Source organism: Carcharodon carcharias, chromosome 8, assembly GCF_017639515.1.
Source record: "Carcharodon carcharias isolate sCarCar2 chromosome 8, sCarCar2.pri, whole genome shotgun sequence".
NCBI lineage: Eukaryota > Metazoa > Chordata > Chondrichthyes > Lamniformes > Lamnidae > Carcharodon > Carcharodon carcharias.
In genome coordinates, this window is record NC_054474.1 from 69,748,789 (window position 1) to 69,820,103 (window position 71,315).

Here is a 71,315-nt window from a genome sequence, read left to right on the forward strand (position 1 = left end):
TGGATGTAGGTTGAAGGTGGGGGGAGGTAGTAATCAAGCCATTAGAGAAGCTCAGCCTAGGAATAAAAAATCATGAATAAGGGTTTTAGCAGCTGTGGGGGGTGGGGGGGTGGGGGGGGTGTGGTGGTGGTGATGAGATATAGGCAGAGATCAGTAATGTTGTAAAAATGGCCTTGCCATGGTTATGGGATTTCAGACTTGCCTCTGGATCAATCAGTACATTGAGATTGCACGTTCATTAATTTGTTGAGCTAAAACAGGAAATCAGAATTTGAAAAGGTGTTCGAAAGGTTTGGGAATGGAGTCTGGGATAAGGATACAGAAATTTTGACTGGGTCTAAAATAATACGGGTTCAGTCTTCCCGGACTAGAGAAAATTCTGGTTCATAGATGACTCGATGTGGTACAAACAGTCTTCCAGATGGTCACGGAGTCAAGGTTAGAGATGTGAGTCATAGCACACAGGTGCAAATGAATTTTATGACAATGTTGCAAGGCCAACATTGTTAACAAGGAAAAAGTGGGGGCATCCAGGTGATTCAGTGTTGGAAACCTGACTGAAGTGATTCAAACAAGACATTGTGGGAGGGGTGAACACAAAGCTAGGTAATGACCAAACTCGGTTCTGTGGAATCAAACAAGAGATTGTGAAGGTCATGACAAGGCAAACAATAGAAAATCACAAGTGATGTATGTATCTAAAATCAGAGAAGGATCATAATCAGGCTCAATCCAAACACAGCAAAGGGTTTCGGCACAAGATGAGGAAATAGGGAAAAAATACTAGGCCAAAAATGTAATTACAGCTCATGTGAGGAAAGGTACATAGGGTGAGGAGTGAGCTATTTAGTGTTCAAGTGCATGATTCAAGTAGATCATGGGTGACCAGTCTCTCAACTCCATTTACTGGACAAATGCACTATCAATTGCAATCATGGGCAGAATTTTGAGTAAGGTGGGCAGGTGCAGTTGGCGGGTCCGGTAGCAGCCGCATGCAATTTCAAGCTGTTGGGCCAATTAAGGCCCGCCCAGCGCGAAACGCGGCTACCCACTGGTCAGGAAGGGCTGAACATGGGTGGGAGCCTGTTGGCCACCAGATCCAATGGTGACCTGGCGGCCGGTTTAGCAATAGCCCAGGCAGTCCCTTTCAGGGAAGAACATCTGCTTTGCTTTAGCAAGTGATTGAGTTGAGTGCGGAAGGGCAGGTCGGGTGGGCACTTGACCTCCCACTTTTCGGATGAGTGCCTTGCGGTCCTGTTGGAGGAGGTAGCAGCCAGGAGGGACACCGCAAAGATGGGGGAAGGAGGCCACCACATCTCACAAAGAGGGCATCAGAGGAGGTGGCAATGCTGGTGAGCAGCCATGACATGGTGCGGCACACATGGATGTAGTGCCGGAAGAGATTCAATGACTTTCTGTGCTCAGAAAGGGTGAGTACTGTGTTGGCATGGGTCAGTGTGCAGAAGTGTTAAGGTGCGGCCACCTCCACACCGCCCCCCCCCCCCCCCCCCCCCCCCCACCCACAACCCCCCCCCCCCGCCCCCCAACCCCCCCCACCCACTCCATAGGCCCCAGGGCTGCTAGAGTCTGAGTGCCAACTGTGAATGACGCTGGTGCTGGCCAAGGTGGTGAGCTGCTTGGGCTAAGTGTCTTGCGGCTCAAGGGCCATGATTTGGATGTGCCTTGCAAGGTTTTCCTCAGCTGGGATGGCTGCAATGGTGCTGCAGGTAGAGAGTGGACTAATCAAAGCTCCCCTGTCCTTTCAGGAGAAGAAGATGAGCCATAACCAAGCAGAGAGGGCCACATACAGGCAGATACCAGCCCAACCTGCTGTTGCTCACCAGGTTCGAGCAGGACGCTCTTGAGCTGGAGGGCTGTCATGCTCCCTGTGCAACTGGGCATGGAGAGGTGGGTGTGCCTGACGAAGATAAGACCGCAGTGCACAGAGGTGAGAGTTTTGGATTGTTCAACCATTCCAGTGTAGTCTCTTGATTGATGGGAGCCTCAAACCTGGAGTCCTCATTGATCATTGATCATTGAAAGATGATGGCACCATGATGCAGACATTGTCTCACCAGGGTGCCTGGCATATACAGTGACAGTGTGATGACTTTAACTAATGACATGTCCTTGTTCTCCCTTAGATTCACCAGCACACACTCACTCCCTGGACCCCGAAGAGCCACCCCTGATGCCGGAGGACCACAGGGCTTCATTTGTGCCTGCGTCACACCCACTCTCTGAACCAGGCACCAACGCAGATACCAGCACATTGATGGGCGTCAGATCGGCAGCTAGAACATCGGTGCACATTGGTGAGGGCACTTCACAGTCGCTTGAGGTGCAGGTGGAAGCAGAGAGTGCCCAGGGCATTGGCAGTCGGAAGGCTGCTGGGGACCAGGACGATGCTCAGTCGAAGATGATGAGCCTCTGGAGCAGTCCGTTAGGCGGCAGATGCTGGATGTCCAATGGGATGTGTGGGAGGATCTGGCAGAGATTCATGGGTGTTTGCGTGCTTTAGTCTCCGTTGTGGAGTAGTCCATGTAGAGCATGAGCACTGTGTTGATCCTCATGGCCAAGCCCACAGCCTCCTCCATTGAGAGAGTGGAGACTGTCATGAAGGAGGCAGCTCCATGGACTGAATCATGGGTTCCTGCAGCTGCACTCGGATCTACAAGTCCTCAAACAGGCAATGAACTCCAGTGGTCAGTCCCAGTGTGGGAGATGGATGAGGCACCCAGTAGCTCAGCTAGATGCCTGTCCATCAATGGTGAGCAGGGAGGTCCAGAGTGACCTCACGTTGGCACACAAGGTGCTTGTCATCTCTGTGGGCTCCTCTCAGGGTGCTCTAGATGACAGCATCATCTCCTCCCCTCCGTCACTGTGGCATCTGATGAGGCTGCGATGACTGGGGAGATGTCAGCCATGGCATTGGCCACCCTCTCCCAGGCGGGGTCGGCACAGCATCCAATGGCCAGAGGGTGACCGTCAAGGTCATAAAGGCCAACAAAACACCAGAGTCAGCAGTCTGTCTCCAATGCTGCTGCCAATTAGGGGGTTGGGGGGGGGGCGGGGGAGGGTGCGGGGAGGGAAGCACCAAAATGTGGCACTTGGAAATGTAAGTTTAAGACACCATGAGCACAAGAGGGACAGTTTACAGGTGATTTTCTGTTCATTTATGTTTGGCTTATATATCTGCTGATGTGGACATATTTCAGAATCTGCATCCTGTGATCACATACTATCTGCACGTTCATGGAGTGGAAACCCTTCCTGTTGACGAAGGCATTGGGCTCACCTGCTGGCGCTTTGATAGTCACACGTGAGCAGCCTATTGCACCCTGGACGTGGGGGAAGCTAGCAATGGCCACGAAGCCTCTGGCTCACTCAGCCTGGCCGACCTCGTCTGGACAGTAAAGAATAAAGGTCAGTACCCACCCAAACAGAACTTCTGTCACCAGCTTGATGCAACTGTGGACAGCTGACTGGGAGACTCCACACAGGTCCCCCAGTGACCCTTGGAAAGAGCCAGAGGCATAGAAGTTGAGGGCCACTGTAACCTTCAGAGCCACTGGTATGGGGTGCCCACCCACATAGTCGGAGCTGATCTCGGGTCCAATCATCTGACAAATGGAGGCCATGGTCTCCCTAGAGAGGCAGAGCCTCCTTCAGCATTGCACCTCAGACATATTGAGGTCGCTGCATCGCCGCCTGTAAACCCTGGCAGCAGGATAGTGATGTCTTCTGTGGCCCTTCTGCCTTGGACTTCATACTGGCTCTGCGCCCCTTGTGCCTACACCTCCCCTCCCACAGGTCACTCCCCTGGAAGTTGCATTGGGACACCTGGCCTCCTCTCCCTTCTGCCCCTCTCTTCCTCCTCAGAGGAGGTGCCACCACAGAGACCACAATCCAAATTACCAGGATCACAGAAGGCTGTCTGATACCTGGAAGGGTCCACATGGTCTGAATCCGTTTAGGAGGAACCTAGGAGACACCAGTAAGTCCTGAAATGAAGCCTGGAAATGCTAACATTGAAGTCTCAAACAGAGATGAAGCTGCCAAGTACCAATAAGCAACCAGCAGCAAACTATCTCCAAAACTGCTCACTACTCACATTGGCAATGCTGCTGACCCTTTCTATCCTACCCTTGGATAAGGTTTAGCAAATTGTTGGCTACCCGCCTGCCCATTTTGCCCGTGTGACAAGCGCAAAATCGCATGGGCAACGTAAAATCCAGCTTAATTGCCTTTTTAATGGCCCTAACTGGCCTTGTAATTGATGGCGGGGGTGGCTCTGACTCCCATGTGCACCTGCAGACCGAAATATCGCACGAGTGCACGGTGACATCGGGACACTCACCTAACGTCATCATACGCTATTTTACGCTCCAGCTGGTCGGCAAAAAATTCTGCCCTATGTATTACTAACCACACCAGGCAACACAGGATAATGTAGTCTAGTAGTGTGAATGCAACACTACTGAAATCTGAAAGAACATCAAACATTGTTTTAAACTGAGAATATTGAGAGTTGTAGTTCTACAAACCTATCAGCATGGCCTGAACTGGGTTTTTGCCAATGTTCTGGGTAACTGCTTAATAAGGTGCTGCTTGAAGAAGGCAATAAGACCTGTGGTACCTTTTCCACCATCCAACAGGGGAGGGCAGACTGAAGGATTCTCCATTCCTGTTATTGTTTTTCAAGGCCAACCTGCAGTCAGAGGCCTTGGTGAAATGGGTAACAGGCATCTGGAGGTTGGGGGGGGGGTGCCTGGAAGGCCTTCCAAACGGGTGACAAATGGTGGTGGGAGGAGGTAAGAAATTAACTTATGAATAATCTGAGGAATAAGCAGAAAAAACAATTGATTTACCAACCACAATGTATCACTAGTACTAAAAACAGTGATGTGGAACTTAGAGAATAACAAACCAATTTAACATTTTGATTTCATCTATAACCCTGCAAAATGCACACACAGGAAAAATAACTGTAGTCCTATCATAAATCGATTAGTGCTTTACTTCTTTTATCTGCACAATGGAGAGATGCTGTGCTGCAGCTGAACTGGGAGACTTTGATCTTCGGTTTTATTTCTTCTCTTTTCATTTCTGATTAAATTTTTGAATCAAAGTCCAGTCTTTGATAAGGCCATGCACTGTCTTTGTGGGAGTAAATAAGCCATTTGATTACAACTATTCATTAGGCAAGATTCTCACTGTTAACTGCAATCAATGCCATGGTAAATTTAGTTGGTTTTAACTACAAAGCTCTTTGAACATCAGTTATTCATAGGAATGCTGAACTGAAATATATACAACAACTTACACCAAGGATCTTTTATTGGTATTCTACTTCCCTACATATAGAAAGAAGAAATACCGTGCTAGAATCTGTGATAAAAGCAGTACTGATCCATTATTGCCTAATTCAATCCTAATTATTCAGGAAGATGATTATTCACATACATACAATCTTCTATTTATTTTTCTCGTGTCACCTTTCTTCTTTCATACCCACTTGTGATGGGTTCAATCCTTTCTGATGCATGGTTCCATGGGCATGGAAGTTTCTCCAGTAAGGAAGAACTTGCATTTATATAGCAGTTTTCATAACCTCAGGACGTTTCAAAGTGCTTTACAGCCAATGAATGAGAGGGTGGAATCATCCCAGATTTGCACTAAATGCACTAGCAGGTGGCTAAAACAATGTTTTACTCACCAGCTGCAGTTACCCACCAGTTTTTCATGCCATATCGTCCCAAACCTACCGCATTAATTATGTATTCCTGGGAAACACACTGTTTCCATGGCAGGTGGGCTCTCATTTGCCTACCATGCCATCACCTCGCCGCTTCATCATGCCAGGCACATATTTAAAGTCCAGCTATGTGCACACCTGCTCAGTGCTTCCAGCCCAGGACTGCTACACGGAAGACAGGATGGCCCCAAAAGGCAAGAAGGCTGCAACCTCCAGGTTTAGTGATGCATCCCTTGAGCACCTTTTGGACATCGTGGAGGCCCATCGTGATGTCCGCTAGCCCCACTCTGGCTGCAGGGGGGACATCAGCATCACTAATTCAGCATGGGAGGTAGTGGTCAGAGCCAATGCCCTGCAAAAGAGGACAGCCACCCAGTGCTGCTACAGAATAAATGGTCTCATCTGTTCCACCAGGGTAACTCACTTTTCTCATCACTCTCAACTCACACACTCACAAATCCATCACACATCCACAGGGATCTCACACCTCAAGGGACAACACTAACTCTCAACACACCCTCACATCTCCACCAGGTTCATATGTTCTCAAGCTCACATCTTCATCCTGTCCATGGCTCCGCTCACCACACAAACATTCCACGCAGTGCCATGCGTCCTGCTCACACTTTCTCCATCTGTTCTCATGCAAGAGAAGTCTGCTTACATCAGCAGGGAGAGGTCCCAAACTGGCTGGGGTGGAATGGCCCTCATTAGGCTCCTCACTCCCTTTGAGGATCATGCCATCACAGACTGGTGAGGTAATGGACTGTGCCTGCAGTGATGGTGAGGTCGGTGCCAAACACCTTCCTGAGGATCCTGCCACATCATCCCTCTCTAAATGCAACTCCCAAAGCTCTCTCACCTGTTTTTGGCTCTGCTGCCATGCACTAATTATCTCTACTTTAGTTCACAGGGAGCTCTGCCAAGCAACTGACACCCTCACCGAGCCAGTCCCTCAGCTCCATCCACATCCTGACTTCCAGCCAACAGGACACTTCTTCCTTTGAAGAGCTGGAAATAAGCCTGGAAGTCCTGTCTTAGCACTTACCGACACCCTCCGCCAGTACAGAGACACACACCTTGGTGGGACCTAGATCCAGAGCAGGTTCAGGTTCACAATCTGGTGGTTATCGCAAGGACACATGTCCGCAGCAAGAGGAGGCAGGTTCAGCCCAGCTCCTCAGCACTCGGAGGACTGCTGGGGAAGAGGCATCTGTGAGGTCAGTGTCAGATGATAAACCTCTGGTCAGGCCTTCCAACTCACCTGGAAAGTGAGCAGTAGGCAGGGAACATCATACAGAGCTGTCAAAAGCCCACAACAGAGTAGCTCGCAAGTCGGAGGAGTGTTTCTGCCTGCTCTCTGATGAAGTGGTGCCCACATGTGTGAGTATGGAGGTCTCATCGGGAGGATGGTGGATGCCATGAAGACCCTGGTCCAGCAGAATGCAGAGATGCACACAGACCTGCATTCCATTGTGGGAGCCATGGGTGAGTTCCTGAAGTGGCAACAGAAGAGGGAAATTGGACAAATCGATGTTCCTCCAGCTGCTCCTTCCCCTCAACGAGTCAGGCCGGGGCCCACAGGCACCCGAAGGGAGGAGCAGCAGCAGCTGGACCCCCCCCCGGGTCATCCACTCAGGCATCTTGGAGGCTCAGAGTCCACTCCCTCCAAGTCCCCTTTGCCTGTGAGCCCCTCAAACTTGTCTTCTGTCACCACAGATGGAACAGCCAGCCCACAAGTGATTCTGGAGGGAGAGGTATGTGTATGTATGTGGCAGGGCCTTTCAGAGCCTCATACAAGCACTGTCACATGCACACTGACCCTTCCTGTATCACACTCACCTCATTGTCCTGAGCATTTTTAATGCTGCCTGCTGGGATTCACTTTCAGTTGTCCATCTGAGCTGACCTGCATCTCCACCCATCCAATGATCACACTCCCATGCAGCAGCTGATCCAGGTGAATGTGAACATTCGCTTCCTTCTCAAAAATCCCACTTCCATCCATCTTTACCTTCCCGACCTCCTCCTTACCACCCCCAGGGTCTGTGTCTGCCTCTAAGTCCTCACCAACCACCCTCGCCATCCCTTCTACTGCTACCGTCGAACCTTCACCCTCCCACCCTACTGCCTCACTCTGCCCTCAGTCATTCTCACCATTCTCTCATACCATCCCCAGCCTCAGTTCGCTCCCCGGGAGGCAGTCATGGACCCATCAGACCTCTCCCTTGAATGTTCACCTAGACATCCCGTCCTCCAGACTTCTTTCTACCCTGGAACCTCTTCCCCTCTCTGGATTCCTTCCCCCTTCTGGACCCCTTACTTCACCCTTACTCCTTCCTTCGCTCTTACTCCCTCCCCATGCCACACTCCTTCCTCCTCCCCCCAGACTCCATCCCCTCTCTGCACTCCTTCCTCCCCATCCCAGACTCCCTCCCCACTCTGCACTCCATCCTCCACCCTTACTCCGCCCCACTCTGTACTCCTTGTCCCCTCCGACCTCTTCCCTTACACCTTCCACCACCCCTCCCCTTACACCTACCTCTCCAGTTGCCATCTTCTCACCCATTATCTCTTTCTCCCCCACAATACCTTTATTGACCCCTCCCAATCTCACCCAACGACAACTTAATTCCCCAACATCACCTACCCCCCTGACCTTCATCGGTTGTGAGCATCAATGGTGCCAACTTCTGTGAGCTGCTTCGCAGTGGAGCCATGTCCATGAGAGTCCATCCAGCATGCCATGGACGTTCCTCCAGTGTGCACTTCCTGTTGGGCTCCAGCATTTTCTGCTCCTCAGATGTCCACAATGTGAGCAAGGCCCTGGCAGTAAGTCCCAAATTCTGCACGTCACAGTTGTCAAGACAAGTTCTGCACCGGCATGTTTTCCCACCAACATGGGTGGATGATCTAGCGGGTGCAGATGAGTGCAATGAGGCTTCCAATGTCCGATAGTGGGGAACGCAGCCCACCATCGACGGGCTGAGCGGACGATCACAAACTGATTTCACAACGTTGTGAAACTGATTGTTGGCCTTCTCACCATATTGTCCACTCATGCCACTAAACACACCCGCCGCCAGTGGGCACAGACAGTTCCACCCGTAGTTACTAGTGTGATGTAGGAAATGCGACTATCAATCTTCATATTGCAAGATGACACAAATAGCAATGAGATAATATTTTTGTGATTTTGGTTAAAGAATAAATAGGCACACCTGAGTGTTGGCAGGCTACTTAGAGGTCATGGTTGAACCCTCATCCAATGTCTATAGATGTGCACTTCCAGTGAGGATCACTAACTAGTGAAGCCAGTGACAATAATTCTCCTAGAATAAAATATTAGACATACATGCAGTCTTAGGTGACAACACAGAAATTTTCCTGACCTGAAGGTTGTCTCTCATGATGAAATACAGTTCCATGTGTATCTAAGTCTCAAGTGTCACTTCATGTGCAAGCTAACCATGGTCCATTCAAGCATAACATCCATAAAAAAGCATGTCTTCGCCAGGGGTCAGTGGTAGAAATCTTGGCTGACATTTTCCAACTCTAAACCAGCATTGCTGAGTTTAATTGGAATGCCCCACTGCCACCCAAGCTGTGATTGGTTAACTCAGTAGATCTAGGAATTGAACCAAGAATTTCCCTGATTTGCATCATCACTACACAGACATTGCAATGTAGACTCACTAATGCTGCTAGTTAGTAATTTTCTATGGTCAGTAATTTTACTTGGCTCGGGTTCCTTTGTAGCAGAAAATTAACAGAAGTTACTTTATCTTCTTCCCAAAATATTGCATGATTTATTTACTGATACAAACTACAATAAATTAAAATATATTGGGCTGAGCACAATGATACAGATATCGTTGGACCAACACCAATTTATTGTTAAAAACAAAATACTGCGGATGCTGGAAATCTGAAACAAACACAAAATGCTGGAGAAACTCAGCAGGTCTGACAGCATCTGTGGAGAGAGAAACAAAGTTGACATTTCGAGTTCTAATGATCCTTCTTCAGAGCTGAAGAAGGGTCATACGGACTCGATGCGTCAACTCTGCTCCTCTCCACAGATGCTGTCAGACCTGCTGAGGTTTTTCCAGCATTTTCTGTGCTTGTACCAACTTATTGTTACTATAAGAGAGACCGTGAAAGAAGAGAAAATAGAATGACTACAGGTAGAGTGGCAGGAGAGGAATTAAATAGAAAGACAGAAAAGGGAATTAGAGTTCAATAAGAGGAAAAAGATAAAAGATTATGAGAAAAGAGGATTTAAAGGGGAAGAGAGTATTTGAAGGGGAAGAGAAGGAGACAAAAGGCAATATAATCTTTTCCAATAAGAGAGAGTGAACATCATATTATTAAAGGAGGTAAATCTCATCTTTCCTATAACTAAAACTGTAATCATCTTTTATAGTTAAAGCATTGATTGTCATCTCTTACGCAACTCAGAGTGATCACCGTTGCTCATTCAATTATAGCAGATTGATCATCTATGCAATTATCCCAGTCATTATCATCATTCTTACAATTAAAGCAATAATCATCATCTTTTATAGAGATGAAACACGCCGGTCATCATCTTTCATACAATTATAATAAAATGAACGTGATTGCTCATACTATTAAAGAATAATTGCATCTTCAGCCACATTCGTCCTGGAGTAATGAACAGATATATTTGAACTTTGCACCTTCCCCCATTCCACTGAAACTGTTTGAAATTTGTATGTGATAATGCAAACGCAAGGAAACATTTTTTAAGGCTGTTATCCAATAGTTGTAGGCTTATTTGTTAAGTGGCACTAAAATTTAACTTATTTAGCTTTTTCACAAATTTCTCCTAGGCTAATTTACTTAATATTTGCTCAGTTGGCATGTGGTTCAAAATAACATCAACTCACTGAGGCAGACTTGGGACCTGCCTCCTCACCCTGCCCCTAAGAGTGGAAGGCAATGGCAAACCATCACTGACAAAAACTACTACGAAACTGGCCCAGGATGAAGCATCAGCAGACAATGAGCCAAGGTCCAGCCTTTGAGCAGAGCACAGACAAATGAATAAATATATAATAATGCTATGCCAATAAAATTACAGGCATTTCCAACACAAGTTTTAGATGGTTAATAGTAACAATTCATTGTAACTATTTTAAAATTTGTAAAATGCATTGTTTCCCTGTGTCAGAGGTCTATAAATTTGACCAGAAAATGGAGGAGCCCCTACTTCAATTCTTGGGTGTCATGTTGGGAGTTTGGACAGATTTGGGTGAAAAGTACACATATTTACCATTCAACTTTCAACAATATCTTTTTCTCCATTGCTCCTTAACTTTGCACTGCTAAGACCTCATTTTCTAACATCCTGTACATGCAATGTGGCATTGATGGTGCCAATTCATTTGCAAAATAATGGAATTTAAACAAATACTGACAATGCATTTAGTGTGCTTTTAAAACAAGTTTATCATACAATCTAACCAAAAGAATATTTTCATAATAAACCATAACTTAAGTAAAAATACAATACACCAGGAATTGGATAATGATAATCACAAATGTAGAAACATTTTTGAAAATCCCAATGCTAAAGTTCTTTAGGTAGTTGTGCAAGGTAATTAATTTACTGCTCACCCATTAATTCTGCCCATTTTATACCTAATGTTGACAATATTAATTGAAATGATTTAACTTAGCCACTTCAACAATTGAAACTGAGAAACACAACCTGCACAGTACTGATTGTCCAGTGTTCAACACAATCTGTAATCCTTAGCTAATGAAGCAGCTCATGGCCACATGCAGCAAGACCCGAACAACATCGACACTTGGACTTATACGTGGCAACTATCATTTGCACCACACAAGTACCAGGCAATGACCATCTCCAAAATGAGACAACCTGACCAACTCCCTTTAATATTCAACAGCTAGTACCCAACATCAACATCCTGGGTGTCACTATTGACCAAAAACTCAGCTGGACTAGCCACATAAATGCAGTGGCTACTAAACCAGTCAGACACTGAGCATTCTGCAGTGAGTGGCTTACATCCTGACTTCCCAAAGTCTTTCCATGACTAACAAGACTAATGTCAGGAGTGTGATGGTATACACTCAACTTGCATGGATGGATGCAGCTGCAATGACACTCGAGAAGCTCAACATCATACAGGACAAAGCAATCTGCTTGATCAACACACCATTCACTAACCTAAACATCCACTATCATCTGAAGGGGAAAGAAAGGTTTAACGTTTCATCAGTCCTGTTGAGGGATTCTGAGAAAAACATTAATCTTTCTTTATCTTCTGCTTTCAAATGCTGATTAATGTGCTGTATGTTTCCAGCATTATATTTTCAGATTTGCAGTATGTCCACATTTTTCTTTTATGTGACATTTTGATAGTCATTCTCACCTCTGAATCAGAAAGTCACTGCCCTACTCCAGGATGCAAACACATAATACAGGCAAAAGCTCCAGTGCCATACTGAAGGAGTGCCACGTTGGCACTGGAAGCACCTATAGGGTGCATTTTTTAAAGTTAATTGTGCGTTAAAGCTGGTCATGCTCCAATGATGTTATGAAATAAGCCAGGAATTCAATTTAGATTTTGTTTTGTAAACCAAAGTCTGCTAGTCATAATGAAATTTTCACTGAATGCAACTCTCTCTCAAAGTGTACCGGCATGCACTGTTGCCACCTCCCAACATTTAGCTTACTAAATTCATAGCCGCCTACTCACTCATCTCTGCATCCGATCCCAGCAGGCCATGTCGTGGTTTGTTTCTTGCCACTGAAGCCTATTCTTTGGCTACATCATTTTTCAAAACTTGACTTTTGTGCACATTGACCCAAAGCAATGTTTCTCAAACAAATTCAAGGAGAATAGCAACTATCATTAGTCAGAGCTGGCAAAATGTGTTTCTGGGATTTTCTGAATTTGGGATTTATTCCCAAGAATAAACACAGGATGGCAACAGCTGTGCAAAAGTAAAAGCTTCTGAACACTCCCACTTAAGACACTTTTTTTTAGAATTTCACATTTCATGAAGTCAGGACCCCAGTGATTGTTTTTACTTTTCACACTTAGATAGTTTGCCATACGGCTGTAAGGTTCAATAAATTTCAAAGAATTTTATGGAGTGAAGGTGGAATCTGAGTCATCTGGCTATAATTTCACTGCATCAGCTGCTGACCATTTTATCTTAAAGATTTCAATGTTGCCAGGATTTATCCACATCATTGAGGGCCTTGGCATGTTAGTCATAGATACAAGTGAAATACTGTATCTGTGTGCTACTCCACAATGTAATAGTGCAAGACACCCCTACGTGTCATACACATAAGTTGCCCATTATGTGAGGAGCAGTTAACAGCAACACATGGAGGTACAAGAGGAGTTGAGGCATGATCAGGATTAGAGACAGGTGAGGAGGGGGAAATGAGGGTTTTTGGGGGTCTTGAAGGTAGCATGAGGAGGCTTGGAAGACATTTGGGGAAGAAGACAAGAGAGAGATCTGAGGCACAGGACAGAAATTATGTCAATCAAAAGAAACTTAGAAAATCAGAGATAGGAGGAAGCTTGACGAGATCAGGGGCATGAAGGACAATGTAAGGGAATTAGAGATGAGGGGATATACTGAACACTGAACAGAAGCATATGTGATAGGCAAGGGTTAAGACACAAGTAGGAACCAGGTTTTTATGGAAAATATGGGGCAACAGAGAGAGAGGCATGATGGTGGAATGACATTTGTATTAAGGCATGGGGGAAGGGGCCTGAGAGAGTTAATGGGATGAGGACAATAAGACGGAAGAAGATTAGAGGCATGAAAGAGCAGTGAGGGAAACAAAGATCTATGTGGGGTCAAGAACAAGAAGGAATCAAAAGCAAGGATAAGGTATGATGGAGATCAGAGCTTCATCTCAGAGGAATCTAATGCTTGAGGGGGCAAGAGAGAATCAGTACACTTGAACTTGTATGAAAGAATCATAAGCATGGGGAGAGTTACATAATGGGACCAATGCATGGGGCAAGCATAGAAGGAATGGGAAGAAACTATTGAACTTGGTAACAAATCACAACTGTGAAAAAGCATGTGGGGAATTGTAATAATAGAGAGGGTCATGGGAGCACTAGGCAAGAGAGGATTTGAGAAATAGGGGCATAAGATTGAGTCATAGGGGTTCGGAGTTCTATAGGAGGATTAAAAGAGCACAGAGGTATGAGGAGTTGTAAGAATTGAGGAATTGGGGAGATAATAGTGACCAGAAGGGAAGGGTAGGTTTAATTTGGGCAAGCAAGCTGTCATGCAGTCATTTTCCCAAAAGGGTTGCATTTGAAAGAAATGCTGATACCTGTAAGCACTGGGGAATTCTCAGAAATCTACACTGGCTATTTAAATTCTTATCCTAAAACTGATGAACATATTCTTGATTAATTGGTGCAGTATGAATGCAAACATTGTGGCTGAATGTGAGCTGCTGGATAAATGTAGAGTTATACACATTGGAACATGAAACAATTTGAGGGTACATTCATCAATCAATGAAAGTTTTCAGGCAAAATGAAACTATTATAAATAATGCTACTTAATATTAGGAGGTATTTTGAGGGCATTATACTATAAAACAAAAGAATAGCTGGGATGGCTTCTGGCCCAGAATCAGCACAGTAAGGAAATTTATAAGTTATTTAAAACATCTGTGGAATCTGTAAATGTTTTTAAAAATGTTTGAAAAGGACCTTTGCATCAACTATAAAGGGGTCAATTGTAATTTTCTTGGATAATAAGAAATACTGACCCATGTGACCTGGCAACCCTTGACCTGGAAGCAGTACCAACAGCAAGGCAGATATGATATGATAGCCATATGGCCGGACACAGAAGACAGACAAAGAAGTTACTGCTGTAAAGGTGAGAGGGAAGGAAAAGGTAATCAGCACACAGATGCAGACGCAAAGAGAAAGCAGGCAGAGATAGAAAGGGGAACATGCTGAATTATTGTGAGGTAAAGAAGCAAATCACTTTCATGAAGATGTCAGTTCTTCTGTTTGCCTCTACGAGCTCCTGTCTCCTTTTCTGTTAATGTGCGAGCAGGCTGAAAGGTCTAAAACATGGAAAGCTGTGTGAAAAGCTTGGAGACACTAAAGATGCTGGGTGTTTTCCCAGATGTGGTCAAACCATAAACCAGAGTGTTATTGATTGATCAGTTGAAAAGGAACTCTGGAAAGCTACATCATCAAGACTGTCGAGATCCGGATGTGGGAGAGTTTGTAGAAGTGTGCCTTGCTGGTGATAATTGTACGCGTGAAACTTGAAGGTGAAAGATGTTATTGGATAGGACTCCTGTACTATCCTGCTTGAATAAAGAACAACATATTGTGAAACTGTGTAGCTATGTGGTGTCACATCTGAGGGGAGTGATGTGGGTGCTTGTGGTTGTGTAAGACGTATCTTTGTTGTATCAACTACTCAAAGGGCAGGATCTTCCCCGCGGGAAGGGGGGTTGTGCAGGAGCGGGCGCAAGCGGGTGGGTTCCCAATCAGCACCCTCGGTCGGGGGGGGGCACCGCCATTATACGTGGGCGGGCCAATTCAGGCTCCCCAAACTCCCCATCATCATGGTTAAAATTCTCCAAAATAAACTATTGAGAAACACACCTGGGTTTGGTTGAAGCAGAGTGTGCACTCTCACCACAGAGACACACCCTACTTTAATTAAGTCCAGAGTACTTCAGCAAAAGTAGGCAAGAAATGAGGATTAAGAAGCCCCAGCTTCACCTGTGCTCAAGTATATTGTGATACTATTTGAGTTTTAATTGCATGCCGTTTATCAGCAGTGAGCATTGGTAATTTTCCCGCTGCTTGTCTAGTTAGGATGACTCTACCCACTGTGTTAGCTAGAGCACCACAGTGTCAATATTTAACCTTACAGTTGCATTTTATCTTAGGATCTTTTAATTATAAAGGAGCACTGTTTGAACATATATCTTATTAGCCAGAAGGTGAACTTGCTTTGGGACTTTGCTACTAAAGCGATACGAGAATGGTGTACCACCTTTTCCACACTCTAAGTGAAGCCATTGTCCATTAGAATTCTCCAGTACCAAAGTGAATTAACAATTGAGTTAGGTGCCCATTACTTTCATACTTTTCAGTTTCTTCATGATAGAAGTATCAAGCACTATTTGGAATGTCTTATATCAAAACGCCACGAGTGATTTACAATATTCCAGTATCACTTATGAAACCATAAACAATTCCAAATATTCTTCACAAAGTCAAAATCAGCCAGTTTATTCTTGACTGTACCACAAGATTTCAACTCCTCTGATAATTTTTACCACATATTTGCCTCCTGGGAAACATACAGTGTCTCAAGACCTGTGGCAAACCCACATCACTGAGATCATTATTGCCTAGTCAAACCTTAACTGACGTTCAGAGCTGGTGACTCATTTTTTTATTTTGAAGATTATGTTTATGCTTCAGTGTGATTTCTGTGATTCAGAACGGACTGTATTTTCGCAATCAATCTGTTCTCGAGATCTAAATCCAGCTTTCACACCAGGCGGCTGGAAGCTGTAAAGCTCCTCTCAATAATTGCCAATTAATGAAGTTTATGAAGTCAATGTGCTCACATTTAACATTCTAACCAAAGAGAGAATCAGATCGTGTGTTGAAATTAAAATCATTTGTGTACCTAAATGAAGAAAGATCAACTGGTAAATACAAAATGAAATCTTTTTGGTGTAGATTGGGGGTAATTTTTTGAATGTATGGTTGGTGTAAAACCTCATCTGCTGAAAGTGTATCAAAAATGTGAGAGGACTATATTGACCTCAATGTTATTCTTCACAATACAATCATCTAATGTAACATATCTTACTGAAGCAAAGGTCTTTCTATACATCTCTCTCTGAAATACATATCTCTGTGACTTGAGCTGCACTGTAATGTCTGATGTACACACAGTTGTTTCAGTCTTTTATTGGGCTGAGGACCAGCTTGTTACCAACTCCAAACAAGGGAAAGCAGGATTATGGAGTGAATGCAGGGTCAAAGATAAAGTGGCAGAGCAGGAGTGGGCTGGTAAGTTCATCACAAGCACTTTAACTCTGAATTTGACAGGTAGGCCAAGTTACAATTGGCCCTAAATTTTCTCCAATCATTTTCCCATTTTCAGCAAGATAAGAAACTTTCTGCCTAATTGTCAGGTAGGGTAGAGCAGGAGAAATGGAACATCAGCCATCGCTCAAGTGAAATGCTTTGGACATTCTTGTGCAATTCCAGGCACCTGGAATTAGAAGGAATTCCCAGAGGCCAGGGAGCAAGTCAAACATCTCCCTCTTTGGTTGAGAATATTACATTGTTTAGCAGACCTCAGAATAAGGGAATATGTAAAGGGAGAACTATTAGACTTGTCTTAAAGACATCTGGAATAATTTTTTACAATAATCTTTGATACCGTGTTTAAAACAGAATTTTCAGGGATACAGTCTTTATATATTTAAAGTTATGCTTGCTATTTAAAAGTGCTTTATATCATTTATCAAAAGAACACGGAAAGCAAGTGACAATGTCATTTCTTCGGACATCTTAGCCTCCATTCAGTGATCCTGGAAAAATTAAAGATGATGCTGCCTGCGTGCTTTCCCGTGAGTGGGAAATTCCTTGGAGATGCTTTCCACTCTGCTGACATTACAATGACAAAAGTGTGATGGAAACCAGAGTTACTGCTGTGAAGGTGTGCTTGGACAGTTGAGAAAGTTAAGCTGCTCAAAGAGTTGAGCCTGTCTAGAAGGCCTCCCCAGTAGGAAGATCACGGCTCCTATAAGCCATGATAGATCTCAGTCATCTGCAGTAGAGAGATCGGCATCAATCTGCTAGTGGCAATACTACAATTGAACATCAACCCACCATCAGCTACTCCTCCAGCTCCCTATGCTCCCCAACACACACACATTCTCCTTGTTAATTGGCTTCATACCAGTGTTTCTCAAACTGGATTGACTGATTGTAAGATTAATGGTGCAGAACTACATTCTACATTGTAATAGTGACTACATTATAAAAGGTACTTATATTAGCTATAAAATGCCTTAGGTTGTCCTGAGATTATGAAAGGCAGTATATAAATGCAAGTCTTCCTTTTCCTTTTTATCTATATTTTGTTTGTTCACTGGACCCAGTTATCTAGCACATGGTTCCTCTCCTACTTGTTTTGCACTTTATAGAAGCTGCATAGTTACTGCCTACTTCATTACTCAACCCAGTGATATGTCTAGGGTTAAAAAATTCTTGCACAAAATTTTGACTAAAATGAATTAAGGCAATAAATAATTCTATATGCTTCCTCTCAGCTCATTGCAGGAGACTAATTGCCACATAATTAAAAGCATAATTCTGATAATTATAAGTTCACACTTTTTAAATGAGAACAGCATGGTCCAGTGCAAAAACACATTACATCTGTTTGCACGGGCTGGCAGGGCTGCTTCCAGCAAACCAGCTGCTGTAAACTGGGGGAGGCAGATCTCAGAATCACAGGCACAGAATCTAACAACAGCTCTGGAAGGTGCCTGCTACAGTGCCTCCTGTACAAGGAGCCAATGCAAATAGATGAAGCCCACCCAGCAAATCCATTTGCACCCAAGCGTCACCCTCAACGGCACAGACAACACAAGCCAAAAGTTTGTAGTGATGAGTTTATCTATGTTTAATGTTATCTTTTTGCAGGAGGTATGAAGAGTTTCCCAAACTTCTACCCGCTGGAAATCATTTCCAACATTCAGGATGATTCCTTACTATGTATCACTCAATTTCATATGCTAAACTCAACAAGACTATCAAGTCATATAAGGGTGATTCAAACTGACTCTCTATTTCTCACCTAAACATATTGGTAACCAACAATTGAAATTGGGGGCCAGTTGTGGGGCAAGGTGGGTGGGGAACGGGCCACCGCTTGAGCCTCCCAAGGTTGCAGTTTACAGTTGGGTCCCTCGTGAGTAATCTCACTGTCTGAAACAGACGTTGTTTAGATATGCAAATCAGGGTCCTCCACTGATTAAAGGACCCCATTGCAACTTTCAAGTACAAATGGGCAGATTTGGTCGTATCAAGTGTTCAGTAGCCTTTAAGTAAAAGCACTGTTTTAGCTGCTATTTGAAAATTGCCCCCACTGGTACCTTAGCCAGTGCTGTTGACAATAAGATAGTTAGCCTTTATTTGGTGAGTAGCTGAGCAATACAAACCACAAAGGTTCGAGGTAATTCCTCTGTAGGGTGCTGATTTTGATGGTCTTGATTAACGTAGTAATGGGGATGCTATCTCTAGAGAGGATGACATCTCTAAGGTAAAACCAATAAGTAGGCTTGGAACCATTATCTCCTCGAAAAATGTGCCTGTGTTGCACGAAGAGAAAATTTGGCTTGACAGTGATGTTCTAGTGGTCGAATAGTTTGTCAACGACTAAAGGTCATATATAAGTAATGGACCATCAGGATTGTTATGCTGTCATCTGGCACTGAAATCATTACAGCAAAAACAGCCAAGTTCTTATGTTTGGCACAGTGTGCCATTGTAGATGCTGTAACAATTTTCAGGTATTACATTAGATATTTTTCCAAGTTCAGCATTGCAGGGCACTCCCATAATAGGAGCTCATTTCCCCAATGATTTGGAGTGCACCTTTTTAACTGCCCAGTGTCTAGATGAACCAGCATAACAGAGAATCCTCGCTCCATATTTTGGCTGCTGTAATTCTGTATGTACCACCACGTGTTCTCTGTTGTTCAAGGAAGGCAGACCAAAAATTATTTTTTGAGACCGATCAACAACTGGGTCTTTTATATAAAACATAGGAAGACACAGTTGAAGGTTTTCCCAGTGAGAACAACCAATAGTCAACTCTCATCAGTTATGGAAAATAATAAAAATACATCTTATTGGCTGAAGTTGGTCAAGTGACCAATTTGATCCAAGGAGTAGTGTGCAGCTTTAAATATGAAAATGAGGCTGCAGACGGCATTTTCTTTCAGTTTTTGGACTATTATATTTGCTAGCGGGGTTTCCTGAGCTGTGGGGAACCTGGCAGCTTCCTCAAGGCTAGGAATTGGTGGATTCAGGTGGAAAATGCCTTCACACTTACCTCCTGGAGCTGATGCTTGTCTGAAGAGCCTTCATGATTGGGTCCCAGCACCCCTCAATGGCCTTCCCTACAAGGACTCTGACCTCCCATACCACACCACCAGGCCTCTCCCCTACCAGGCTTCAATCTCCCCACACAACATTAGGCCACAATCCCTCACCTCCCCCAGAACCAGGTCCTGATCCCACCAAGGTCTCTGATCCACCTTTATGGCCTAAAATCCCCATTGGGATTGATAGCCCCCTCCTTTTACACACCCCCCCTCCTCCAATTGGTCCCCTTATCTCATCTAACACACTCCACATCTGGACAAACCCCACTCCTGTAGCGGATTTTGAGCCATTGCCTCAATAGTTTTGAAATGTTTGAAATTATACAGCTCTGTTGAATGGCTAGCCAAAAATTCAGCTTGCCATATTAGTCAGTTTATTTTTTACTGAAAAATTGCTGAATTTACGATTACAAAATATTATAAGTTAAAGAGGCAAATTTACCAGAATTTACTTCAGTTATGTGGAGAGAGCAGAGAAGCCAGGGTTGTTTTCCTTAGACCAAAGTAGATTTAGTGGAGATTTAACAGATGCGTTCAAAATTATGAGGGGTTTGTTGAGTAAATGAGACCCCTGGGAGCAGAGGCAGCCAGATGTGCGACGTCACCTCTACTCGGGCAGCGGATAAATAGAGGGCGAGGCTCAGAGCATTCACTCATCTTCCAGAGGGGAGACAGCTGGACTTGCGAGGGACACCTCTACTCGGGCAGTGGGCTGAGTTTGAAAAAAATCCAGGAGTGACATCACAGGAAAATTGTAAGTTCAGTGTTTGGTGAAAAGCTGCTGTTTAGGGAGTGTGTTTAAATAGCTTAAAACTAGAAAAAAGTATCATTTAGCTACTTGGATTTCTGTAAGGAATACTAGCAATGAGGAAGTAAAGTTAAATCAAGTCAAAGCGAAACAAAGCAATAAAGTAAACCATAGCAAGATTAAATTAGCGTAACTGTAACAAAGTTAATTTACTAGTAATTTATTCCACCTACTCCAAGTGCAATAAATAGTTTTTAGAGTTACGGGATGGCAGGTCAGCTCAGCCAAATGGAGTGTACATCCTGTGGTATGTGAGAAGTCATGGATGCACCATGTGTTCCTGACAAACACATCTGTAGGAAGTGTCACCAGCTGCACAAGCTTAAGCTCCAGGTTTTGGAACTTGAGCGGCGGCTGGAGTAACTGTTGTGCATCTGCGAGGCAGAGGACTACATGGATAGTATGTTTAGGGAAGTGGTCACACTGCAGATCAGAAGTATACAGCCAGAGAGGGAATGGGTGACCACCAGGCAGTCTAAGAGAACCAGGCAGGTAGCATAGGAATCCCCTGAGTCTATCCTGCTTACTAATCAGTTTTCCATTTTGGATGCTGATGAGGGCAATGGTTCTTCGGGGGAGTGCAGCCAGAGCCAAGCCTGTGACACCACGGGTGGCTCAGCTGTATGGGGAGGTGGTGGTGGGGAAGAAGAATGGAAGGGCAAGAATGATAGGGGACTCCATAGTCAGGAGATCAAACAGGTGTTTCTGCGGCAGTTAACGTGACTCCAGGATGGTGTGTTGCCTCTCTAGTGCCAAGGTCAAGGATGTCATGGAGCAGCTGCAGGACATCCATTGGGGGGGAGGGGGAAGTTAGTCAGAGGTCGTGGTCCACATTGGTACCAACGACTTAGGTAGGAAGGGGGATAAGGTCCTGAAAGCAGATTTCAGGGAGTTTGGACGGAAATTAAAAAGCAAGACTTCAAGAGTTCAAGACTTCAGGATTACACCCTGTGCCACGTGCTAATGAGCATATGAATAGGAGAATTGATCTATTAAATACGTGGCTGGAGAACTGGTGTAGGAGGGAAAGCATCAGATTTCTGAGGCATTGGGACCAGTTCTGGGGCAGATGGGACCTGTACAAGCTGGACAGTTTACATCTTAACAGGGCTGGGGCTGATCTCCTTGCAAGGAGATTTGCTAGCGTTGTTAAAATGGGTTTAAACTAGCTTGGCAGGAGGGCAGGAACCTAAGGTGTGGCCCAAATTTGAAGAAAGTAAAGTTGTTAACAGGAAGTAGTAGTGGGATTAGAAGGCAGGAGAAACAAAGCAGAGCTCTGAGTAAGCTTTGAATGCGGAAGGATGTCAAAAAGATAAAGTTAAGGGTACTCTACCTGAATGCGCGCAGCTTTTGTAATAAGTGGATGATCTAAAGGCACAAACAGAGGTAAATGGGAATGATATAATTGCTATTATGGAAACATGGCTGCATGGTGATCAAGACTGGGAACTGAATATTCCAAGATATTCAACATTTAGGAAGGACAGACAAGAAGGGAAAGGAGATGGAGTTGTGTGGATAATAAGGGATGGAATCAATGCCTTAGTAAGGGAGGATCTCAGATCAGAAGAACAATGTGTGAAACTTGTTTGAGTGGAACTAAGAAACAGCAAAGGGCAGCAGACATTGTTTGGAGTTGTTCATAGGCCACCAAACAATAGTGGTAATGCAGGGCATGGTATTAATCAGGAGATGAGAGAAGCATGTAGCATGGGCAATACAGTAATCATGGGTGACTTCAATCTACTTATAGACTAGGTAAGCCAATTGAGCACTAATGCCAAGGAAGACAAATTTCTGGACTGTGTTAGGGATAGTTTTCTAGAGCAGTATGTTGAGGAGCCAACTAGGCAGGCTATTTTAGATCTAGGTATTATGTAATGAAAAAGGGCTAACTAATAATCTTCTTGTAAAAGAACCGTTAGACATGTGTGACCACAATATGATAGAAATTTACATTATGTTTGAAAGTGAGATGGTTCACCCTAAAGCAAGGGTGTTAAAATTGAATAAAGGAAATTATGAAGTCACGAGGGACAAACTGGCTGAGGTGGATTGGGAAAATACATTAAAAGGTATGATTGTACATAGTCTTCAAAGAACTATAACATAGCTTACAGCACCTATACGTTCCTTCAAGGTGCAAGAACCCAAAAAATGTCAGTAAACCATGGCTGGCAAAGGAAGTTAAAGATTATATAAGATTAAAACAAAAGCTTGTGAAGTTGCCAGAAGTAGTAGTAAACCTGAGGATTGGGAAGTTTTTAGAATACAGCAAGGGAAGACCAAGAAACTGGTGTTTCTTCTTGGGAGAATAGAATATGAATGTAATCTAGCAAAAAACATAAAACGGACTGTAAAAGCTTCTATAGGTATGTAAAAAGGAAATGTTTGACTAAGACAGATGTGGGTCCATTACAGGCAGAGTCAGGAGAATTCATAATGGGGAATAGAGAAACTGCAGAGAAGCCAAATGATTACTTTGTGTCTGTTTTCACTGAGGAAGATACAGGAAATCACCCAGATTTTAGAGATCCAAGGGACTAAGGAGGATGAGGAGTTGAAGGACATTAGTATAAGTAAGAAGGTTGTATTGGAGAAATTAATGGGACTCAAAGTTGATAAATCCCCGAGACCTGATATTCTGCATCCTAGAGTGTTGAAAGAGATAGCTATGGAAATAGTGGATGCTATCAGTGGTGATCATTTTCCAAAATTCCAAAAGTCCAAGATTTTGGAAGGTTCTTGAAGATTGGAAGGTAGCAAGTGTCACCCCACTATCTAAGAAGGGAGGGAGAGAGAAAACAGGGAACTACAGACCTGTTAGCCTTACATCTGTAGCAGGGAAAATGCTAGAATCTATTATAAAGGATGTGATAAATGAATACTTGGATAAGCATGATCTGATTGGGCATAGTTAGCATGGATTTGCGAATGGGAAATCATGTTTGATGAACTTGTTGGAGTTTTTCTTGAGGGTGTTACTAACAAAATTGATAAAGGAGAGTCGATGGATGTAGTATACTTGGATTTTCAGAAGGCTTTTGATAAAGTCCCACACAGGAGGTTGATTAGCGAAATAAAAGCACAAGGGATAGGAGGCAATACACTGGCATGGATTAAGGATTGGCTAACAGACAGAAAACAGAGTAAGAATAAACGGGTCATTCCCGCATTGGCAGTCTATGACTAGTGGAGTACCTCAAGGATCAGTACTTGGGCCCCAGCTGTTCACAATATATATCAATGATTTGGATGTGGGGACCAAATGTAATAACTCCAAGTTCGCAGATGATACAAAGCTAGGCGGGAATGTGTTGTGAGGAAGATGTAAAGCAGTTACAGGAGAATTAGACAGACTAAGTGAGTGGGCAAGAACATGGCAGATGGAATATAATGTGGAAAAATATGAGGTTATCCATTTTGGTTGAAGGAACAGATGTGCAGAGTATTTCTTAAATGGTAAGAGATTAGAAAGTGTAGATGTACAAAGGGACCTGGATGTCCTTGTCCATATGTCATTGAAAGTTAACATGCAGATGCAGCAGGTAATTAGGAAGACTGATGGAATGTTAGCCTTCATTGCTGGATGATTTGAGTACAGGAGTAGTGAAGTCTTGCTTCAATAGTATAGAAGCTTGGTTAGATTGCACCTGGAGTACTGTGTGCAGTTTTGGTCCCCTTACCTCAAAAAGGATATTATTGCTATAGAGGGAGTGCAACGAAGGTTCACCAGACATGTTCCGGGGATGGCAGGACTGTCTTATGAAGAGATACTGGGGAAACTAGGCCCCTATTCTCTAGAGTTTCGAAGAATGAGAGGTGATCTCATTGGGACCTATGTAATACTTAAAGGAATAGGCAGGGTAGGTGTAGGTAAAATGTTTCCCCTGGTTGGGGAGTCTAGAATCAGGGGCCAAATTTCAAAACAAGGAGGAAGCCACTAAGAACCGAGTTGAGGAAAAATTTCTTTACTCAGAGGGTCTTTGGAATTCTCTACCCCAGAGGGCTGTGGAAACTCAGTATGTTTAAGATAAAGATTGATAGATTGCTGATTAACAATAACGTAAAGGATTATGGGATAGTGTGGGTAAAAAGCATTGAAATGTTCGATCAGCCATGATCGTATTGAATGGTGGAGCAAGTTCAACAAGTTGAATGGCCTTCTCCTGTTCCTATGTTCCTATTAGGAGAACCTGTTTCCACTGTCATGAGGGTTGATAACCAAACATTTGGCAAATAAACCAAAGAGGAGAGGAGGAGAATTTTATTTATGCAGTGGCTTTTAGAATCTGGAATGCAATGCTGGAAATGCTGGTGGAAATAGGTTCAACATTAACTTTCAAAACAGAATTGTGCCTATATTTGAAAAGTAAAAGCAATACAGGGTTATGGAGAAATAATGGCAAATTGGGGTTAATTGGATTGCTCTTTCAAAGAACTAACACAGGCATAATCGATTGAATGACCACCATCTATGCTACAAGATTCTCTGATACAATCAGATTAGGCAACATCAGCAAAATTCATATTGATCCAGGTCCATTTACAGGCATCTCACTTAGCAACACATTAAGCCCTCAGCTTTTTCTGGTGCCATTTGTCTGATCTCCTCCATGGTATGGGCCACCGAACATCAGACACTGGTGTGTGGGGGTCTCACCCATCGGCTGGAGAGCTTCTTTTTGGGAAGGCCTGCTGCATCATCATGCACTTAACTGGACAGCAACAGGCCTTCTCTGGGATCAAGACCCCAGGGGGTGGAAGTCCCACCCACCAAGAGCTGCCAGCCAATCAGAAGCTGGCAGCTCTACTGAACAGCAGCACCACCATGAAGGTGGAGGCAGCTATCAGTCCAACATCCACCCAAAGTCCAGCATTGTCATGGACCCAGGCCACAGGTGAGTGATGGCAAGATTGGGGTTGTGGGAAAATGGTCGGCAGCAAGGGCAAAGGGTGGCTCTCAGCAGGTGCCAGGTCCTTTGATCAGGGTACTTTTGAACTAGGGATCCCACCTCCTGGAAGCAAGCTGAATACCAGCAGCAGTGGGATGATAGCCTTAAGTGGGCATTAATTGCCCTCTTAAGGGGCCTTAATTGGCAGCAGGGCAAGAAAGCCATCATCAAGCCTTTCCACTGTAGATTCACTTGAGGTGGAGGCAAGAAGGTGGTGGTGTCCCCACTCGTCAGCCTCCTGCACAATTAAATGCCCCCAGATTTGCCACAGGGGAGGGCATTAAACTTTGCCTCCTATGTGGACATTATCTACTATGTTGTAGCTATCTTTGAATCATTTATTTGTCACCAAACATTACCCACTGCAACTTAATACTCTCATGATTGTAATAAGACCAAAAAATGCTGGAAAGACTCAGCAGGCCAGGCAGAGAAACAGAGTTAACGGTTCAGGTTGATGAGCTTTTATCAGAATGCTCATGATTGTGTTTTGCACAGATGTTTTAGGGTCTCCTTGCTGTTGAATGGGGATGCTGTTGCACAGTAAAGCAATGTTAATTTGTGCTGCAGGAGGTTATTTCATGGCACGGAGGGTACATTTTTAGAAGTAAACTGAGCTATACAAGACTAATCCAAAAGTTTAGCAACTTTCTGGAATAGCCAATGAGATAATCCTGGGTCTAACAAATCAGCATTTTTACTGAATTGAAATGATTGCTTGTTCTTAAAGCAATTTTAAGGCGGTGAGATTCTACTGGAAAGAGCCTAAAATAATATTTTTACATGGTTTTCAGTCAATGCCTTCAAATGCCATTACTTCAACTAAGATCAAAACAACTCAATTTAATTTGATTGCCAGATAACAGTCTTGGCATAAATGCAGAGCTGGTGAGAAGCTGATTACTATTTTTTCTTCCAGTCAAAAGTCTAAATGTGTGGGTGGTGGCGATTCCCACTATTTTTAGATTGCATACTGGAGGCTGAGAAAGTTAATTTTCTGCTCAGCTTCCACCTATCTTCATCTGACCCCTTCCTTTTGACTGCCTTGTGTCTGCAACGTTAGCAGTCCCATCCTCTCTGCTTGTAAGTGGTGCACACACAGTTAAATCCAGCAGAGGGGAGCTAATAGTTTGGATAAGTGCCATTCACCACAGCTGTTGTGATAAGAATTGAAGATACAGCATCAGCTGCTTTTCAGCCACTGGCACTTTCTGCTGAGTGTTTTAATCATGTTCGAGTTAGATGTGGAGGGGCAATGGTTATAAAGAAGCCATGTTTATGTTTTAAGCAGCAGTCTGGAGCTTTCCATTATGGAGTAGAAATTGACCCAGCACTGGCCATGGAAAGGGAATATATTTTTATTGCATGTTCGCACAGGAAGAGAATTTACCAAAATAGAGATGTTTTGGTTGTTGTCATTGATGTGTCATGCAGAAGGCTTCAATTAGTTTGGTGCAGAACTGTGCTTCATGCTTGAGCCATAGAGTTAAACTTTTTTCAAAGTAGCACATTTCTTCTACAAAAGAAATGTTCAGTGTATAGTTCTAGAAACCAGGTGTTTATCACTGAGCCCCTCAATTTGTGCTGTAAACTTTTAGTATTTCAATCATGATGCTATCTTTCCCAAAGCTAATCAATGTGCCATTCTTCTGTGCCTTTAGGGTTCTCTGTTAACAAGCGTATCTCTCAACCATTTTATACCCAGGTTTAACCCCAGGCCTGTTTTCTGTCACACTAGTGCAGTCTCAGAGAGAAAAATCCGGGAACGTGCTCCAAAGTAGGGTCATGATCTTACTGACGAGCTTTTGGTGTTGCAAAGTGCAGCCATACGGGCAGCTGTGGAGCAGCTCAATGGAACTGTTGCATTGGGCCACTTTGAAAGAACTATAACACCCCAGGCATAGCCTGGGGTAAGAGTGTGGCTGGTAATCATGAGATCTGCTGGAGATGGCCTCCATTTTACTGCCTTGAGTTTGATCCACTACACCAGGACAGTTGGCCAGTGGGAGCGATGCAGCGAGCAGCAGGGTCATAGTGGTGGGGGTGGGGCAGGATGGCAAGTGACAGGGAGGCAGCAACTGGAAGAGTAGGCAAGCAGGAGGAAGACAGCAAGATTTGATATCATGGAGCAGGCAGAAGAATTGAGTAAGAGGCACATGAGGAGACATGCAACTATGCCAGAGTGAGACAGAGACTGAGTGAGTAGCAAATTAGGTGCACATGGTAAGTTCTGTTAAATCCTGTTTATTTTTAACTATAGTTAAAACCTGAAGATCTGACATAGTACTAACCTTCAAGTAAGTTAGGTTGGCTTGTTAAACAGAAATGCCTAGAGTGGCTGTTATTTGTCAATCACCTGAAAGCAGTTGGTTTCATTTGTGTTAATTATTGTAACAGGAAGCTAAACTAGCTAGTAACTCATCAGAGGGTCTATAAAAGAGGCAGACTTTTCAAACCACACAGTCAGTAATGGGTGCACCTTGGAGACAGGTGACTATGCCAGAGCGAGGTGGACACAGTGGCGAATTTGGTTCATGTGGGAATTTGGTGCATGGGGAGAGGTATAGTACACATAGGAATTATTTGAAGTTAATTGAGTAATTAAATTAAGTTAAATAACATAAGTAACAATAGCAGGACAGGTGCTGTGATGCAGCTATGGAATGTGGTAGCATTTGGACACCAAGACAATCCATGCCAAACACGTATGGAGAAAGTGTAAACAGCTAGAGGATTTCTGGATCAGGATTATTGATCTTGAAGCCAAACTGCACATACTGTGCAACATAAGGGAGGGGGAGAAATACAAGGACACTTTGTTCCGAAAGACTGTCACTCCTCTTAGAATAGAATCATCTGTTTTGGTCAGCAATGAGGGACAGGAGGATGTGACCATGAGTGAGGCAGGTAATGGTACTGAGCAGACAGTAGCATCAGACTTTGAAATTGTCAAACAGATTTGAGGTGCTCACAACCTGTGTGGTCAAAAGCAAGATCTGCAAGGTGGATGAGCAGGCTGGCCATAGCACCATGGCACAGGAAGCCATCCAAGTGGGGCCAGCAAACAGGAATATAGTGGTAGCAGGGGACAGTATAATGAAAGGGATGGACACAGTTCTACACAGCAAAGTGCGAGATTCCAGAAGGCTGTGTTGCCTGCCCGGTGCCAGGGATCAGAACATCTGCTTAGGGAAGGAGAGGAACTTGCAGTGGGACGGGGAGGATCCAGTCATTATGGTCCATTAGGTACCAATGACAGACAGGTCAAGGAAAAGAGGTTCTGCATAGTCAGTATGAGAAGCTAGGTACCAAATTATGAAGCAGAACCTCAAAGGTAATAATATCTGGATTATTACCTGAATCATGTGTAAATTGACAGAGGACAAATAAGATTAGAAAGTTGAATGTGTGTCTCAGACTGGTGCTGGTTCCAGTTTGTGGGCACTGGCATTAGCACTGGGGAAAGTGGGGGCTGTATCGTTGGGATAATGTACACCTGAACAGTACTGGGACACAGTACTGTTCTTGCAAATTGCATAACTAAAGAAATAGAGAGGGCTTTAAATAAAACCCTGGGGGGTGGGGGGGGGGGTGGTGGTGGGGATGTGGGGTGTGAGGGATCAAGTTTGGCTCGATGTGGAAAATCAAGGGGTAGAGTCAAGGCAGGAGATGATTATGGGAAATGAGGGTCATAGAATAACAGGAAGGGACAGAGAGATAAAACCCAATAATACACTAATAGTCAAGCCAAGATGCTACAAAGATAACAAAAAGACAAAACTAAAGGCTCTGTATCTACGGATAGCACTCATAGCAAAGTAAATGAATTGATTGCACACATTGAAGTAAATGAATATGATCTGACAGCCATTATGGAGACATGGCTGCAGGATGACAAGGATTGGTTCCTGAATATTGAGGGGTATATGATATTCAAGAAGAATAGGAAGCCAGGTAAAGGTGGTGGGGTAACATTTGATCAAGGATGGCATCTGTGCAATAGTTAGAGATGACCTTGGTCAAGGAGATCAGGATGTAGAATTGGTTTGGGTGGAGATGAGGAATAGTAGGGGAAGGAAGTCACTAGTGGGAGTGGTCTACAAGCCCCCTAACAGTAACCACAATGTAGGACAAAGTATACATGAATAAATATTGGGTGCTTGTGATAAAGGGACAGCAATACTCGTGGGTGATTTTAATCTACATAAAAACTGGAAAAATCAAACTGGCAGTAATAGCCTGCAAGAGGAGTTTATAGAATGCTTTCGAGAGTTTTTTTTAAACAGCAGGTTATATTAGACTTATGTTGTGTGATGTGACAGGATTAATTAATGACCTCAGAGTGAAGGCAACCTAGGTAGCAGCAACCACAATATGATCGAATTTTGCACCCAGTTTGAAAGGGAGAAGAGTGGGTCTAAAACTAGTATTTTAAACTTAAATAAGGGCAACTATGTGGGCTTGAAAGCTAAGCTAGCTGAAGTGAATTGGGATATTAGGCTAGGAGATAGATCAATAGAGAAGCACTGGCAGACATTTAAAGGGATATTTCAGAATACTCAATAAGCATATTCCTACTATAAAGAAAAATTCTAACAGAAAGACCCACCGTCCATGGTTAACTAAAGAAGTTAAGGAAAACATCAAACATAAGGAAAAAGCATATAACTGCAAAAGGTGAATGGTAAGTCAGATGATTGTTTAGAATATAAAGAATGGCAAAGAATAACTAAAAGGTTAACCAGGATAAAGAAATTTGATTATGAGAGGAAGCTAACTAGAAATGTGAAAATGGATAGTCAGAGTTTCAACAAGTATTTAAAAAGGAAAAGAGTAAGTAAAGTGATTGTTGGTCCTCTAGAGAGTAACAGTGGGGAGTTAATAGTAGATAATAAGGAAATGGCGGATGAAATGAACAAATATTTTGCTTCTGTGTTCACTACAGAGGATACAAAAAACATCCCAATTACAGCTGTAAATCAGGAGGTGGAAGGGAGAGGAGAACTTAGTAAAATTACAATCACTAGGGACGCATAACTGAGCAAACTGATGGAGCTGCAGGCTGACAAGTTTCTGGGCCCTAATGGACTTCATCCTAAGGTCTCAAAGGAGGTGGCTAATGAGGTAGTAGATGTGTTGGTGTTAATTTTCCAAAATTCCCTAGGTGCAGGAAAGGTTTCATCAGACTGGAAAGTAGCAAATATAACTCCTCAATTCAAGAAGGGAGGGAGGCAGAAAACAGTTACCTTGACATCCATTGTAGGGAAGGTGTTAGAATTAATCATTAAGGAGGTTATAGCTGGGCATTTGGAGAAACTCAAGGTGATTGGAAAGAGTCAGCATGGTTTTGTAAAAGGGAAATAATGATTAACCAATTTATTGGAGTTCTTTGAATGAATAACATGTTCTGTGGATAAAGGGGAGCCTGTAGATGTGCTGTACTTGGATTTCCAGAAGACATTCGATAAGGTGTCACATCAAAGGTTATTGCAGAAAATAAAAGCTCAGTATAGGGGGTAATATATTAGCGTGGATAGAAAATTGACTGGCTGGCAGAAAGCAGACAGTATGCACAAATGGATCTTTTTTGATTGGCAGGATGTGATGAGTGGAGTCCTGCGGTGGTCTGTGCTGGGGCCTCAACATTTTACAATTTACATCAATGACTTAGACGAGGGGAGTGAGGGCATGGTAGCTAAGTTTGCAGATGACACAAAGATAAGTAAGAAAGTACGCTGTGAAGCGGACTTGAGGAGTTTGGGAACAGATATAGATGGGTTGAGTAAGTGGAAAAAATTCTGACAGATGGGATATAAGGTGGGAAAATGCGAAATTGTCACTTTAGCAGGAAGAATAAAAAAAAAATGTTACTTAAACAGAGAACGACTGTAGAATTCCAAATTGCAGAGGGATCTAGGTGCTATAGTGGATGAGTTACAAAACGTTATTATGCAGGTACAGCAAGTGATTAAGAAGGTTAATGGAATGCTATCCTTTATTACAACAGGGATTGAACATACAAGTAAGGATGATGTGCTTCAGTTATACAGGGCATTGGTGAGACCACGTCCCAAATATTCTGTGCAGTTTTGGTCTCCTTAATTAAGGAAGGACGTAAATGCATTGGAGGTGGTTCGGAGGTGGTATACTAGATTTATATCTGGAATTAGCTGGTTGTCTTATGAGGAAAGGTTAGACAGGCTGAGCTTATTTCCACTGGAGTTTAGAAGAGTGAACAGTGACTTGATAGAAGTATATAGGATACTAAACGGTATTGACAAGGTGGATGTGGAAAGGATGTTTCTTCCTGTGGGTAAGTGCAGAACTAGAGAGCTAAAACTAGGTTTTAAAATTAGGGGTTGCCCTTTTTGGACAGAGATTAGGAGAATTTTTTTCTGAGGGTTGTGCAACTTGGAACTCTCGGCCTCTGAAGGCGATAGGGGCAAAGTCATTGAATATTTCTAAGGCAGAGGTAGCGAGATTCTTGTTAGGCAAGGGGATCAAAGGTTATCGGAGTTAGATAGGATTGTGGAATTTGAAACGCAATCAGATCAGCCATGATCTTATTGAATAGTGTAGCAGGCTCAAGGGGCCTACTTTTGCTCTTATTTCATATGTTTGTATGCTCTCAGGTCCTGGGGATCAATTTGGGCAAAGTTCAGAGCCTTCAAAAGAATATCATAACTTCCCCTTTCACAACTCTCACCACACAATCCACCCTGCCTCCACTCCCCCCACAGCCCCCACTCTCACTCTGGGGTCACATCAACATAAAATTATTAAAATGGTCACAGTGTGAAAAAGTTTGGGAAGCAGTGCTCTTATAGCTTCCTCTACATATTATCCGGCAACTTTGGTGCTGCTGATTATGTATTTATTTGACTTACTTTACCCTCTCCTATTCTGTTCTTTTACATCAATTGATGCTCCATTTCAAGTTGGAACTTCAAAAAAAATCTGACAATTCTATTTGATGTTCCATTAGTTTAGGGACCACCCAAATTTGGCTAAGCAGTCGTGCCACAAAATAAAATTTTACATCATTTAGTTCAGTTGCGTTTGTGACCAAAGAAGTTCCCAGTTTTGCTCTAGCATTGCAAAAAGCAAGATGCTAGAAATCTAAAATAAAAACAGGGAATGCTGGAAATACTCAGCAGGCCAGGCAGCATTGAATCCAACCATTTCAGATTATAACCATTACTTGCATTTTTTTTTAAACAGCAATTGTTGGTGATGATTTTGCTACTGCTATTTACACCTCCTCTAAACCATCTTTTTGTTCTTTTTCTTGTTCATTAACTTCTCCTTTTGTCTTGCATCATTATCCCCTTTGTCACTTAACGTCTCCTGACTTCCACCCTATCACAACCCTTGCCTCTACACTTGCTTCTCTAACTTGTTCACGTCCTGACGATAGGTGACCTGAAAGGTAAACTTAAACATGTCTCTCCACCGATGCTACTTGACCTGCGGAGTATTTATAGCTTTTTCTCTTTTTATTTGTAATGGGGTACATTGTGACATAGTGGTGATGTCATCCAGAGACCCAGGTGTAGTATAAGGGTCTGGCATGTGTAGGGTTAATGTGGGTCTGAGTACAGTACTGCTCACACAGCAATGTAGGAAAACACACAGCCTGCATCTAGGGATTGGTCCAGTGTTAGACAGAGCTGTGTGCACAAGCAAGCATGGATACAGTTCCTAGCTTGAACCCTTTACCATATATATTGTTGCAAAAGTATAATAATTTTCATAATATTTTTCTGGTTTGTTGTAAACTAAGTTTATGGGGGTGAATATAGTTGGTTCTGTCTGTGTGATTTAGGTACATTTGGAGTCAGGTTTGGAATTATCAAAAGCTAGGTGTAGAAATGTGCTTCAAATGTTAATGAGTAAACATGGATGCTGGCTTAGCGTGTAACGTGTGAAGGGAATTTGCATTTTTTGATAAGTGAAGGGATTGTTTGGATTTCAAAGGGATATTAGTGTTTTACAACTAGCCAGATAAGCAAGGCTAAGGAATGTGTTTATTTTTCTCAACGGTTACTGACAATACTGGCAACATGAAAGTTTTTATATTATGGGAAAGGTACCATTCCAAAGACATATGGAACAATAGAATTTACACATTAAAGAGAGAGAAATATATAAAGAAGAATGAAAGGCAATGTGAGGATAGGACCATGTAAGATCAAACAGGACTGTGAAACAGCCTTCAAGAAGCCTCCAGCATTTGTGCATAAGTTGGCTGTGTCCAGTAACTGAAGTTGGAGAAAGCCATTTGGAATTCCACTGTTAAGCGGATACTGTGTTAACTTGCTGGTCTGATTTTTAAATGTAAAATTTATTTTAGACTGATGCATTAAAGAGGGTGTGTAACTGGGCGTCAGGTTAATTAGGGATTTTAGGAGGAGTTATGTAATATGTTTGTGCTTAATTTTTTATTTTGTTAATAAACATTTGAATTTAATTTTTTAAATTTCTAAAGGTCTTGATGGACTCATTACTTCTGAATTCAGTGCACACTCTTTCTTGTAATAAATGCAAATTGCAAAACCATTGTGATAGCGTGACCAAGTTTTCCTTGTAGTTCAGCCTCAGAGTTGCCAGCTAGAGGGATGAAAGGGGAGAATTCAGTCGTTATGATTCTTGTTAGGACCAACAACATGGGGAAGAGTAGTCACGAGGTCCTGTTTTGGAGAGCACCAGGAGCTAAACTAAAGAAGTGGACCAAGAGTTATATCTGGATTCTCCCCCAAGCCATGTGTAGGTTGGCATAGGGATAAGAAAATGAGAGGTGAACACATGGCTGAAGGAGTGGTGAGGGAAAGAGGGGCTTCATCTGAACCCAGCTGGGCCTAGCAGAAAGGAATAATAGGGTGATCACAATGACTTAAAACTGATAAAAGGGGAGGTGGAGTGGGCTCACCTGGGAGGTGGTATAAATAATCCAAAACCACCAAATGTAAAGAGTCGATTGAAAGTCAGAAATTGTTCTTTAGGCAATATGGATAAAGAGAAAACTAGAATATATGTTTTAATTATTACACAGAGCAAGAGAAGTAATAAAAAAAAATTAGAACAGAAGTTTAGGTTAGGATGCATAGCCCAAATGAGCATTTTTTAAAAAAATTTATACAAACACACTGGGTACAAGGAATAGATTAAATAAATTGCAGGCATAAATTCAACAAGAAGAGTATAACATAGGAGGCAGCCAATTAGTAGCCCTCTGGTGTGTTCACCATCTACTTAGGGGCAGTGGACACATGGGGTGATGTGGTGGGTCCAATAGCCATGAATGTGGATGTCAGGCTGGAATGAGTGGATCAGCAACATGGCATGCACATGTGGATGAACAGCCCCAAGGTTTTCCAACACCTTCCTGGAGGTGCTGTTAGAGGTAGTGGCAGCCTGGGTGTGTGTCCTGTTTCCAGAGAGTGGCAGGAGAAGGCCAGCCAATGAGACAAAGCAGGCATTGATGGAGGTGAGCAGCCACAATCTCTGGGTGTGAGTCCAGTGCAGGAAGCACTTCAAGGACCCTCTGATATCTAGCAAGCTAAGTGCAATGTTATAACCGGATGACAGGCCCCCAGTACTGGAGTCACAAATGAATTCAATATGATGCAGACCAGTTTATATCCATAAAGGACAAGAGTTCTACTTGCCAGTCATAGGCCTGAATTTCACACTTGGCCAATTAAGGGTCACCCAGCAGAAACACATCTGCTCAATGGTCAGATGGGCTGGGTGGGGATGGGAGCCTGGTCCAATGGTGACCCGGTGGGGGATTTTAAAGTAGCAAAGACAGCTCCCTGAAGGCTGCCAGGTGACACTTCTGTAGCTTTGGAGTTGTTTGGCAAATCATTCTTTGAGCTGCAATGGTACTTGCACCTGCTGGGCGCACCAGATGATGGCAAGTCTTGTGGGCACTCGGCACCTAACTAGTAGGTTTTTGGACAGTGGGAGGAAACCAGAGTGCCCAGAGGAAACCCAAGCAGATACAGGGAGAATGTGCAAACTCCACACAGACGGACACCTGAGGTCAGGGTTGAACCTGGGTCCCTGGAGCTGTTAGACAGCAGCACTAACCACTGTGCCACCCCAAACAGGTAGACAGAATAATCAAAAAGGCTAATGGAATGCTGACCTTTATACTAAAGGAGTGGAATACAAGGGGATAGAAGTCATGCTTCAGCTATACAAAGCCCAGGTTAGACCATACCTGGAATATTCCAATCAGTTCTGGATACCACACCTTAGGAAGAATATATTAGCTTGGAGGGAATGTAGCATAGGGTTACTAAAACGATAACTAGAGCCCAAGAGTTGAACTACAAGGAGAGGTTACTTAAACTAGGGTTGTATTTCCTGGAATTTAGAAGGCTGAGGAGTGATATGTTCAAAGTTGGTGAACAGAAGGAGTAGACAAAGAGAAACTATTTCCACTAGTTGGAAGTCTAGGACTAGGGGGCATCATTTAAAAATTAGAACCAGACCTTTCAGGAGTGAAATTAGGAAAAACTTCTTCACACAAAGGTGATAGATGTTTGGAATTCTCTTCCGTAAATGGCAATTGATACTAGATAAATAGGTAAATCTATTAATCCCAGATTTAAAATTTTGTTAACCAAAGATATCAGGGAATATGGTACAAAGGCACGTTAAAACGTGTTGTTGCAGGTCAGCCATGATCTCATTTAATGGCAGAATAGGCTTGAGGGGTTAAATGACCTAGACCTGTTCCTATGATCCTATATGGAGTCCATAGCTATGGATTGAGTTTGTAGCAGGGACTGAAGACAATGGTTTCAATCTTCCTGATATTTAGTTGAAACCAATTTCTGCTCATCCAGCACCGGGTGTTGGACAAGCTCTGATAATTAGAGACATTGGAGGGAGTCAGAAGAGGTGATTTTGGGTGTTGTCAGTATACATATGGAGACTAACATGTTTATGGATGATATCACCAAGGTGCAGCATGGAGATAAGAAATAGGAGGGGACCAAGGATAAGTTCTTGGGAGACACCAAAGGAGCAGGGAGAGAAGCTATTGCAGGCGATTCTCTGACTACGACTGGATAGTTAAGAACAAAACCAGGTGAATACAGTCCCACTCAGGCAGACAATGGAGGAGAGGCATTGGAAGAGGATACTGTGGTCAACCATGTCAAAAAGGATGATAAGGAATCATATATCTTTGTTATAGTTGCATAGGATATCATTTGTGACTTTGCTAAGAGTAGTTTTGGTACTGCGATAGAAATCTAATTGGAGGAATTCAAATTTGAGTTCTCCAGGTAATCTGCAAGATATGTGAGCAGATTCTCTTAAATGTTATTTCCAAGCATGTTAGCAGTGTTCTAAGCTCAACTAGAAAGACACTAATTTGTAAATAGCTTGACTATGAATTTGAGTACAAAACTTTTTGCATTTAGAAGTCTATTGTTGTTTTACAGCAAATTATTTGTATATATGTACAAATACTGAACTTATTAGGGTAAAGGAAGCTTTCCCGATTTTAATGTATTCAAACCATTCCTTAAATCCCAAATCTTTTATCCCTCCTACTATCTCCTTTAGTTTGACATTAATTTTCTTCCTCACACTTTTTGTGAGGGTGGAATATTTTTGTACAGGAAATGAGCAAAATAAATAGAAGCCTCATTGATATTTTGCCCTTCCTTGTGGCTAAATCTTCATTTGATGAATGAGTCTCTGCAAGAGGATTATTCCCAATATTTTATGCCCCTTCCCAGGAGAGATAATATGTATCTGTCTCCCATGTGTTGAACTGAAACAAGGAACTCACACTGTTTTTATTATTCTGCTTTTATATACAAATGGTTTCATAATCTACTTGATTGAACCTAATTCAGTTTGGATTGGATTAGGTTCAATGTAAACCAGTTGGGCTTGGCCTAAATAGCCAAGTGGTTATGGTACTGGGCTTGTAACCCCAAGACCAAGAATTCAAATCTCACAATGGCAAACTATGAAACAATGTAACTTCATCTGAAACAGATGGAAATGGGTTTGTACTCAACAGAGTTACAATTACCTACATCACAACTAAAAAAAAAAGTACTTAAGGGACTGTGAAGTATTTGGCGGAGAGGAGGGCTGTGGCCGCAAGGGTGACGAGGATCGGGGACATGCTGGGTGGCGGAGGACTGGGCTGGATGCTCCCACAGGAGTTGGCGCGACGCGCGTCTGTGAGTGTCCAGGTCGCAGCCGATGCCATCCAAGACCTGAGAACGGTCGTGCTCGGACCTGACGTTATTTTGGGTCTTGAGGTGGCCCAGGTGCGCAGTGGTCTTCCGTCTGAGTGTTCCCCTGTTCGGACAGGATTCCACATTGGCCCCAAGCCCCGAACCCTCCCTCGGGTGCTGGTGCCCCGCAATATGAGCCGCCTCGGGGACAAGTACTCTGTGCCTTTTGGCATGGCAAAGAGGGGCTTTTTGTACGGACTGCTGCTGCACACCTTCCATTTTCTCACCCTTGTCCGTCGACCGGACACGCCCTGGCGTACCTTGTTGCCGTCCGGCGGCGGAGGCCCTCGATGGGAGGCCCTCTACGGAGGTGTCCTCCCCCTTTCTATCAGGGACCTGGTTTGGAGGGTGTTGCATGCAGCAGTCCCTTATAATAAGAGGATGCATAGGTTCACGGACTCTCAGGACACGTGCCCTTTTTGCGGTCTTGTGGAGTCCATGGACCATGTACACATAGGGTGTAGTGGGCTGCACTCCCTTTTTAGTTATTTGAAAAACCTTTTATTGATGTTTTGTTTGCACTTCAGCCCCACGCTCCTGATCTATGGGCACCCGGTGCGGAAGGGGGTCGGGAAGGAGGAGGACCTCCTCGTGAACCTGCTCCTGGGCCTGGCCAAGTTGACCATTAACAGGTCCAGGCAGCGGGCGATCGATGGGGGAGTCCCGCCCGATTGTTTGTCCCTCTTCCGTGGCTACGTTCGCTGCCGGATGTCCCTGGAAAAGGAGCACGCGGTGTCTGCTGGCACTCTCGAGGCCTTCCGTGCTCGGTGAGCACCGCGGGGACTGGGGTGTTTTGTTGACCCCTTTTAATCACATTTTGATTTAAAGTTTGTAAGTTTCCTTTAAACTTTGTTCTTGGTTTTACAGCTGACCGGAATTAGGGGCTGTGCCTGATTTATCCCAATTTTGTTGATTTGGTTTTCATTTAAAAGATTATCAAGAGTTCATTTTCTTAACGATCTCGTGGAGGCAATTGTGGATTCAGTTTGTTTCCTGATACTGAGGAGAGAAGGTGTGTGGTGTAGGTGTTGCTGCTCCTCAGTGTTTCAACTGTTTCTGCTGCTGCCTTTGGGGTTGTTGCTTCTGCTGTGTGCTGCTGCTGCTCCTGCACTCGAGGGTGTTTGCTGCTGCTGCTCCTGCACTCGAGGGTGTTTGCTGCTGCTGCTCCTGCACTCGAGGGTGTTTGCTGCTGCTGCTGCTCCTGCACTCGAGGGTGTTTGCTGCTGCTGCTGCTCCTGCACTCGAGGGTGTTTGCTGCTGCTGCTGCTCCTGCACTCGAGGGTGTTTGCTGCTGCTGCTGCTCCTGCACTCGAGGGTGTTTGCTGCTGCTGCTGCTCCTGCACTCGAGGGTGTTTGCTGCTGCTGCTCCTGCACTCGAGGGTGTTTGCTGCTGCTGCTGCTCCTGCACTCGAGGGTGTTTGCTGCTGCTGCTGCTCCTGCACTCGAGGGTGTTTGCTGCTGCTGCTGCTCCTGCACTCGAGGGTGTTTGCTGCTGCTGCTGCTCCTGCACTCGAGGGTGTTTGCTGCTGCTGCTGCTCCTGCACTCGAGGGTGTTTGCTGCTGCTGCTGCTCCTGCACTCGAGGGTGTTTGCTGCTGCTGCTCCTGCACTCGAGGGTGTTTGCTGCTGCTGCTCCTGCACTCGAGGGTGTTTGCTGCTGCTGCTGCTCCTGCACTCGAGGGTGTTTGCTGCTGCTGCTCCTGCACTCGAGGGTGTTTGCTGCTGCTGCTGCTCCTGCACTCGAGGGTGTTTGCTGCTGCTGCTGCTCCTGCACTCGAGGGTGTTTGCTGCTGCTGCTCCTGCACTCGAGGGTGTTTGCTGCTGCTGCTCCTGCACTCGAGGGTGTTTGCTGCTGCTGCTCCTGCACTCGAGGGTGTTTGCTGCTGCTGCTGCTCCTGCACTCGAGGGTGTTTGCTGCTGCTGCTGCTCCTGCACTCGAGGGTGTTTGCTGCTGCTGCTCCTGCACTCGAGGGTGTTTGCTGCTGCTGCTGCTCCTGCACTCGAGGGTGTTTGCTGCTGCTGCTGCTCCTGCACTCGAGGGTGTTTGCTGCTGCTGCTGCTCCTGCACTCGAGGGTGTTTGCTGCTGCTGCTGCTCCTGCACTCGAGGGTGTTTGCTGCTGCTGCTGCTCCTGCACTCGAGGGTGTTTGCTGCTGCTGCTGCTCCTGCACTCGAGGGTGTTTGCTGCTGCTGCTGCTCCTGCACTCGAGGGTGTTTGCTGCTGCTGCTGCTCCTGCACTCGAGGGTGTTTGCTGCTGCTGCTGCTCCTGCACTCGAGGGTGTTTGCTGCTGCTGCTGCTCCTGCACTCGAGGGTGTTTGCTGCTGCTGCTGCTCCTGCACTCGAGGGTGTTTGCTGCTGCTGCTGCTCCTGCACTCGAGGGTGTTTGCTGCTGCTGCTGCTCCTGCACTCGAGGGTGTTTGCTGCTGCTGCTGCTCCTGCACTCGAGGGTGTTTGCTGCTGCTGCTGCTCCTGCACTCGAGGGTGTTTGCTGCTGCTGCTGCTCCTGCACTCGAGGGTGTTTGCTGCTGCTGCTGCTCCTGCACTCGAGGGTGTTTGCTGCTGCTGCTGCTCCTGCACTCGAGGGTGTTTGCTGCTGCTGCTGCTCCTGCACTCGAGGGTGTTTGCTGCTGCTGCTGCTCCTGCACTCGAGGGTGTTTGCTGCTGCTGCTCCTGCACTCGAGGGTGTTTGCTGCTGCTGCTGCTCCTGCACTCGAGGGTGTTTGCTGCTGCTGCTGCTCCTGCACTCGAGGGTGTTTGCTGCTGCTGCTGCTCCTGCACTCGAGGGTGTTTGCTGCTGCTGCTGCTCCTGCACTCGAGGGTGTTTGCTGCTGCTGCTGCTCCTGCACTCGAGGGTGTTTGCTGCTGCTGCTGCTCCTGCACTCGAGGGTGTTTGCTGCTGCTGCTGCTCCTGCACTCGAGGGTGTTTGCTGCTGCTGCTCCTGCACTCGAGGGTGTTTGCTGCTGCTGCTGCTCCTGCACTCGAGGGTGTTTGCTGCTGCTGCTGCTCCTGCACTCGAGGGTGTTTGCTGCTGCTGCTGCTCCTGCACTCGAGGGTGTTTGCTGCTGCTGCTCCTGCACTCGAGGGTGTTTGCTGCTGCTGCTCCTGCACTCGAGGGTGTTTGCTGCTGCTGCTCCTGCACTCGAGGGTGTTTGCTGCTGCTGCTCCTGCACTCGAGGGTGTTTGCTGCTGCTGCTCCTGCACTCGAGGGTGTTTGCTGCTGCTGCTCCTGCACTCGAGGGTGTTTGCTGCTGCTGCTCCTGCACTCGAGGGTGTTTGCTGCTGCTGCTCCTGCACTCGAGGGTGTTTGCTGCTGCTGCTCCTGCACTCGAGGGTGTTTGCTGCTGCTGCTCCTGCACTCGAGGGTGTTTGCTGCTGCTGCTCCTGCACTCGAGGGTGTTTGCTGCTGCTGCTCCTGCACTCGAGGGTGTTTGCTGCTGCTGCTCCTGCACTCGAGGGTGTTTGCTGCTGCTGCTCCTGCACTCGAGGGTGTTTGCTGCTGCTGCTCCTGCACTCGAGGGTGTTTGCTGCTGCTGCTCCTGCACTCGAGGGTGTTTGCTGCTGCTGCTCCTGCACTCGAGGGTGTTTGCTGCTGCTGCTCCTGCACTCGAGGGTGTTTGCTGCTGCTGCTCCTGCACTCGAGGGTGTTTGCTGCTGCTGCTCCTGCACTCGAGGGTGTTTGCTGCTGCTGCTCCTGCACTCGAGGGTGTTTGCTGCTGCTGCTCCTGCACTCGAGGGTGTTTGCTGCTGCTGCTCCTGCACTCGAGGGTGTTTGCTGCTGCTGCTCCTGCACTCGAGGGTGTTTGCTGCTGCTGCTCCTGCACTCGAGGGTGTTTGCTGCTGCTGCTCCTGCACTCGAGGGTGTTTGCTGCTGCTGCTCCTGCACTCGAGGGTGTTTGCTGCTGCTGCTGCTCTGCACTCGAGGGTGTTTGCTGCTGCTGCTCCTGCACTCGAGGGTGTTTGCTGCTGCTGCTGCTCCTGCACTCGAGGGTGTTTGCTGCTGCTGCTGCTCCTGCACTCGAGGGTGTTTGCTGCTGCTGCTGCTCCTGCACTCGAGGGTGTTTGCTGCTGCTGCTGCTCCTGCACTCGAGGGTGTTTGCTGCTGCTGCTGCTCCTGCACTCGAGGGTGTTTGCTGCTGCTGCTGCTCCTGCACTCGAGGGTGTTTGCTGCTGCTGCTGCTCCTGCACTCGAGGGTGTTTGCTGCTGCTGCTGCTCCTGCACTCGAGGGTGTTTGCTGCTGCTGCTGCTCCTGCACTCGAGGGTGTTTGCTGCTGCTGCTGCTCCTGCACTCGAGGGTGTTTGCTGCTGCTGCTGCTCCTGCACTCGAGGGTGTTTGCTGCTGCTGCTGCTCCTGCACTCGAGGGTGTTTGCTGCTGCTGCTGCTCCTGCACTCGAGGGTGTTTGCTGCTGCTGCTGCTCCTGCACTCGAGGGTGTTTGCTGCTGCTGCTGCTCCTGCACTCGAGGGTGTTTGCTGCTGCTGCTGCTCCTGCACTCGAGGGTGTTTGCTGCTGCTGCTGCTCCTGCACTCGAGGGTGTTTGCTGCTGCTGCTGCTCCTGCACTCGAGGGTGTTTGCTGCTGCTGCTGCTCCTGCACTCGAGGGTGTTTGCTGCTGCTGCTGCTCCTGCACTCGAGGGTGTTTGCTGCTGCTGCTGCTCCTGCACTCGAGGGTGTTTGCTGCTGCTGCTGCTCCTGCACTCGAGGGTGTTTGCTGCTGCTGCTGCTCCTGCACTCGAGGGTGTTTGCTGCTGCTGCTGCTCCTGCACTCGAGGGTGTTTGCTGCTGCTGCTGCTCCTGCACTCGAGGGTGTTTGCTGCTGCTGCTGCTCCTGCACTCGAGGGTGTTTGCTGCTGCTGCTGCTCCTGCACTCGAGGGTGTTTGCTGCTGCTGCTGCTCCTGCACTCGAGGGTGTTTGCTGCTGCTGCTGCTCCTGCACTCGAGGGTGTTTGCTGCTGCTGCTGCTCCTGCACTCGAGGGTGTTTGCTGCTGCTGCTGCTCCTGCACTCGAGGGTGTTTGCTGCTGCTGCTGCTCCTGCACTCGAGGGTGTTTGCTGCTGCTGCTGCTCCTGCACTCGAGGGTGTTTGCTGCTGCTGCTGCTCCTGCACTCGAGGGTGTTTGCTGCTGCTGCTGCTCCTGCACTCGAGGGTGTTTGCTGCTGCTGCTGCTCCTGCACTCGAGGGTGTTTGCTGCTGCTGCTGCTCCTGCACTCGAGGGTGTTTGCTGCTGCTGCTGCTCCTGCACTCGAGGGTGTTTGCTGCTGCTGCTGCTCCTGCACTCGAGGGTGTTTGCTGCTGCTGCTGCTCCTGCACTCGAGGGTGTTTGCTGCTGCTGCTGCTCCTGCACTCGAGGGTGTTTGCTGCTGCTGCTGCTCCTGCACTCGAGGGTGTTTGCTGCTGCTGCTGCTCCTGCACTCGAGGGTGTTTGCTGCTGCTGCTGCTCCTGCACTCGAGGGTGTTTGCTGCTGCTGCTGCTCCTGCACTCGAGGGTGTTTGCTGCTGCTGCTGCTCCTGCACTCGAGGGTGTTTGCTGCTGCTGCTGCTCCTGCACTCGAGGGTGTTTGCTGCTGCTGCTGCTCCTGCACTCGAGGGTGTTTGCTGCTGCTGCTGCTCCTGCACTCGAGGGTGTTTGCTGCTGCTGCTGCTCCTGCACTCGAGGGTGTTTGCTGCTGCTGCTGCTCCTGCACTCGAGGGTGTTTGCTGCTGCTGCTGCTCCTGCACTCGAGGGTGTTTGCTGCTGCTGCTGCTCCTGCACTCGAGGGTGTTTGCTGCTGCTGCTGCTCCTGCACTCGAGGGTGTTTGCTGCTGCTGCTGCTCCTGCACTCGAGGGTGTTTGCTGCTGCTGCTGCTCCTGCACTCGAGGGTGTTTGCTGCTGCTGCTGCTCCTGCACTCGAGGGTGTTTGCTGCTGCTGCTGCTCCTGCACTCGAGGGTGTTTGCTGCTGCTGCTGCTCCTGCACTCGAGGGTGTTTGCTGCTGCTGCTGCTCCTGCACTCGAGGGTGTTTGCTGCTGCTGCTGCTCCTGCACTCGAGGGTGTTTGCTGCTGCTGCTGCTCCTGCACTCGAGGGTGTTTGCTGCTGCTGCTGCTCCTGCACTCGAGGGTGTTTGCTGCTGCTGCTGCTCCTGCACTCGAGGGTGTTTGCTGCTGCTGCTGCTCCTGCACTCGAGGGTGTTTGCTGCTGCTGCTGCTCCTGCACTCGAGGGTGTTTGCTGCTGCTGCTGCTCCTGCACTCGAGGGTGTTTGCTGCTGCTGCTGCTCCTGCACTCGAGGGTGTTTGCTGCTGCTGCTGCTCCTGCACTCGAGGGTGTTTGCTGCTGCTGCTGCTCCTGCACTCGAGGGTGTTTGCTGCTGCTGCTGCTCCTGCACTCGAGGGTGTTTGCTGCTGCTGCTGCTCCTGCACTCGAGGGTGTTTGCTGCTGCTGCTGCTCCTGCACTCGAGGGTGTTTGCTGCTGCTGCTGCTCCTGCACTCGAGGGTGTTTGCTGCTGCTGCTGCTCCTGCACTCGAGGGTGTTTGCTGCTGCTGCTGCTCCTGCACTCGAGGGTGTTTGCTGCTGCTGCTGCTCCTGCACTCGAGGGTGTTTGCTGCTGCTGCTGCTCCTGCACTCGAGGGTGTTTGCTGCTGCTGCTGCTCCTGCACTCGAGGGTGTTTGCTGCTGCTGCTGCTCCTGCACTCGAGGGTGTTTGCTGCTGCTGCTGCTCCTGCACTCGAGGGTGTTTGCTGCTGCTGCTGCTCCTGCACTCGAGGGTGTTTGCTGCTGCTGCTGCTCCTGCACTCGAGGGTGTTTGCTGCTGCTGCTGCTCCTGCACTCGAGGGTGTTTGCTGCTGCTGCTGCTCCTGCACTCGAGGGTGTTTGCTGCTGCTGCTGCTCCTGCACTCGAGGGTGTTTGCTGCTGCTGCTGCTCCTGCACTCGAGGGTGTTTGCTGCTGCTGCTGCTCCTGCACTCGAGGGTGTTTGCTGCTGCTGCTGCTCCTGCACTCGAGGGTGTTTGCTGCTGCTGCTGCTCCTGCACTCGAGGGTGTTTGCTGCTGCTGCTGCTCCTGCACTCGAGGGTGTTTGCTGCTGCTGCTGCTCCTGCACTCGAGGGTGTTTGCTGCTGCTGCTGCTCCTGCACTCGAGGGTGTTTGCTGCTGCTGCTGCTCCTGCACTCGAGGGTGTTTGCTGCTGCTGCTGCTCCTGCACTCGAGGGTGTTTGCTGCTGCTGCTGCTCCTGCACTCGAGGGTGTTTGCTGCTGCTGCTGCTCCTGCACTCGAGGGTGTTTGCTGCTGCTGCTGCTCCTGCACTCGAGGGTGTTTGCTGCTGCTGCTGCTCCTGCACTCGAGGGTGTTTGCTGCTGCTGCTGCTCCTGCACTCGAGGGTGTTTGCTGCTGCTGCTGCTCCTGCACTCGAGGGTGTTTGCTGCTGCTGCTGCTCCTGCACTCGAGGGTGTTTGCTGCTGCTGCTGCTCCTGCACTCGAGGGTGTTTGCTGCTGCTGCTGCTCCTGCACTCGAGGGTGTTTGCTGCTGCTGCTGCTCCTGCACTCGAGGGTGTTTGCTGCTGCTGCTGCTCCTGCACTCGAGGGTGTTTGCTGCTGCTGCTGCTCCTGCACTCGAGGGTGTTTGCTGCTGCTGCTGCTCCTGCACTCGAGGGTGTTTGCTGCTGCTGCTGCTCCTGCACTCGAGGGTGTTTGCTGCTGCTGCTGCTCCTGCACTCGAGGGTGTTTGCTGCTGCTGCTGCTCCTGCACTCGAGGGTGTTTGCTGCTGCTGCTGCTCCTGCACTCGAGGGTGTTTGCTGCTGCTGCTGCTCCTGCACTCGAGGGTGTTTGCTGCTGCTGCTGCTCCTGCACTCGAGGGTGTTTGCTGCTGCTGCTGCTCCTGCACTCGAGGGTGTTTGCTGCTGCTGCTGCTCCTGCACTCGAGGGTGTTTGCTGCTGCTGCTGCTCCTGCACTCGAGGGTGTTTGCTGCTGCTGCTGCTCCTGCACTCGAGGGTGTTTGCTGCTGCTGCTGCTCCTGCACTCGAGGGTGTTTGCTGCTGCTGCTGCTCCTGCACTCGAGGGTGTTTGCTGCTGCTGCTGCTCCTGCACTCGAGGGTGTTTGCTGCTGCTGCTGCTCCTGCACTCGAGGGTGTTTGCTGCTGCTGCTGCTCCTGCACTCGAGGGTGTTTGCTGCTGCTGCTGCTCCTGCACTCGAGGGTGTTTGCTGCTGCTGCTGCTCCTGCACTCGAGGGTGTTTGCTGCTGCTGCTGCTCCTGCACTCGAGGGTGTTTGCTGCTGCTGCTGCTCCTGCACTCGAGGGTGTTTGCTGCTGCTGCTGCTCCTGCACTCGAGGGTGTTTGCTGCTGCTGCTGCTCCTGCACTCGAGGGTGTTTGCTGCTGCTGCTGCTCCTGCACTCGAGGGTGTTTGCTGCTGCTGCTGCTCCTGCACTCGAGGGTGTTTGCTGCTGCTGCTGCTCCTGCACTCGAGGGTGTTTGCTGCTGCTGCTGCTCCTGCACTCGAGGGTGTTTGCTGCTGCTGCTGCTCCTGCACTCGAGGGTGTTTGCTGCTGCTGCTGCTCCTGCACTCGAGGGTGTTTGCTGCTGCTGCTGCTCCTGCACTCGAGGGTGTTTGCTGCTGCTGCTGCTCCTGCACTCGAGGGTGTTTGCTGCTGCTGCTGCTCCTGCACTCGAGGGTGTTTGCTGCTGCTGCTGCTCCTGCACTCGAGGGTGTTTGCTGCTGCTGCTGCTCCTGCACTCGAGGGTGTTTGCTGCTGCTGCTGCTCCTGCACTCGAGGGTGTTTGCTGCTGCTGCTGCTCCTGCACTCGAGGGTGTTTGCTGCTGCTGCTGCTCCTGCACTCGAGGGTGTTTGCTGCTGCTGCTGCTCCTGCACTCGAGGGTGTTTGCTGCTGCTGCTGCTCCTGCACTCGAGGGTGTTTGCTGCTGCTGCTGCTCCTGCACTCGAGGGTGTTTGCTGCTGCTGCTGCTCCTGCACTCGAGGGTGTTTGCTGCTGCTGCTGCTCCTGCACTCGAGGGTGTTTGCTGCTGCTGCTGCTCCTGCACTCGAGGGTGTTTGCTGCTGCTGCTGCTCCTGCACTCGAGGGTGTTTGCTGCTGCTGCTGCTCCTGCACTCGAGGGTGTTTGCTGCTGCTGCTGCTCCTGCACTCGAGGGTGTTTGCTGCTGCTGCTGCTCCTGCACTCGAGGGTGTTTGCTGCTGCTGCTGCTCCTGCACTCGAGGGTGTTTGCTGCTGCTGCTGCTCCTGCACTCGAGGGTGTTTGCTGCTGCTGCTGCTCCTGCACTCGAGGGTGTTTGCTGCTGCTGCTGCTCCTGCACTCGAGGGTGTTTGCTGCTGCTGCTGCTCCTGCACTCGAGGGTGTTTGCTGCTGCTGCTGCTCCTGCACTCGAGGGTGTTTGCTGCTGCTGCTGCTCCTGCACTCGAGGGTGTTTGCTGCTGCTGCTGCTCCTGCACTCGAGGGTGTTTGCTGCTGCTGCTGCTCCTGCACTCGAGGGTGTTTGCTGCTGCTGCTGCTCCTGCACTCGAGGGTGTTTGCTGCTGCTGCTGCTCCTGCACTCGAGGGTGTTTGCTGCTGCTGCTGCTCCTGCACTCGAGGGTGTTTGCTGCTGCTGCTGCTCCTGCACTCGAGGGTGTTTGCTGCTGCTGCTGCTCCTGCACTCGAGGGTGTTTGCTGCTGCTGCTGCTCCTGCACTCGAGGGTGTTTGCTGCTGCTGCTGCTCCTGCACTCGAGGGTGTTTGCTGCTGCTGCTGCTCCTGCACTCGAGGGTGTTTGCTGCTGCTGCTGCTCCTGCACTCGAGGGTGTTTGCTGCTGCTGCTGCTCCTGCACTCGAGGGTGTTTGCTGCTGCTGCTGCTCCTGCACTCGAGGGTGTTTGCTGCTGCTGCTGCTCCTGCACTCGAGGGTGTTTGCTGCTGCTGCTGCTCCTGCACTCGAGGGTGTTTGCTGCTGCTGCTGCTCCTGCACTCGAGGGTGTTTGCTGCTGCTGCTGCTCCTGCACTCGAGGGTGTTTGCTGCTGCTGCTGCTCCTGCACTCGAGGGTGTTTGCTGCTGCTGCTGCTCCTGCACTCGAGGGTGTTTGCTGCTGCTGCTGCTCCTGCACTCGAGGGTGTTTGCTGCTGCTGCTGCTCCTGCACTCGAGGGTGTTTGCTGCTGCTGCTGCTCCTGCACTCGAGGGTGTTTGCTGCTGCTGCTGCTCCTGCACTCGAGGGTGTTTGCTGCTGCTGCTGCTCCTGCACTCGAGGGTGTTTGCTGCTGCTGCTGCTCCTGCACTCGAGGGTGTTTGCTGCTGCTGCTGCTCCTGCACTCGAGGGTGTTTGCTGCTGCTGCTGCTCCTGCACTCGAGGGTGTTTGCTGCTGCTGCTGCTCCTGCACTCGAGGGTGTTTGCTGCTGCTGCTGCTCCTGCACTCGAGGGTGTTTGCTGCTGCTGCTGCTCCTGCACTCGAGGGTGTTTGCTGCTGCTGCTGCTCCTGCACTCGAGGGTGTTTGCTGCTGCTGCTGCTCCTGCACTCGAGGGTGTTTGCTGCTGCTGCTGCTCCTGCACTCGAGGGTGTTTGCTGCTGCTGCTGCTCCTGCACTCGAGGGTGTTTGCTGCTGCTGCTGCTCCTGCACTCGAGGGTGTTTGCTGCTGCTGCTGCTCCTGCACTCGAGGGTGTTTGCTGCTGCTGCTGCTCCTGCACTCGAGGGTGTTTGCTGCTGCTGCTGCTCCTGCACTCGAGGGTGTTTGCTGCTGCTGCTGCTCCTGCACTCGAGGGTGTTTGCTGCTGCTGCTGCTCCTGCACTCGAGGGTGTTTGCTGCTGCTGCTGCTCCTGCACTCGAGGGTGTTTGCTGCTGCTGCTGCTCCTGCACTCGAGGGTGTTTGCTGCTGCTGCTCCTGCACTCGAGGGTGTTTGCTGCTGCTGCTCCTGCACTCGAGGGTGTTTGCTGCTGCTGCTGCTCCTGCACTCGAGGGTGTTTGCTGCTGCTGCTGCTCCTGCACTCGAGGGTGTTTGCTGCTGCTGCTCCTGCACTCGAGGGTGTTTGCTGCTGCTGCTGCTGCTCCTGCACTCGAGGGTGTTTGCTGCTGCTGCTGCTGCTCCTGCACTCGAGGGTGTTTGCTGCTGCTGCTCCTGCACTCGAGGGTGTTTGCTGCTGCTGCTCCTGCACTCGAGGGTGTTTGCTGCTGCTGCTCCTGCACTCGAGGGTGTTTGCTGCTGCTGCTGCTCCTGCACTCGAGGGTGTTTGCTGCTGCTGCTGCTCCTGCACTCGAGGGTGTTTGCTGCTGCTGCTGCTCCTGCACTCGAGGGTGTTTGCTGCTGCTGCTGCTCCTGCACTCGAGGGTGTTTGCTGCTGCTGCTGCTCCTGCACTCGAGGGTGTTTGCTGCTGCTGCTGCTGCTCCTGCACTCGAGGGTGTTTGCTGCTGCTGCTGCTGCTCCTGCACTCGAGGGTGTTTGCTGCTGCTGCTGCTCCTGCACTCGAGGGTGTTTGCTGCTGCTGCTGCTCCTGCACTCGAGGGTGTTTGCTGCTGCTGCTGCTGCTCCTGCACTCGAGGGTGTTTGCTGCTGCTGCTGCTGCTCCTGCACTCGAGGGTGTTTGCTGCTGCTGCTGCTGCTCCTGCACTCGAGGGTGTTTGCTGCTGCTGCTGCTGCTCCTGCACTCGAGGGTGTTTGCTGCTGCTGCTGCTCCTGCACTCGAGGGTGTTTGCTGCTGCTGCTGCTCCTGCACTCGAGGGTGTTTGCTGCTGCTGCTGCTCCTGCACTCGAGGGTGTTTGCTGCTGCTGCTGCTGCTCCTGCACTCGAGGGTGTTTGCTGCTGCTGCTGCTGCTCCTGCACTCGAGGGTGTTTGCTGCTGCTGCTGCTGCTCCTGCACTCGAGGGTGTTTGCTGCTGCTGCTCCTGCACTCGAGGGTGTTTGCTGCTGCTGCTGCTCCTGCACTCGAGGGTGTTTGCTGCTGCTGCTCCTGCACTCGAGGGTGTTTGCTGCTGCTGCTCCTGCACTCGAGGGTGTTTGCTGCTGCTGCTCCTGCACTCGAGGGTGTTTGCTGCTGCTGCTCCTGCACTCGAGGGTGTTTGCTGCTGCTGCTGCTCCTGCACTCGAGGGTGTTTGCTGCTGCTGCTGCTCCTGCACTCGAGGGTGTTTGCTGCTGCTGCTGCTCCTGCACTCGAGGGTGTTTGCTGCTGCTGCTGCTGCTCCTGCACTCGAGGGTGTTTGCTGCTGCTGCTGCTGCTCCTGCACTCGAGGGTGTTTGCTGCTGCTGCTGCTGCTCCTGCACTCGAGGGTGTTTGCTGCTGCTGCTGCTGCTCCTGCACTCGAGGGTGTTTGCTGCTGCTGCTGCTGCTCCTGCACTCGAGGGTGTTTGCTGCTGCTGCTGCTGCTCCTGCACTCGAGGGTGTTTGCTGCTGCTGCTGCTGCTCCTGCACTCGAGGGTGTTTGCTGCTGCTGCTGCTGCTCCTGCACTCGAGGGTGTTTGCTGCTGCTGCTGCTGCTCCTGCACTCGAGGGTGTTTGCTGCTGCTGCTGCTCCTGCACTCGAGGGTGTTTGCTGCTGCTGCTGCTCCTGCACTCGAGGGTGTTTGCTGCTGCTGCTGCTGCTCCTGCACTCGAGGGTGTTTGCTGCTGCTGCTGCTGCTCCTGCACTCGAGGGTGTTTGCTGCTGCTGCTGCTGCTCCTGCACTCGAGGGTGTTTGCTGCTGCTGCTGCTCCTGCACTCGAGGGTGTTTGCTGCTGCTGCTGCTGCTCCTGCACTCGAGGGTGTTTGCTGCTGCTGCTGCTGCTCCTGCACTCGAGGGTGTTTGCTGCTGCTGCTCCTGCACTCGAGGGTGTTTGCTGCTGCTGCTCCTGCACTCGAGGGTGTTTGCTGCTGCTGCTCCTGCACTCGAGGGTGTTTGCTGCTGCTGCTCCTGCACTCGAGGGTGTTTGCTGCTGCTGCTGCTCCTGCACTCGAGGGTGTTTGCTGCTGCTGCTCCTGCACTCGAGGGTGTTTGCTGCTGCTGCTCCTGCACTCGAGGGTGTTTGCTGCTGCTGCTCCTGCACTCGAGGGTGTTTGCTGCTGCTGCTGCTGCTCCTGCACTCGAGGGTGTTTGCTGCTGCTGCTGCTCTGCACTCGAGGGTGTTTGCTGCTGCTGCTGCTGCTCCTGCACTCGAGGGTGTTTGCTGCTGCTGCTGCTCCTGCACTCGAGGGTGTTTGCTGCTGCTGCTGCTGCCTGCACTCGAGGGTGTTTGCTGCTGCTGCTGCTCCTGCACTCGAGGGTGTTTGCTGCTGCTGCTGCTCCTGCACTCGAGGGTGTTTGCTGCTGCTGCTGCTCCTGCACTCGAGGGTGTTTGCTGCTGCTGCTGCTCCTGCACTCGAGGGTGTTTGCTGCTGCTGCTGCTCCTGCACTCGAGGGTGTTTGCTGCTGCTGCTGCTCCTGCACTCGAGGGTGTTTGCTGCTGCTGCTGCTGCTCCTGCACTCGAGGGTGTTTGCTGCTGCTGCTGCTCCTGCACTCGAGGGTGTTTGCTGCTGCTGCTGCTCCTGCACTCGAGGGTGTTTGCTGCTGCTGCTGCTGCTCCTGCACTCGAGGGTGTTTGCTGCTGCTGCTGCTCCTGCACTCGAGGGTGTTTGCTGCTGCTGCTCCTGCACTCGAGGGTGTTTGCTGCTGCTGCTGCTCCTGCACTCGAGGGTGTTTGCTGCTGCTGCTGCTCCTGCACTCGAGGGTGTTTGCTGCTGCTGCTCCTGCACTCGAGGGTGTTTGCTGCTGCTGCTGCTCCTGCACTCGAGGGTGTTTGCTGCTGCTGCTGCTCCTGCACTCGAGGGTGTTTGCTGCTGCTGCTGCTCCTGCACTCGAGGGTGTTTGCTGCTGCTGCTGCTCCTGCACTCGAGGGTGTTTGCTGCTGCTGCTGCTCCTGCACTCGAGGGTGTTTGCTGCTGCTGCTGCTCCTGCACTCGAGGGTGTTTGCTGCTGCTGCTGCTCCTGCACTCGAGGGTGTTTGCTGCTGCTGCTGCTCCTGCACTCGAGGGTGTTTGCTGCTGCTGCTGCTCCTGCACTCGAGGGTGTTTGCTGCTGCTGCTGCTCCTGCACTCGAGGGTGTTTGCTGCTGCTGCTGCTCCTGCACTCGAGGGTGTTTGCTGCTGCTGCTGCTGCTCCTGCACCTTCCCCTGTGGAGCAAAAGGAGAGAGAGGGAGAGAAGAAGAACAGCTTCTGTTGCTGCTTCAGGACAGGAAGGCCAGGAGGCCAGGACTGTGTCTCAAAACAACATCCTAGGTGGGTGTCCAACGTTATTGTTTGTGTAAGGTGGGGGCAATATAGGACTGTGTTTTGTAGGGGGAGGAAAGAAGACGGCAGGAAGGTTTGGGGAAGGAAGAGAGGGGGGTGTGTGGTTAAAATCACCTTTCTGCTATCCCACCCCCCCCGCCCCACCCTGCCCTTTCCCAGTAAGGCCAGCGGTGGCTGGTGAAGACATCGCCTCCCGCTGCAAGAAGATCATCAGGCCCCCACCCAACGTCCACCTTTCATTGGAGACGCCCACCTGGACTCTTCCGTTTTCCCTCTTGTGCCTCCCTGTCCTTCACTACTCTCCCTCCTCTCCTCTCGTGTACAAAAGGGGGAGGTTATTACTACCTCTCTCCCTAGGGAGGAACATTGTATAATTAAAAAAAAGTATATATATTAAAAAATATGTATAATTTAAAAGAAAAAATGGCCAATCCTTCCCAGGGTGGGCGTGGCTCTGGCCCTAAGGCCAGTTCAACATCTCCTGTGGCCGGGCCCTCGAGGGCTAATGTGGAGGCGGCTTTGTCACCGGTGGCAGGGCCTACAAAAAAGACCTATGCGGGAGTGGCTGCTTCTGCAGCTCCTGCTGCTCCGCTGCCCTGTCGGCATTCCATCTCCTCACCAGGGCCCTCGGGGTAAAATGCTACGCTCACCCTGAGATGACTATTGAGGCCTGCGTTAAGGCTATGGCTGGGGTTGTCGGCCCCTCAGCCATTGTTGCGGCCTCAAAGATGTATGGGAGGGCCATCTTTTTCTTGAGGTCCGAGAGGGCGGTGCAACTCGCCCTGCAGAATGGGCTCACTGTGGGCGGGACTTTTCTGGCAGTGGACCCCCTTGAGGCCACCGCCCAGAAGATTGTTATTTCAAATGTCCCGCCCTTTATACCATGTGGGCTCCTCCTCCCCCACCTTAATAAGCTGGGGGAGGTCAGGTCAGGAGTTGTGCCAGTCCCGCTTGGCCTCAGAGACTCGGCCCTCTGCCATGTGTACTCCTTCCGACGCCAAGTTTTCGTCCGCTTGGCCCGGGAGGAGTGCCTGGAGGGGGCCTTCTTGGTTAATTTTGAGGGGACCGCCTATCGGGTCTTCTGGACTGCGGAGGATGTGCGGTGCCATGCCTGTAAGGAGGCAGGGCACGTAAGAAAGAACTGCCCTGCCTGCAAGGCCACGAACCCCACCCAAGCAGCCGCGGCTGGCACCGCCCCTCCTCCCCCCGCCACCACTCCACCTCCCTCCCCGCAAGGGGAAGTGACCCCGGCAGCAGCTGCCATCTCGGCAGCCGGTGAGGCGGGGGGAGAGCCCCCGCGCGGTAAGAAGGCACGGAGGAAGACCTGAAATTTGGAGGCGGCCCCTGAAACGCCCCAAACCCCCCAAACACCTGGAAAAACCGGCTCAGGGAAGAAAACATCATCCGGCCCCGGCGTCATGTCCGCGTGTGCTCCCGGGTCCGTGGGCGCCAAGGCGCCGAGTGCTGGGCCCGGCGTCGTCCCTGCGCGTGCTCCCGGGGCCGGCGGGGAAAAGACGCGGGACCCCGAGCCGGGGAATCAAACATTGAAAACCCAGTGGGTGGAGTATCTGGGAGGGCTGGGCAAGGAGGAGGGGGCCTCGGAAATGGAGGTCTCCCTAACCCCCAGCCTGACCCGGAAGAGACGTCACGCTTCGGAGGAGGAAGTGGGCGACGCCCAAACTGAAGAAGTTGGGCGTGTCCCTTCCCCTGATGAAGAGGTGGTGGCGTCTCCACCCAGTAAAACCTCACCCTGCCCTCTGGGGGTACCCGAAACCCCTACCCCTACCACTGTTCCCCCTACCAGTCTGCTGCAATCCCCTGAACAGGGCCCCTCGAGGATCACTGAGGGCACCTCCCTTGTGGTGGTGTCCGTCTCCAGTGCACTTAACACCCCCGAGGTACCTTCTGGCTCGTCGGGGGACTGCAGCTTGGAAATTTTTAAAAAAATATAAATGGGTCATTGGGTGGCGGCGAAAAGGAGGGCCTTCCCGCTCCCTCCCAAACCTTGACATCGGGCGTCCTATGTTTAGGTCAGGAGCTTGTCCTAAGCTCCCTGGACGACCCGGTGCCGGGAGGAGAGCGGGCATCAGAACTGCCGCTGCCCTCTGGCCCAAAAAGTTTAGAGGAGACCAGAGAGGACTCCTCTGGCCTTGATCCTGGGGGTGGGATCGAGGCACAGATATAGCCAGCTGGCAGCTCCGAATCAGCCCCCATACTCAATGCGGGGGAGGGGTCGGAAGCTGGAGGCGACGACCCGGAGGAGGACGGGGTGTCGGTGGTGAGCGTTGGGGATTACGCGGAGTCGTTCTCAAGCAAGGCGGTGGATCCCCTGGTGCCCTCCACTGACTCCCCCCTCATCCCCCCCCCCCCCCCCCCCCCCCCCCCCCCCCACCAAGGGAACTCCGGGACTTTTTGTCGGGGCACCGTGGTCGCCGAGACAGGGTTCAGTTGGCCTTGGACCGGTGGCATTCGTTTCCGCTGGTGCTCTGGTCCACTCGTGAGGCTCTCAAGTCTCCCGAGTTGGATAGGAACGCGCGGGGGAGGGTCCAAACGTTTCTCGCTGGGCTCCTGAAGGAGAGGAAGGACTAAAAAGTACTCTTTTTTAATTACTTACGGTGAAGGTTTGATGTACCTTTGACAATGAAGACGACTATAGCCAGCCTCAACATCCGCGGCAGCAGGGGCGCACAGCGCAGGTTCCAGAACTTCTCGGTCCTCAGGGACAGGAAGTATGCGTTGTGCTTCCTGCAAGAAACCCATAGCGTTCCGGGAGATGAAGCCACGTGGCTCCTGGAGTGGCGAGGGGGGGTCTACATGAGACACCTAGCCTCCAATTCGGGCGGGGAGCTATCTTGTTGGCCCTGCATTTTCAGCCGGAGATCTTGGGGGTCAAGGAGCCGGTGCCAGGCCGGTTGCTGCACCTGACTGTGCGTCTGGGGGGGGGCGGTGCTTCACTTTGAATGTGTACGCTCCCCTGGGCACGCAGCAGCAAGCGAGCTTCTTTGAAGAAGTGTCCACTCATCTCGGCTCCATCGACGCTGGCGAGTGCATCGTCCTCGGGGGGGATTTCAATTGCACCCTCGGGGTCCGGGACCGTCACAGTACCCCGCACTGCACGCGAGGTGTGAGTAAGTTGCGTGACCTGGTCAGGTCCTTCGACTTAGTGGACGTCTGGCGAAATCTCCATCCTGACTCCAGCGTGTTCACCTTTGTGTCACCTGGAGTCGGAGCGTCCAGACTCGACCGCCTTTACGTTTCGAAGGCGTACGTGTCCTGCGTTCCGGCTGCTTCTATACAGCAGGTTCCGTGCACGGACCACCGTCTGGTGTGGGCGGAGCTCACTCCGTTCTGCGCTCGGACGGGGTCCGCGTAATGGCATTTTAATACCCTGTTGTTGGAAGACCAGCGGTTCCTGGACTCGTTCCGTCGCTTCTGGGCCGGCTGGAGAAGGAAGCGGGGAGGCTTCCCCTCCTTGAGGCTATGGTGGGACGTGGGCAAGACTCGCGTCCGAGTCTTCTGTCAAGAGTACGCGAAGGGGTCGACAAAGAGACGCAAATCCAGGGTCGAAGAGTTGGAAAAGGAGGTGCTCGACCTGGAGGCACGTCTCCGTCAGCCCGACGCGGACCCGGCCCTGCGGTCGGTGTACGATGAGAAGAAGGGCGCGCTGCGGGACCTGCAACTGGTCGGGTCTCGGGGCGCGTTCGTGAGGTCGCGGATCCGGTTCCTCAAGGAGATGGACCGCGGCTCCCCCTTCTACTCGCTGGAAAAAAGGCACGGGGTCCGTAAGCAGCTCCTTACGCTGCTGGCCGACGACGGATCCCTTGTCTCGGATCCGGAGGGCATCAGGGCCATCGCCCGAGATTACTACACTGCCCTGTTCTCTCCGGATCCGTCCAGTGAGGAAGCTTGCAGAGTTTTGTGGGAGGACCTGCCGCAGGTCGGCCCGGAGTGCGCCGGAAAGCTCGACTCCCCTATAAGTCTGGGGGAGCTGACCGGCGCACTCGACGGTCTTTCTAGGGGCAAAACCCCGGGACTAGACGGGCTGACCATGGAGTTCTTCAGGGCGTTCTGGGACGTCTTGGGGAGCGACTTCGCGGGGGTCTTGGGGAAGAGCATTGCTACTGGGGAGATGCCCCTTTCGTGGCGCAGGGCCGTGATTGCCCTACTGCCGAAGAAGGGGGATCTCCGCCTTCTGAAAAACTGGCGCCCGGTCTCCCTCCTCAGCACGGACTACAAAATGTTCGCCCGAGCCATGTCTTCTCGGCTCGGCACCGTGCTGGACCACAGGATCCACCCTGACCAGTCCTACACCGTCCCGGACCGAACCATTTATGATAACATCCATCTGGTCCGGGACATCATCCACCATTCCCAGAGGGCTGGTCTGTCGAGCGCCTTCCTGTCTCTCGATCAGGAGAAGGCGTTCGACAGGGTGGATCACGAATACTTACTCGGAACTCTGCGAGCTTTCGGGTTCGGGACGCATTTTGTCGCCCGGATCCGACTTCTGTACGCCGCCGCGGAGTGTCTAGTGAAGTTTAACGGGTCCCTGACGGCGCCCCTTCGCTTTGGGAGAGGGGTACGTCAGGGCTGCCCCCTGTCTGGCCAGTTGTATTCTATTTGCGTGGAGCCTTTCCTGCGCCTCTTTCGGAGGAGGTTGTCGGGATTGGTTCTGCGCGGGCCGGGCATCGGGGTGGTCCTTTCGGCTTACGCCGATGACGCGCTCCTTATGTTTAGTGACCCGGCTGACCTGCGGAGGATGCGTGAGGGCCAGGAGGTCTACTCTGCCGCTTCTTCTGCCAGGATCAACTGGGGTAAATGATCTGGACTCCTGGTCGGTCAGTGGCAGATGGATCCCCTACCCGAGGAGCTCAGGCCTTTCACCTGGAGCAGGACCAGCCTCCTCTACCTGGGGGTCCATCTCTGCCCCGCTGAGGAATCCTGGCCGGCAAACAGGCAGGAACTGGAGACGAAAGTCACCGCTCGCCTGCGGCTCTGGACAGGACTGCTCCGAGAGCTATCTTACCGAGGTCGAGTTCTGGTCATAAACAGGCTGATCGCCGCCATGTTGTGGTATCGGCTGGTCACTTTGACCTCTCCCCCGGACTTTGTCACAAGAATCCAGAGATTGTTAGTCGACTTCTTCTGGGACAAAAGATTGCACTGGGTCGCTGCCGAGGTTCTGAGTCTCCCGCTTAGGGAGGGTGGTCAGGCGCTAGTGTGCCTACGCACATAGGTGGTGACTTTCCGCCTTCAGACCCTGCAGCGATACCTCTACGTCGAGCCTCCTCCTAAATGGTGTGCCCTGATGACGTATTTCTTCCATCAGGTGCACGGCCTGAATTATGACATGCAGCTCCTGTTTATAGAACAGCTGGGCCTCGGTGGCTCCTTGCAGGCGTTGCCCGTCTTTTACCAGGACCTGATCAAAGTCTGGAAAGTGGTTGCCTCGCGACGAAGCTCTCCCCCGTCAGGAGTAGCGGCAATCGTCAGAGAGCCGCTGCTCAGGAATCCGCCCCTCCGTCCTTTTCAGTGGTTGGCGGAGAGGAGGGCTGTGGCCGCAGGGGTGACCAGATCGGGGACGTGCTGGGTGGCGGAGGACTGGGCTGGATGCTCCCGCAGGAGTTGGCGCGACGCTTGTCTGTGAGTGTCCAGGTCGCAGCCGATGCCATCCAAGACCTGAGAACGGTCGTGCTCGGACCTGACGTTATTTTGGGTCTTGAGGTGGCCCAGGTGCGCGGTGGTCTTCCGTCTGAGCGTTCCCCTGTTCGGACAGAATTCCACATTGGCCCCAAACCCCGAACCCTCCCTCGGGTGCTGGTGCCCCGCAATATGAGCCGCCTCAGGGACAAGCCCTCTGTGCCTTTTGGCACGGCAAAGAGGGGCTTTTTGTACGGACTGCTGCTGCACACCTTCCATTTTCTCGCCCTTGTCCGTCGACCGGACACGCCCTGGCGTACCTTGTTGCCGTCCGGCGGCGGAGGCCCCCGATGGGAGGCCCTCTACGGAGGTGTCCTCCCCCTTTCTATCGGGGACCTGGGTTGGAGGTTGTTGCATGCAGCAGTCCCTTATAATAAGAGGATGCATAGGTTCACGGACTCTCAGGACACGTGCCCTTTTTGCGGTCTTGTGGAGTCCATGGACCATGTACACATAGGGTGTTGTAGGCTGCACTCCCTTTTTAGTTATTTGAAAAACCTTTTATTGATGTTTTGTTTGCACTTCAGCCCCACGCTCCTGATCTATGGGCACCCGGTGCAGAAGGGGGTCGGGAAGGAGGAGGACCTCCTCGTGAACCTGCTCCTGGGCCTGGCCAAGTTGGCAATTAACAGGTCCAGGCAGTGGGCGATCGATGGGGGAGTCCTGCCCGATTTGTTTGTCCCTCTTCCGTGGCTATGTTCGCTGCCGGATGTCCCTGGAGAAGGAGCACGCGGTGTCTGCTGGCACTCTCGAGGCCTTCCGTGCTCGGTGGGCACCGCGGGGACTGGGGTGTTTTGTTGACCCCTTTAATCACATTTCGATTTAAAGTTTGTAAGTTTCCTTTAAACTTTGTTCTTGGTTTTACAGCTGACCTGAATTAGGGGCTGTGCCTGATTTATCCCAATTTTGTTGATTTGGTTTTCATTTAAAAGAATATCAAGAGTTCATTTTCTTAACGATCTCGTGGAGGCAATTGTGGATTCAGTTTGTTCCCTGATACTGAGGAGAGAAGGTGTGTGGTGTTGGTGTTGCTGCTCCTCAGTGTTTCAACTGTTTCTGCTGCTGCTGCTTTTGGGGTTGCTTCTGCTGTGTGCTGCTGCTGCCCCTGCACTCGAGGGTGTTTGCTGCTGCTGCTGCTGCCCCTGCACTCGAGGGTCTTTGCTGCTGCTGCTGCTGCCCCTGCACTCGAGGGTGTTTGCTGCTGCTGCTGCTGCCCCTGCACTCGAGGGTGTTTGCTGCTGCTGCTGCTGCCCCTGCACTCGAGGGTGTTTGCTGCTGCTGCTGCTGCCCCTGCACTCGAGGGTGTTTGCTGCTGCTGCTGCTGCCCCTGCACTCGAGGGTCTTTGCTGCTGCTGCTGCTGCCCCTGCACTCGAGGGTGTTTGCTGCTGCTGCTGCCCCTGCACTCGAGGGTGTTTGCTGCTGCTGCTGCTGCCCCTGCACTCGAGGGTGTTTGCTGCTGCTGCTGCTGCCCCTGCACTCGAGGGTCTTTGCTGCTGCTGCCGCCGCCCCTGCACTCGAGGGTCTTTGCTGCTGCTGCCGCCGCCCCTGCACTCGAGGGTCTTTGCTGCTGCTGCCGCCGCCCCTGCACTCGAGGGTCTTTGCTGCTGCTGCCGCCGCCCCTGCACTCGAGGGTCTTTGCTGCTGCTGCCGCCGCCCCTGCACTCGAGGGTCTTTGCTGCTGCTGCCGCCGCCCCTGCACTCGAGGGTCTTTGCTGCTGCTGCCGCCGCCCCTGCACTCGAGGGTCTTTGCTGCTGCCGCCGCCCCTGCACTCGAGGGTCTTTGCTGCTGCTGCCGCCGCCCCTGCACTCGAGGGTCTTTGCTGCTGCTGCCGCCGCCCCTGCACTCGAGGGTCTTTGCTGCTGCTGCCGCCGCCCCTGCACTCGAGGGTCTTTGCTGCTGCTGCCGCCGCCCCTGCACTCGAGGGTCTTTGCTGCTGCTGCCGCCGCCCCTGCACTCGAGGGTCTTTGCTGCTGCTGCCGCCGCCCCTGCACTCGAGGGTCTTTGCTGCTGCTGCCGCCGCCCCTGCACTCGAGGGTCTTTGCTGCTGCTGCCGCCGCCCCTGCACTCGAGGGTCTTTGCTGCTGCTGCCGCCGCCCCTGCACTCGAGGGTCTTTGCTGCTGCTGCCGCCGCCCCTGCACTCGAGGGTCTTTGCTGCTGCTGCCGCCGCCCCTGCACTCGAGGGTCTTTGCTGCTGCTGCCGCCGCCCCTGCACTCGAGGGTCTTTGCTGCTGCTGCCGCCGCCCCTGCACTCGAGGGTCTTTGCTGCTGCTGCCGCCGCCCCTGCACTCGAGGGTCTTTGCTGCTGCTGCCGCTGGACCAGCCCCTGTGGAGCAAAAGGAGAGTGAGGGAGAGAAGAAGAACAGCTTCTGTTGCTGCTTCAGGACAGGGAGGCCAGGACTGTGTCTCAAAACAACATCCTAGGTGGGTGTCCAACGTTATTGTTTGTGTAAGGTGGGGGCAATAAAGGACTGTGTTTTGTAGGGGGAGGAAAGAAGACTGCAGGAAAGTTTGGGGAAGGAAGAGAGGGGATGTGTGGTTAAAATCACCTTTTCTGCTACCCCCACCCCCACCCCACCCTGCCCTTTCCCAGTAAGGCCAGCGGTGGCTGGTGAAGACATTGCCTCCCCCTGCAAGAAGATCATCAGGCCCCCACCCAACGTCCACCTTTCATTGGCGACACCCACCTGGACTCTTCCCTTTTCCCTCCTGTGCCTCCCTGTCCTTCACTCCTCTCCCTCCTCTCCTGTACAAAAGGGGGAGGTTATTACTACCTCTCTCCCTAGGGAGGAACATTGTATATTTAAAAAAATATATATATATTAAAAAATATATATAATTTAAAAAAAAAATGGCCAATCCTTCCCAGGGTGGGCGTGGCTCTGGCCCTAAGGCCAGTTCAACATCTCCTGTGGCCGGGCCCTCAAGGGCTAATGTGGAGGCGGCTTTGTCACCGGTGGCAGGGCCTACAAAAAAGACCTATGCGGGGGTGGCTGCTTCTGCAGCTCCTGCTACTCCCGCTGCCCTGTCACCATTCCGTCTCCTCACCAGGGCCCTTGGGGTAAAATGCTACGCTCACCCTGAGATGACTATTGAGGCCTGCGTAAAGTCTATGGCTGGGGTTGTCGGCCCCTCAGCCATAGTAGCTGCCTCAAATATGTATGGGAAGGCCATCTTTTTCTTGAGGTCCGAGCGTGCGGTGCAACTCGTCCTGCAGAAGGGGCTCAATGTGGGTGGGACTTTCCTGGCGGTGGATCCCCTTGAGGCCACCGCCCAGAAGATTGTTATTTCAAATGTCCCGCCCTTTATAACATGTGAGCTCCTCCTCCCCCACCTTAATAAGCTGGGGTAGGTCAGGTCGGAGGTTGCGCCAGTCCCGCTCGGCCTCAAAGACTCGGCCCTCCGCCATGTGCACTCCTTCCGGCGCCAAGTTTTCGTCCGCTTGGCCCGGGAGGAGTGCCTGGAGGGGGCCTTCTCGGTTAATTTTGAGGGGACCACCTATCGGGTCTTCTGGACTGCGGAGGGCGTGCGGTGCCATGCCTGTAAGGAGGCGGGGCACGTAAGAAAGAACTGCCCCACCTCCAAGGCCACGAGCCCCACCCAAGCGGCCGCGGCTGGCACCGCCCCTCCTCCCCCCGCCACCACTCCATCTCCCTCCCCGCAAGGGGAAGCGACCCCGGCAGCAGCTGCCATCTCGGCTGCCAGTGAGGCGGGGGGAGAGCCCCCGCGCCGTAAGAAGGCGCGGAGGAAGACCCAAAATTTTGGAGGCGGCCCCTGAAATGCCCCAAACCCCCCAAACACCTGGAAAAACTGGCTCGGGGGGAGAAAAATCATCCGGCCCCGGCGTCGTGTCCGCGTGTGCTCCGGGGTCCGTGGGCGCTAAGGCGCCAATTGCTGGGCCCGGCGTCGTCCCTGTGCGTGCTCCCGGGGCCGGCGGGGAAAAGACGCGGGATCCCGAGCCGGGGAAACAAACATCGAAAACCCAGAGGGTGGAGTGTCCGGGAGGGCTGGACAAGGAGGAGGGGGCCTAGGAAATGGAGGTCTCCATAGCCCCCAGCCTGACCCGGAAGAGACGTCACGCTTCAGAGGAGGAAGTGGGTGACGCCCAAACTGAAGAAGTTGGGCGTGTCCCTTCCGCTGATGAAGAAGTGGTGGCGTCTCCACCCAGTAAAACCTCGCTCTGCCCTCTGGGGTACCCGAAACCACTACCCCTACCACTGTTCCCCCTACCAGTCTGCTGCAGTCCCCTGAACAGGGCCCCTTGGGGGTCACTGAGGGCAGCTCCCTTGAGGTGGTGCCCGACTCAGGAACCCTCGATACCCCCGAGGTACCTTCTGGCTCGTTGGGGGACTGCAGCTTGGAAATTTTAAACAATATAAATGGGTCATTGGGTGGCGGCGAAAAGGAGGGCCTTCCCGCTCCCTCCCAAACCTTGACACCGGGCATCCTATGTTTAGGTCAGGAGCTTGTCCTGAGTTCCCCGGACGACCCGGTGCCGGGAGGAGGGCGGGCATCGGAACTGCCGCTGCCCTCTGGCCCAAAAAGTTTAGAGGAGACCAGAGAGGACTCCTCTGGCCTTGATCCTGGGGGTGGGATCGAGGCACAGATATAGCCAGCTGGCAGCTCCGAATCAGCCCCCATACTCAATGCGGGGGAGGGGTCGGAAGCTGGAGGCGACGACCCGGAGGAGGACGGGGTGTCGGTGGTGAGCGTTGGGGATTACGCAGAGTCGCTATCTAGCGAGGCGGTGGATCCCCTGGTGCCCTCCACTGACTTCCCCCTCATCCCCCCCCCCCCCCCCCCAAGAGAATTCCGGGACTTTTTGTCGGGGCACCGCGGTCGCCGAGACAGGGTTCAGTTGGCCTTGGACCGGTGGCATTCGTTTCCGCTGGTGTTCTGGTCCACTCGCGAGGCTCTCAAGTCTCCCGAGTTGGATAGGAACACGCGGCAGCGGGTCCAAACGTTTCTCGCTGGGCTCCTGAAGGAGAGGAAGGACTAAAAAGTACTCTTTTTTAATTACTTACGGTGAAGGTTTGATGTACCTTTGACAATGAAGACGACTATAGCCAGCCTCAACATCTGCGGCAGCAGGGGCGCACAGCGCAGGTTCCAGAACTTCTCGGTCCTCAGGGATGGGAAGTATGCGTTGTGCTTCCTGCAAGAAACCCATACCGTTCCGGGAGACGAAGCCACGTGGCTCCTGGAGTGGCGAGGGGGGGTCTACATGTGTCACCTAGCCTCCAATTCGGGCGGGGTGGCTATCTTGTTGGCCCCGCATTTTCAGCCGGAGATCTTGGGGGTCAAGGAGCCGGTGCCAGGCCGGTTGCTGCACCTGACTGTGCGTCTAGAGGGGGCGGTACTTCACTTTGTGAATGTGTACGCTCCCCTGGTCATGCAGCAGCAAGCGAGCTTCTTTGAAGAAGTGTCCACTCATCTCGTCTACATAGACGCAGGCGAGTGCATTGTCCTCGGGGGGGGGGGAATTCAATTGCACCCTTGGGGTCCGGGACCGTCACGGTACCCCGCACTGCACGCGAGGTGTGAGTAAGTTGCGGGACCTGGTCAGGTCCTTCAACTTAGTGGACGTCAGGTGAAATCTCCATCCTGACTCCAGCGTGTTCACCTTTGTATCACCTGGAGTCGGAGCGTCCAGACTCGACCGCCTTTACGTTTCGAAGGCGTACGTGTCCTGCGTTCCGGCTGCTTCTATACAGCAGGTTCCGTGCACGGACCACCGTCTGGTGTGGGCGGAGCTCACTTCGTTCTGCGCTCGGAAGGGTTCCGCGTACTGGCATTTTAATAACCTGTTGTTGGAAGCCAGCGGTTCCTGGACTCGTTCCGTCGCTTCTGGGCCGTCTGGAGAAGGAAGCGGGGAGGCTTCCCCTCCTTGAGGCTATGGTGGGACGTGGGCAAGACTCACGTCCGAGTTTTCTGTTAAGAGTACGCGAAGGGGTCAAAAAAGAGACGCAAATCCAGGGTCGAGGAGTTGGAGAAGGAGGTGCTCGACCTGGAGGCACGTCTCCGTCAGCCCGATGCAGACCCGGCCCTGCGGTCGGTGTACGATGAGAAGAAGGGCGCGCTGCGGGACCTGCAACTGGTCGGGTCTCGGGGCGCGTTCGTGAGGTCGTGGATCCGGTTCCTCAAGGACATGGACCACGGCTCCCCCTTCTTCTACTCGCTTGGAAAAAAGGCACAGGGTCCGTAAACAGCTCCTTACGCTGCTGGCCGACGACGGATCCCTTGTCACAGATCCAGAGGGCATCAGGGCCATCGCCCGAGATTACTACACTGCCCTGTTCTCTCCAGATCCGTCCAGTGAGGAAGTTTGCAGAGTTGTGTGGGAGGACCTGCCGCAGGTCGGCCTGGAGTGCGCCGGAATGCTCGACTCCCCTATAAGTCTGGGGGATCTGACTGGCGCACTCGACGGTCTTTCTAGGGGCAAATCCCCGGGACAAGACGGGCTGACCGTGGAGTTCTTCAGGGCGTTCTGGGACGTCTTGGGGAGCTACTTCGGGGGTCCTGGGGGACAGCATTGCTACCGGGGAGATGCCCCTTTCGTGGCGCAGGGCCGTGATTGCCCTGCTGCCGAAGAAGGGGGATCTCCGCCTTCTGAAAAACTGGCGCCTGGTCTCCCTCCTCAGCACGGACTACCAAATCTTCGCCCGAGCCATGTCTTCTCGGCTCGGCACCGTGCTGGACCACATGATCCACCCTGACCAGTCCTACACCGTCCCGGACCGAACCATTTATGATAACATCCATCTGGTCCGGGACATCTTCCACCACTCCCAGAGGGCTGGTCTGTCGAGCGCCTTCCTGTCTCTCGATCAGGAGAAGGCGTTCGACAGGGTGTATCACGAATACTTACTCGGAACTCTGCGAGCTTTTGGGTTCGGGACGCATTTTGTCGCCAGGATCCGACTTCTGTACACCGCCGCGGAGTGTCTAGTGAGGGTTAACGGGTCCCTGATGGCGCCCCTTCGCTTTGGGAGAGGGGTACGTCAGGGCTGCCCCCTGTCTGGCCAGTTGTATTCTATTTGCGTGGAGCCTTTCCTGCGCCTCTTGCGAAGGAGGTTGTCGGGATTGGTTCTGCGCGGGCCGGGCATCGGGCTGGTCCTTTCGGCTTACGCCGATGATGTGCTCCTTATGTTTAGTGACCCGGCTGACCTGCGGAGGATGCGCGAGTGCCAGGAGATCTACTCTGCCGCTTCTTCTGCCAGGATCAACTGGGGTAAATGTTCTGGACTCCTGGTTGGTCAGTGGCGGATGGATCCCCTACCCGAGGAGCTCAGGCCTTTCACCTGGAGCAGGACCAGCCTCCTCTACCTGGGGGTCCATCTCTGCCCTGCTGAGGAATCCTGGCTGGCAAACTGGCAGGAACTGGAGACGAAAGTCACCGCTCGCCTGCGGCGCTGGACAGGACTGCTCAGTGCTATCTTACCGAGGTCGAGTTCTGGTCATAAACCAGCTGATCGCCGCCATGTTGTGGTATTGGCTGGTCACTTTGACCCCTCCCCCGGACTTTGTCACAAGAATCCAGAGATTGTTAGTCGACTTCTTCTGGGACAAAAGATTGCACTGGGTCGCTGCCGAGGTTCTGAGTCTCCCGCTTAGGGAGGGTGGTCAGGCGCTAGTGTGCCTACGCACACAGGTGGCGACTTTCCGCCTTCAGACCCTGCAGCGATACCTCTACGTCGAGCCTCCTCCTAGATGGTGTGCCCTGACGACGTTTTTCTTCCGTCAGGTGCACGGCCTGAATTGTGACATGCAGCTCCTGTTTTATAGAACAGCTGGGCCTCGGTGGCTCCTTGCAGGTGTTGCCCATCTTTTACCAGGACCTGATCAAAGTCTGGAAAGTGGTCGCCTCGCGCCGCAGCTCTCCCCCGTCAGGAGTAGCGGCAATCGTCAGAGAGCCGCTGCTCAGGAATCCGCCCCTCCGTCCTTTTCAGTGGTTGACGGAGAGGAGGGCTGTGGCCGCAGGGGTGACCAGGATCGGGGACATGCTGGGTGGCGGAGGACTGGGCTGGATGCTCCCGCAGGAGTTGGCGCGACGCACGTCTGTGAGTGTCCAGGTCGCAGCCGATGCCATCCAAGACCTGAGAACGGTCGTGCTCGGACCCGACGTTATTTTGGGTCTTGAGGTGGCCCAGGTGCACGGTGGTCTTCCGTCCGAACGTTCCCCTGTTCGGTCAGAATTCCACATTGGCCCCAAGCCCCGAACCCTCCCTCGGGTGCTGGTGCCCCACAATATGAGCCGCCTCGGGGACATGCCCTCTGTGCCTTTTGGTACGGCAAAGAGGGGCTTTTTGTATGGACTGCTGCTGCACACCTTCCATTTTCTCGCCCTTGTCCGCCGCCCGAACACGCCCTGACGTGCCTTGTTGCCGTCTGGCGGCGGAGGCCCCCGATGCGAGGCCCTCTACGGAGGTGTCCTCCCCCTTTCTATCGGGGACCTGGGTTGGAGGGTGTTGCATGCAGCAGTCCCCTATAATAGGATGCATAGGTTCACGGACTCTCAGGGCACATGCCCTTTTTGCGGTCTTGTGGAGTCCGTGGACCATGTATACATAGGGTGTTGTAGGCTGCACTCCCTTTTTAGTTATTTGAAAAACCTTTTATTGATGTTTTGTTTGCACTTCAGCCCCACGCTCCTGATCTATGGGCACCCGGTACGGAAGGGGGTCGGGAAGGAGGAGGACCTCCTCGTGAACCTGCTCCTGGGCCTGGCCAAGTTGGCCATTAACAGGTCCAGGCAGCGGGCGATCGACGGGGGAGACCCGCCCGATTGTTTGTCCCTCTTCCGCTGCTACGTTCGCTGCCGGATGTCCCTGGAGAGGGAGCACGCGGTGCCTGCTGACACGCTCGAGGCCTTCCGTGCTCGGTGGGCACCGCGGGGACTGGGGTGTTTTGTTGACCCCTTTAATCACATTTTGATTTAAAGTTTGTAAGTTTCCTTTAAACTTTGTCCTTGGTTTTACAGCTGACCTGAATTAGGGGCTGTGCCTGATTTATCCCAATTTAGTTGATTTAGTTTAATTGTTTTCATTTCAAAAGATTATCAAGAGTTCTTAACAAGCTCATTGAGGCAATTGTGAATTCAGTTTGTTGCTTGACACTGAGGAGAGAAAGTGTGTGTTGTTGGTGCTCCTCAGTGTTTCTGTGACTGATACTGCTGCTGCTGCTTTGGGGTTGTTGCTTCTGCTGCTGTTGCTGCTTCTGCTGCTGCTGCTGCTTCTGCTGCTGCTGCCTTGCCCCTGTGGTGCCAAAGGAGAGAGAGGGAGAGAGGAACAGCTGCTGCTGCTTTGGTTTTGTTGCTTCTGCTGCTGCTCCTCCAGTGCTGCTGCTGCCTTTCCCCTGTGGTGCCAAAGGAGAGAGAGGGAGAGAAAAGAACAGTTGCTGCTTTTGCTACAGGACAGGAAGGCCAGGAGGCCAGGACTGTGTTAAAAAACAACATCCTAGGTGGGTGTCTGAACTGTGTATTTTTGTTAAGGTGGGGGCAATTAAGGACTGTGTTTTGTAGGGGGAGGCAAGAGGACTGCCAGAGGGTTTCGGGAAGGAAAAGAGGGGGTGTGTGTGTGTGGTGAAACCATCTTTCTGCCACCCCTCCCCCAACCCAGCCCTTTCCCGGTAAGGCCAGCAGTAGCTGGTGAAGACATCGCCTCCCCCTGCCTGAAGACCATCAGGCCCCCACCCACCGTCCATCCACCATCGAGGACACCCACCTAGACTTTTACCCCTTTCCCTCCTGTGCCTCCCTGTCCTTTACTCCTCTCCCTATTCTCCTGCCTAAAAGAGGGGAGGTTATTCCAACCTTTCTCCCCCCCTCCCTAGGGAGGAGATATATAATTAAAAAAAAACTATATATACAATATATACAATATATAAATATATATAAAAAAATAAATAAATATTAAAAATAAAATGGCCAATCCTTCCCGGGGTGGGCGTGGCTCTGGCCCTAAGGCCAATTCACCATCGCCTGTGGCCGGGCCCTCGAGGGCTAATGTGGAGGCGGTTTTGTCACCGGTGGTAGGGCCTCAAAAAAAGAAAACCTATGCGGGGGTGGCTGCTTCTGCAGCTCCTGCTGCTCCCGCTGCCCTGTCACCTTTCCGCCTCCTCACCAGGGCCCTTGGGGTAAAGAGCTATGCTCACCCTGAAATGACAGAGGCCTGCGTTAAGGTTATGGCAGGGGTCGTCAGCCCCTCAGCCATTGTCGCGGCCTCTAAAATGTATGGGAAGACCATATTCTTCTTGAGGTCCGAGCGGGCGGTGCACCTCGCCCTGCAAAAAGGACTCACTGTGGGCGGGACTTTTCTGGCGGTGGATCCCCTTGAGGCCACCGCTCAGAGAATAATTATTTCAAACGTCCCGCCCTTTCTATCCAATCAGCTCCTCCTCCCCCACCTTAATAAACTGGGGGAGGTCAGGTCAGGGGTTGCACCAATCCCGCTCGGCCTCAAAGACTTGGCCCTTCGCCATGTGTACTCCTTCCAGCGCCATGTATTTGTCCGCTTGGCCCGGGAGGAGTGCCTGGAGGGGGCCTTTACTATCAATTTCGAGGGGACCGCCTATCGGGTCTTCTGGACCGTGGAGGGCGTGCGGTGCCATGCTTGTAAGGAGGCGGGGCACGTGAGGAAGAACTGCCCCGCCTCCAAGGCCACGAGCCCCACCCAAGCGGCCACGGCTGGCACCGCCCCTCCTCCCCCTGCCACCACTCCATCTCCCTCCCCGCAAGGGGAAGCGACGCTGGCAGCCACTGCCATCTTGGCTGCCGGTGAGGCGGGGGGAGAGCCCCCGCACCGTAAGAAGGCGCGGAGGAAGACCCGCAACCCGGAGGCGGCCCCTGAAATGCCCCAAAACCCCCAAACCCCCCAAACACCTGCAAGCACCGGCTCGGGGGAAAAAACATCATCTGGCCCCGGCGTCGTGTACGTGTGTGCTCCCGGGTCCGTGAGCGCTAAGGCACCAAGTGCTGGGCCTGGTGTCGTCCCTGCGCGTGCTCCCAGGGCCGGCGGGGAAAAGACGCGGGACCCCGAGCCGGGGAAAGATAAATCCAAACCCCAGAGGGTGGAGTGTCCGGGAGGACTGGAAAAGGAGGAGGGGGCCTCGGAGATGGAGGTCTCCATAGCCCCCAGCCTCACCCGGAAGAGACGTCATCCTTCGGAGGAGGAAGTGGATGACGCCCAAACTGAAGAAGTTGGGTGTGTCCCTTCCCCCGATGAAGAGGAGGTTGCGTCTCCACCAAGCAAAACCTTGCCCTGCCCTCTGGGGGAATCCATAACCACTGCACCCACATCAAACACTGTTCCCCCTGTCAACCTGCTGCAGTCCCCTGAACAGGGCCCCTCGGGGGTCACTGAAGGCACCTCCCTTGAGGTGGTGCCCGACTCGGACACACTCAATACCCCCGAGGTACCTTCTGTCTCGTCGGGGACTGTAGCTCTGAAAATTTAACAAATGTTAACGGGTCATTGGGTGGCGGTGAGAAGGAAGGCCTTCCCGCTCCCTCCCAAACCTTAGCACCGGGCGTTCTGTTTTTAGGTCAGGAGCTTGTCCTGAGCTCCCCGGACGACCCGGTGCCGGGACGAGAGCGGGCATCAGAACTGCCGCTGCCCTCTGACCCGAAAACTTTAGAGGAGACCAGAGAGGACCCCTCTGGCCTCGATCCTGGGGGTGGGATCAAGGTACAGGTGGAGCCAGCTGACAGCTCCGAACCAGCCCCCGTACTCAAAGCGGGGGAGGGGTCGGAAGCTGGAGGCGACGACCCAGAGGAGGATGGGGTGTCGGTGGTGAGTGCTGGGGATTACGCCGAGCCGCTCACAAGCGAGGCGGTGGATCCCCTGGTGCCCTCCACTGACTCCCCCCTCATCCCCCCAAGGGAACTCCAGGACTCTTTGGCGAGTCATCGCGGTCACCGAGATAGGGTTCAGTTGGCCTTGGACAGGTGGCATTCGTTTCCGCTGGTGTTTTGGACCACTCGCAAGGCTCTCAAGGCTCCCGAGTTGGATAGGAACGCGCAGCGGAGGCTCCAAACGTTTCTCGCTGGGCTCCTGAAGGAGAGGAAGGACTAAAAAATTCTCTTCGTTTTATTTAAGGTGAAGGTTTGATGTACCTTTGACACTGAAGACAACTATAGCCAGCCTCAACATCCGCGGCAGCAGGGGCGCACAGCGCAGGTTCCAGAACTTCTCGGTCCTCAGGGACGGGAAGTATGCGTTGTGCTTCCTGCAAGAAACCCATACCGTTCTGGGAGACGAAGCCACGTGGCTCCTGGAGTGGCGAGGGGGGGTCTACATGAGTCACCTAGCCTCCAATTCGGGCGGGGTGGCTATCTTGTTGGCCCCGCATTTTCAGCCGGAGATCTTGGGGGTCAAGGAGCCGGTGCCAGGCCGGTTGCTGCACCTGACTGTGCGCCTGGGGGGGGCGGTGCTTCACTTTGTGAATGTGTACGCTCCCCTGGGCACGCAGCAGCAAGCGAGCTTCTTTGAAGAAGTGTCCACTCATCTCGGCTCCATTGACGCTGGCGAGTGCGTCATCCTCGCGGGATTTCAATTGCACCCTCGGGGTCCGGGACCCACGGTACCCCACACTGCACGCAAGGTGTGAGTAAGTTGCGTGACCTGGTCAGGTCCTTCGACTTGGTGGACGTCTGGCGAAATCTCCATCCTGACTCCAGCGTGTTCACCTTTGTGTCACCTGGAGTCGGAGCGTCCAGACTCGACAGCCTTTACGTTTCGAAGGCGTACGTGTCCTGCATTCCGGCTGCTTCTATACAGCAGGTTCCGTGCACGGACCACCGTCTGGTGTGGGCGGAGCTCACTTCGTTCTGCGCTCGGACGGGGTCCGCGTACTGGCATTTTAATAACATGTTGGAGGACCAGCGGTTCCAGGACTCGTTCCGTCGCTTCTGGGCCGGCTGGAGAAGGAAGCGGGGAGGCTTCCCCTCCTTGAGGCTATGGTGGGACGTGGGCAAGACTCACGTCCGAGTTTTCTGTCAAGAGTACGCGAAGGGGTCGACAAAGAGATGCAAATCCAGGGTCGAGGAGTTGGAGAAGGAGTTGCTCGACCTGGAGGCACGTCTCCGTCAGCCTGATGCGGACCAGGCCCTGCGGTCGGTGTACAATGAGAAGAAGAAAGGCGCGCTGCGGGACCTGCAACTGGTCGGGTCTCGGGGCGCTTTCGTGAGGTTGCGGATCCGGTTCCTCAAGGAGATAGACCGCGGCTCCCCCTTCTACTCGCTGGAAAAAAGGCACGGGGTCCGTCAGCAGCTCTTTACGCTGCTGGCCGACGACGGATCCCTTGTCTCAGATCCGGAGGGCATCAAGGCCATCGCCCGATATTACTACACTGCCCTGTTCTCTCCGGATCCGTCCAGCGAAGACGCTTGCAGAGTTTTGTGGG